This window comes from Zalophus californianus, chromosome 2 (assembly GCF_009762305.2).
Source record: "Zalophus californianus isolate mZalCal1 chromosome 2, mZalCal1.pri.v2, whole genome shotgun sequence".
In the NCBI taxonomy this organism is placed as follows: domain Eukaryota; kingdom Metazoa; phylum Chordata; class Mammalia; order Carnivora; family Otariidae; genus Zalophus; species Zalophus californianus.
The window spans coordinates 948,826-1,015,223 of record NC_045596.1 but is presented as its reverse complement, the minus strand read 5'-3'; the positions used below and the strand labels follow the sequence as shown (position 1 = coordinate 1,015,223).

The 66,398-nt window shown below is 61.3% G+C and overlaps 4 protein-coding genes across 12 annotated transcripts; 2 read left to right on the top strand and 2 right to left on the bottom strand.

The window, feature by feature from the left end:
* Positions 1-32,897: 32,897 nt before the first annotated feature.
* On the bottom strand, positions 32,898-45,792 carry TACC3 (transforming acidic coiled-coil containing protein 3). Of its 3 annotated transcripts, none has more exons than XM_027599659.1 (16): positions 45,654-45,792; positions 42,704-42,866; positions 42,407-42,549; positions 40,121-41,068; positions 39,274-39,349; positions 38,960-39,095; positions 37,172-37,224; positions 36,739-36,842; positions 36,310-36,397; positions 36,073-36,177; positions 35,307-35,383; positions 35,185-35,228; positions 34,531-34,691; positions 33,587-33,693; positions 33,379-33,499; positions 32,898-33,089 (listed from the first exon to the last, which is right to left on the bottom strand). In XM_027599659.1, exons 2-16 carry the CDS (start codon positions 42,863-42,865, stop codon positions 33,024-33,026), a joined length of 2,391 nt encoding a protein of 796 aa, XP_027455460.1. In that variant the 5' UTR covers position 42,866; positions 45,654-45,792; the 3' UTR covers positions 32,898-33,023. The 3 variants fall into 3 exon arrangements, with proteins under 3 accessions (XP_027455460.1, XP_027455461.1, XP_027455462.1); XM_027599660.2 differs by lacking the exon at positions 45,654-45,792 and adding an exon at positions 44,903-45,347; XM_027599661.1 differs by lacking the exon at positions 36,073-36,177.
* TMEM129 (transmembrane protein 129, E3 ubiquitin ligase) lies at positions 45,478-50,763 on the top strand. Of its 5 annotated transcripts, XR_003520922.2 has the most exons (5): positions 45,478-45,822; positions 47,786-48,260; positions 48,943-49,102; positions 49,215-50,030; positions 50,144-50,763. XR_003520922.2 is itself a non-coding variant. In XM_027599686.2 (4 exons), exons 1-4 carry the CDS (start codon positions 45,618-45,620, stop codon positions 49,461-49,463), a joined length of 1,032 nt encoding a protein of 343 aa, XP_027455487.1. In that variant the 5' UTR covers positions 45,478-45,617; the 3' UTR covers positions 49,464-50,763. The 5 variants fall into 5 exon arrangements, 4 of the variants coding, with proteins under 4 accessions (XP_027455487.1, XP_035581900.1, XP_027455486.1 ...); XM_027599686.2 differs by having other exon boundaries at positions 49,000-49,102; positions 49,215-50,763; XM_035726007.1 differs by having other exon boundaries at positions 49,702-50,763.
* Positions 50,764-51,321: 558 nt separating this feature from the next.
* LOC118356712 (alanine and glycine-rich protein-like) lies at positions 51,322-51,705 on the bottom strand. Its single transcript, XM_035726080.1, has one exon. The coding sequence runs from the start codon at positions 51,703-51,705 to the stop codon at positions 51,322-51,324; it is 384 nt and encodes a 127-aa protein (XP_035581973.1).
* On the top strand, positions 51,600-65,213 carry LOC113925132 (stem-loop binding protein). Of its 3 annotated transcripts, none has more exons than XM_035726009.1 (8): positions 51,600-51,762; positions 51,879-51,995; positions 56,054-56,158; positions 58,437-58,496; positions 58,772-58,909; positions 59,555-59,704; positions 60,975-61,056; positions 61,666-61,869. In XM_035726009.1, exons 1-8 carry the CDS (start codon positions 51,704-51,706, stop codon positions 61,711-61,713), a joined length of 759 nt encoding a protein of 252 aa, XP_035581902.1. In that variant the 5' UTR covers positions 51,600-51,703; the 3' UTR covers positions 61,714-61,869. The 3 variants fall into 3 exon arrangements, with proteins under 3 accessions (XP_035581902.1, XP_035581903.1, XP_035581901.1); XM_035726010.1 differs by lacking the exon at positions 61,666-61,869 and adding an exon at positions 61,347-61,633; XM_035726008.1 differs by lacking the exon at positions 61,666-61,869 and adding an exon at positions 64,224-65,213 and having other exon boundaries at positions 51,603-51,762.
* The last annotated feature ends 1,185 nt before the right edge of the window (positions 65,214-66,398 follow it).

The following is a 66,398-nucleotide window of genomic DNA, read 5'->3' as shown; positions in this document are numbered from 1 at the left end:
GACGGAAGGAGGTGTCCTCATGGGGACAACCTGCTGCCCATGGGCACTGAGCCAGCCCTCTCCCTTCCCCGAGTTCTCTCCCAGGTGGGGGCCCTGGCACCCAGGGCTTTGTGCCTCCCAGTCACCCACTGCCCCCTGGGACTACCCTCCCCGGGCTCAGGTTCCCTGGCATCCAGCCTGACATCCTGCCCTCCTGGCCCGAGACAGGGCCGCTGACATGACCTGAGGGGAGGAGGGGCTGTGCTTTGCCACAGAGGGCAGCAAAGCCCAGGGTCCCATCCAGGTGAGGCTAGACACCAATGCGCACTGCGTAGTCCAGCCGCCGCCCCGTGGCTGACTCCGTGGGCAGAGGAGAAATCCAAGGAGGGGGTCAAGTTCTTGGGCCCGGGGCTGCCTCATGGGATGGGCCCCTGCCTTTGGGGCCCACATGGGGCAGGACAGACCTGCCTCCATACCACCTTCATCCCTCCAACGGGGCTGCCGTGAGGGCACTGTGCCCTGTTTGGGGTGCGGGGGACAGGTCCTGGCCGTGCTTGCTGGCATTAAAACCCTGATTGCCTGCATCCGTGCGGAGCCCCTGACGGCCAGGCACGGCACAGACGGGACCCCGCCTCGGTGGGGCTGACGGTGTGGATGGTGAAGAACGCACAGGGGGAGAAGGTAGGTCTGGATGAGAGCGGGTGACAGGGCGGGGGCCACGGGGCAGGCGGGGGCAGGTGGAGAGCAGGGGTGGGCGAGGGGAGGCCGAGGTCAGCAGGCCCGGCTGGGGGGTGGGGGGCGCAGCCTTCAGTTCCTGCGGGCGCTGGGTCGCGCCAAGGGCTCCAGGCAGGAGCGAGACGCGAGCCGATTTCGGTTTAGCTGAGGTGGGGAGGGATGAGAGGGCAGAGGCCATGTGGTCAGTTGGTCAGTCCAGAGGACCCAGGCCCGCCCTGTGCCTGCTCTGGGCCCAGGAAGGCCTGAACAGGGTCCCCCCAGCAGCTGACATTGGAAACCCTGGGGGGCGGGTGGGACAGAGGAGGGGGATCCTGAGCCGGAGGGCTGATGACAGCTCAATCCCGCCCGTCACTGCTCAATGGGCCCTTGTCCCTGGCCATTGAGTGCTGCATTCCCGGCCCCCTGGCGACGGCCTGGCCATGGCCATCTCCGGGGAGGCAGGAATGTGGCGGGCGGGGCTCAGGCTGGGGGTGGGGGCTCCCGTTCTCACGCCCGAGGCCACTCAGGCCGACTCAATTGGAATTTAAATGCCGGCCATTGTTGTCCCCAGAATAGCCAGGAGTCAGCACTGCCCTGGGGGCTGGACCAGGCCTGGACTGGGGCAGCAGCCAATCCAGCAGGCCAGCCCCTTCTCTCCTGGAGCCATTTCCTCCAGCCCCTTCCTCCAGGCAGCCCTCCTGGACCCCTCCATCCCTCTCTACTGGCTGCCCAGCTCTGGTTCTGTCTGTCCTGGAGGGCCATACAGCAGGACCCCCTACAAGGTCCCTGCCAGGGCTGGGACTGCCTGGAATCTACTTTCCTGGGGGACCCTGAGTGTCTCCATGACGGGCTGGGCCAGGCCCCTCTGTGAAGTACCCTTCCTGGATCCCCACTGCAGGGGCATCAGAGGGCAAGGGCCGGACCGCGGGGGGCTCAGGGCCATACCCTTGGGGTTTGGTGTGGTCTCTGCATCCTTGAGTCTGGGGGTGCCGACAGAGGAAGCTGAGGTGGGGGCTTCGCTGACCTCTGTGGGCTCCTTAGGCCTCGGCCGGGGGGAGCGCAGAGCCCTCGGGAAGGCCTGACCTGGGCAGAGGGAATTCCCAGAGCTGGGGGTCTCAGGATCAGGGGACCCTGGAAAGCAGCATGTGGGGGCCCCCAAATCCTGCTTGCCTTTCGAGGAGCTCAGATCCGCCAGGAGGCTGAGTTGACTGGGGGTCCAAGCTGGGAGCCCAGGAAGGTCCACAGTGAGGGTGGGGTCCGGCTTTGCAGGAGCACGGGGGACCACATGGCAGGCTTGCCGCTTCCCATCACCCGGGCTTGGGGTCTCTGATCCTCTCCCCCGCAGAGGGCCCACGGTGCACTGGGGGACAAACCCAACACCAGACCGAGCCCCGCAAGCCTCTGTGGGAGCCCTCGGTGTGAGGCTGCTGATTCTGGGCCTCACTGTCCCGAACCCTCCCCAGGGCAGCTCAAGGCCCCCAGGCTGGGCAGGCATGTCCCCTGGCCCCCGGGCCACCCTCTCTGGCCCTAGGCTGGGTGCCCTCCAGGGGCCAGGACAGCTGATGGGACGGGAGGATGCCAGTCTGCCCCCCCCCCCCAGCCCGGCCCCTTCCCACCACCTCTTCCTCTGGGAGACTTCATTCATTTATTTATTTGCTGAACCTCTGACGTCCCTGAAAGGGGCCTTTGTCCTCACAGACAATCAGTGTGGTACAAATGGAAATGGGGTTGTGTTTGAGGAAAGTCTAGTGTGTGTGTCTGTGGGGGTGGGGGCTGTGGTCCAGGCCGGAGGTGGGGGGGGGCAGCCAGCCGGGGGGAGGGGGACCCTGAGCATTCTCACCCTAGGCCACAAACACCCATGGGCAGGGGACACAGACCCAGCCCCCCAGCCCTAGAAGCCCTATGGGGGAATGAAGAAGAGCAAAGTTCTAGCTCCCGTGGCCAGCAAGATCTCTGACATCATCTTCACAGAGCGGAGTGGGGGGTGGGGAGGGGGGGCACCGAGCAAACGCTGAGGCCACATGACCCTGATGTGCAGGGAACAGTGCCTCGGGCCCAGGGAACAGCCCCGGCAAGACCCCTGAGGCTGGGCCCTGCTGGCAAGTCTGAGGAGTGAGGAGACTGAAGGGGGCAGAGGCCGGAGGCCAGCCAGGGGGTGGCTGTGAAGCCTTACCAAGGGGAGCCCTGGGGGCCTGGCCAAGGCGGGCGGGGGGCGGGGGGACAGGGCCTGAGTAAGGCTTTCCACAGGCTGTGAGGGAGGAGGGTGAGCGCAGGGTCCCAGCGAGAGCGGCAGGAGGTCGGTTCTGGTGGGTCTCGCAGACAGCGGCGTGGATTTGTGGACGGCTCACCGCACGTGGGACACAGATGAGAGCGTGTTTAGAGGGCGAAGGATTCGGGGTTAGGCTGTCTGATCCTTCATGGGGTGAGGTCCCTCGAGGTCAGGACACTACCCCAACCCTGCCCTGTGAGGCTTACCCTCGGGGCCGATACTGGGGGAGGGCCTTGGAGGCCACCACACCGAGCTGGATCACGGATCACGGAGGCGGTCTTTTTCCCCGAGGGCTTCCTGATGGAGGTGTTGGTGGCTGGAGGGAGAAATGGGCAGAGAAGGGCAGCCCGTAGGCTGGGGCAGGCGCACGTTCCCTCCTGGGCACGGCCTGGGCCCTTGGTGAGCCACCCTGACCCAGCACCTGCCGCCTCGTCTTAGGCGCTGCTCCAGCCGGCCCCGGCCTCAGACCACATACAGCCCACTCGTGGGCAGAGGAGACCAAGAGTCGGGAGGCGGGGGCGTCGGCGGCCCGCCCGGCGGAGCGTGAGGGCAGCCGGCGCTGGTCCGGGCTGTCTGTCCAGTGGCCGCTTGTCAATCTTCTCCACTTGTGGTTGACTGTGTTCGTCTGGTTGCGGGTGGCCCCCACGGTGACTGCTGTCTTCGAAGCTGGGGCAGGAAGCCGTGGGGGAGCCCTTCTGCCCGGGGCCCGGCATGCGGCGCACAGGGTCCCTGGGGCCCCGGCTGGACTCCCACCAGGGGAGGGGGCCATCTCACAAAGGGCGCTGACGGCCCCAGGTGCAGACACAGCTCAGGACTCAGACTGGCACCAGCCGGGAGCCTGCAGTTAAGTCCCAAATGTTAGCTCCCTCTGGGGACATCCTCTGAGGCCAAGGTTGACTGACCCAACCAAAGCCCACAGGGGCTGAGCTCTGGGGCTGTGGGTGCCTCACTCGGCCCCTCATCGGCCAGTGTCCCCGGACCTGAGTGCTCAGCAGTCTGTCCTCCTGGGGAGCGTCTGCTGTATGACAAGTTGACACGTGGGGCTGTTAGCCAAGGTGACTGCCAGCCCATCTCAGGCCTCAAGCTGAGAGGTCACGGCGGAAAGTGGGCATCGTCCCTTGGGTGACCTGCATGGGGCCCCAGGGAGCCCCTGGGGTCCTGCCATGAGCCTTCCCCTGCCCAGTCCGCACCGCTCCACCCGACACCACAGGCCACGGCCTCAGGCCACCCTCTGACGGGGCCCAGGACATGCCTTCCTAAAGACAAAGCTGTGTGGTTTTGATGTGCTCAGGCCAGCACCTGGGGACAGAGTCCATGGGGATGGGGTCCTGGGGGATGTCGGAGCTGGACTGTGGGCCACCTTTGGGTCCCACGCCGCCTCTTTTCTGGCCTTTTTCTGGGGCCTGGGTGATGCCAGGGACTGGAAATGACTGACGAAAGCCAATGGGACCCACAGCCCAGACTCAGTGGCCATGGAGGCTGCCCTGAGCCCAAGGGGGCAGGTCTGGGGAGGCCAGCCGAGTCCAGGAGTGGCCTCTGGTCGGTCCAGGGTGGTGTCCAGAAAGCGCCCACTGTGTATGTGGCCCAGCTAGGTGGACAGAAGGGTAGCAGGCGCGTGAATGGCCCAGGTCTTGCAGGCAAATCCCCAAGATGTGGGGATGAAGTGGGAGCAAGGGAGAGGCTCCCCAAGCAGAAGGCCTCACTGGCAGAAAGCCCCCCAGTGAGAGCCCAGCCTGGACCGAGGCTGCAGAAGGAGGGGGTCATCGTCAGCTGTGTGACTCAGAGAAACAGGAGGCGGGGCAGCAAGGAAGGTGCTGATGTTGTCGAGGTCAGCAGCACGGTGGTTGGACCTGGTGGCCAGTGGGAGGGCTGTGGAGGCAGCATGGACGGAAAGCTGTTCTAGAGGACACGTGGAGAGCTTCAGGCTGCCTGGCCCAGGGAGGGCTGTGCCTGGGGGTGGAGAACAGACTGAGCCTCCGGGTGGGCTTTAAGCCTCCAGAAAGATGAGTCCCTCCCATGTCCACCTTGCCCCCTTCCTAGGGCCCAGCACCCCACTGCCCACACTCAGCTATGGGGGATCAGAGCAGATGGGCATTCCTGGCAGGGACGCAGGCTTCTACCCACCATGGAACCCCTGGGAGCCCCCCTCACAAGCAGTGAGGGCTATAGGAGGGGCAGGGTGTGGAGCCAGGGGCTTCCCAGAGCAGACCCAGCCAGGCCGCGGCCCGAGAAATGAGGATGTGTGTGCTCGGTGAAGAAGCACAGCTGGGTGGGCGGCGGGGCGCACGGGACCCTGGAGGCCCCCAGGGGGAGCTACGGGTGGGGAGAGGCCCCGCAAGCAGTGTGTGAGCTGGCCTGTCGTGGTCACGCCCTGGGGACCGTGTGGGCCCAGGGTGCCCGAGGGAGGGTGGTGTGAGAGCAGTAAGCCCACACCGGGGCGCACCGCTGTTCCCGGCCCCCGTCCTGACCCAGATCTCGCTGCCACCTGAGCAGGAAGGGAGCTGGGATGTGAGATTAGGCCTCCCAGAAATCGGGTACTGGGAGACCAAGCAAGGAGGGCCCCCTCCCGTCCTGTTGTACTGTGTCCTGCCCCCTCTCCCCCTGCTCCCGTCTCGTCCTGGAACCCACCTTATCCAGGGCAGATCGATCTGGGAGGGGCTGGGACAAGGGTCCTGCTAATCTCTCATCTCAGGGGAAGGCCTGCCAGGTCTGCAGCGGGTAGGGGTGGGGGGGGTAGGGTTGGATTTCCAGCTGGCTCCGTCCCAGGCGCCGACACCTGCCCTGGGTGCGACGGACTCATTCTGCGGCGGTCACAGATAGCACCTTCGGCGCTCACCGGCTGTGCAGGGGACAGGGGCTGGCTCCAGGCTCCAGCCGCGCAGGGAGGCGGGTAGGAAGGGGCAGGCCCCAAGGGAGGGGTGGGTGGAAGTGAGAAGCCTGCCCCCCCTTCCCATCAGCTTCTCTCAGAGGCTCAAACTGCCCTTGGCTCGTGCGGGGCTGCCACACACCTCCCTGCCCCCAGAGCGCCAAAATCCCGTGCCCCAAGTGGACGGCGGGGCGGGGAGGCTCCTGGGAGGGGCAAGGGGCAAGGATGGAGCAGACTTGGGGGCCTAGGGGGTCCCCTGCCTCCGAGAACACGAACTGCCCCTGCACCCGCCTGGCCTCAAACCCGGGGTCAAATGAAGTAACCAGAGCAGAAAAGGTGGAAGGAGTCCAAGGGTGGCTGGCCCAGCTACAGCGCGGCCGCCGGACTGACACAGGCTTGGCCCCTGCCCACAGCCCAGGCCCAGCCCAGCTCCCCAGTCTGGCTCCCGGGACCCCCCACCTGGCCCTGTGGGCAGTGGGCATGGGCACCCTCCTCCAGCCTCTGTTTCCCACCCTGGGAGATGGCCTGGCCTGTCCCAAGATCCCTTGCCTTCGCTGGATCTCTGGGAACATGTGTCAGAGTGCCCATACCTCTGTAGGACCCAGAGCTGGCTTTGGCCAAACCCTCCGCCGGGCTCCGGCTTTTCCAGTAAACTGGGTCACCGCACAGCCTCCAGATCACTCTGCGCTGTCAGCCTCTTCCCCGGCTGCAACCACAAATATTCACTGAGCCCTGAGCCTGAGGGGGGCCGGGCCTGAGGCCTGTGCTTGTCCCGGGGCCCCATGTCCACACACGTGTGCACAGCGTGTGCATGGAGGGTCAGGCTGATCAGGCCCTGGCCCCCTGGGGGTTCCCCTCAGGGGTCAGGTCAGCGGGGTGGGGAGCCCAACATGCAAGGCTGGCCAGGAAGCCGCGGCCTGAGCTCCCAGCCGAGCCCCCTACACACTGTTGCTCCTCTCTGGACGTCTGCCTGCCAAGGCCCCTGTTCCCCCTTCAAAGTCCAGGGCCTCACATAGTCCGTAACTAGAGTGGGCTGTGGGAGTGGCAGCTGCACCCCAAGGCAGATCCAGAGGCCCCAGTGGACCCTCGAGGCCCTAGCACCGAGAGCCCCCCATCTGGTGGACCGCAGTCCCAGCCCCTCAGGGGGCCTGCACGCCCAGCCCGGCCTCCAAAGAGGGGAAGGTGGTGCAGGATGGGCAGACAGAGTGGGGACCACTCCTGGTAACCCTGACCCCAAACGCCCCAGCCAGCCACCGCTGCCTGCCCCGCCCCGTCCCCCTCTGCCAACTGAGTCCTGTGTGCCCCGCTCAGACTCTAGCTCCCAAGTGATCTGAAGCCCTGGGTTGGGGGAGGTCTGCAAAGCCCAGAGCCCCCCCAGGGACCTCCCAGGGCTGCTCCATTTAGTCTGAGCTGAGCGCCCCAGGTTGGCCTCGGAAGCTTCTGGCAGACGCCCTTGGTCCTGACACCCACCCTCTAGAGCTCCCTAGGGCCTCCCCCCATCAACCCCTCGCTTCGCTCCCCCGGGGCCCTGGGCTCGTGCTCTGAGGGAGAAGGGCTGAGAGGGAGCCCCCTGTGTCTCAAGCCAGCCGCCTGCACACACACCTCCCTGCTGCCTCTGCCCCACCACCCACCCCTGCGGCACCCACCACTCGCCCCCCGGCCCGGGCCCCCGCCTGGCTCCAGCCCGGCGTGCGGGTGTCTGGACTTCTGAGTGTGGGCGGTGGGGGGCTTTGCGCGGACAGAGGGCCTCCCCGCAGTCAGATGTCTCTCCTTCATGGGGGTGTCTCGGAGCTCCACTGGGCAGGCAGACACAGAGAAGGGAAGGCCCTTGGGTCCCCGCTCTGGAACGGTCCCCAGCCCCCCCACCCAAGCCAACTCTCCCCTTCCCCCATGCCGCCGCTCCTGCGCCCCCCTGGCGCGGAGCCCAGCAGCCCATGGAGCTCATTAGTGCGGCGGCAGCCCTGCCGAGCTCGCTTTAATTGGGGCCGGCAGGACGTGAGAACCTGGGGACCCTGTGCCCGGGCCGTGGGGGGAGGGGGCACCTCCCTGAGCCGCCCGCAGCGGGCCCAGATTATCTCGGCTCAGTGGGCCCAGCGAGTGGTAATTAAAGCTGCCCGCCTGGGCTGTGGCGACAGAGGGAGGCTCTGGTGCCCGCCCTGGCTGGACGTGCAGCGTGCGTCCTGCGTCCGGGAGTCCTGGGAGGCCACCTGTGCTCACCCGGCTGGCTTTCCATCCGCACTGCCGCAGCGCCCAGGGCACAGGCCGAGAGCCGGGGCCCACCTCAGCTTCTCCGCCTGAGTGGGGGCACGGGTGTGCGGGCCATTCCAGGACCCTGGGGACCCCGCAGGCCTGCTGCCGCCTCAGGCCCCCCAGGAGCTGCCTACAGCCTTGCCTCGGTGCTGGACACTGGACCCCAACAGAGGGGCAGCCCCCACAGGGCGCCGGGAGGCTTGGGCTGAGCCCACGCGTGTACATGGGTGGTCCCCATGGGCACGTCCACAGGGTCCAGTGGCTGCAGGACCCTCGCGGCCCTTTGTAGCTCCTGACTTCACCTGAGTTCCCAGGCCTTCACCTGGGAGGCCTGCAGCCTGGAGGCCTGGGACAGCGGGGCCAGACTGGCCCAGGGAAGGGTGCAGGTGACAATGTGGGGGCACAGCCTCCCCTTGGCCTGACACCCTTCTTGGGGTTGCTTCCAGAAGAGCAGTTCCAGAAGCTCCAAAGGTCCTCAGGGCAGGGGGGCCTGGTATGGGCTGGCCAAGGGGGTTTGGTGGCCAGGCTGAGTGAGAGGCTGGGGGCCCAACCAGGGCAAACACACAGTGGAGGATGGTGCAGGAGGCCTTGAGGCCTGGCTTCTGGCATCTGCGGCCAGTGGGACGTGGAGGGAATGGGGGTCCTCTGCTGCTGATAGGCCCGTGGTGGGGCCCTCCGCCGGTCACCCCCACGCCAACCCTGTCATTAGTTGATCGGGTTTCCCGATGCAAACCCCAGGCTCCGTGTGGTTTCTCCAGAGTCATAGGATCTGGCCTGGCCGGTCCTTGTCCCGGCCAGGCGGGTGGGGGCCCCTGGGCAGGGGAGGGTTCTGGACCTGCCCCTCTCCTGCCTTTCCAGAGGCAAAGGGGTGAGAGGCAGTCACGACCTCCCAAAGCCAGCAAAGGCAGGACTCCTGGACTCGTGACCCCAGTGGGGCCCAGGACCCAGGGAAGCTCTGTTCTGGGCCCCCGACAGCCAGGGGCTCTCCCCTAAGGCCCAGAGGCCCCATGGTTGTCTGCAGTTGGTCCTGAGCCATCTGGGCCCCGGGGGTGGCGGGAGGGGGGGGGAGGGGGCGTGAGGAGACTCAGGCAGCAGAGCTGTGGGCCCATGGGCAAGGCAGCTTCTTTCTTTTAGGCAGGATCCCACGAGCAGATGGGGCAGCCCTGGGGGCCTTTACAGGCCCTGAGCGTCCCTCCTCCGGGCAGGGGGCAGAGGCAGGTCCCAGGGCCCCCCCCCCTCGAGTGCACTCGCACACACTAGCACCTGCGGTGTCCTACAGACCTGCCCGGCCCCACGCTCCCCCACGACACCCGCCCATGTGGGAACCAGGTCTGTGCAGGAGGGGGCTGTCAATGTTTTACCACCAAACTTGAGAGGCCATCGTGACTCCAGGGTGGTAGCAAGAGAGGGGCCCACAGGCCTCCTGGGTCTGGTTTGGCCACATTTTTTCTCTCAGGAGACAGGCCGGTTCCCTCCTCTGGAGAAGGTATTTACTCTTCCCAGGGTGGGGGCCCTGCTGCGGTGCCTGTGCGTGCATGTGCGAGCATGTGCCTATACACATGTGGGTCCTGGCGGCAGGTGGGTGTGAGCCGGACCCGTCCAGGCCCTGGTCATGCTGGGCAGAGGCCCCAGGGCCAGCGGCAGCCCCGGACAGGCAGGTAGCTGGGTGAGAGTGAGAAGGGGGCCCTGGGGGTCGGGGTTGACCCCGACTGCTGGCTGCTTCCCCACCCGGTCCCTCAGTGTCCCCATTCAGTCCGGGTCAGGTGTCTGGGACAGGGTGTGGCGGGCCGACGGCACTCAGCAACGGTACTGTCCCTGAGCCCGGGTGGGGCCTGGGGCTTCTCCCATCCGTACCTCCTCCCCGGTCCCAGGGCTCAAGGATCATTTTGAGAGAAAAGGGTGAGCCTCTAGCTGAGCGCTGGGGGACGGATCACCCAGGTGATCTTTGAGCCAGGGGTTCCAGGAGAAGAAGAAAGTTTTGGAGACCCAGAGGCCTGGAGTTCAGTTTGGGAAAATCCAGGCAGGCTGCTGGGAGGAAGAGATGCTTGGATCCGTGAGGTTAGAAGCTAGGGCTGGAGGTGGGCGCGGGAACAGCGCTGCGGTCCTTTTAGGGGGCGCTGCGTGGCGCCTGAGGGACCCTGCGCCAAGCCAGCCGAGTCCAGCAGGCAGCACCCCCGCTGCCCACGCGGAGGGCACTTTGGACCAAAAGGGGCTGGGGCTCTCCCCAGGTCACCCCCCTGGAAGCCGTGGGAGAGGCGGGGGGCAAGGGCTTCCCGGCAGCGGGGTCTGCCCCGGCTCTGGGGGCGGGAGGCCCCTCCGCAGGCTGGGCGTCCAGACCCCACGGAACAGAGGCGCCCCCGCCCGCCTCGGTGCCGGCCGCCCCTGGGCTCCACACTGGGCTAAAGCCCTGACCTGAGGCCTGACACCCGGAGGGGGGAATCTGGCCCGCCGCCGGCCAGCCGGGCCCTCCCCTCCCCCTGCCCCCCGCCTGCGGTCCGGCCTGCGCGGGGCGGGGCCGGCGGAAGGGGGCGCCCCGGGCGCCGCTCAAAGGGCCGCTAATGTGCGCTAATCCCGGCCTTTCAGGCGGCCGGCCGGGCTGTTGGCCCAACAACCCGCGTCTGAAAGGGGAGCGCGGGGCGCTGGGGGCCGCTGCCCCCGTCCGCCACGCCCCCGACCCCGGCGGCCCCCGCCCCCGGGACCCCGAGCCCGCAGGACCGGGCGCAGGTGCGCGGGCGTCGGCCGTCCCAGCCGGGGAGACTGAGGCCCGGGGCGGAGTCGCCGGGTGGGGCTGGGGTCCAGCCTCCCCGTTGGGAGTCGGGGGGCCGGCAGGGCAAGGGAGGGCCGGCCCAGTCGCCCCCTCCGGCTGCGCGGCGGTTCCCAGGCCTGGGAGGGGCGCGGGGGGGCCCTCACGTCGCAGACGGGCCGGGCCCCTCCGGAGCGTGACCCCGGCTTTCAGCGCCGCCTCTGGCCCGGCCCCAGCGCCTCGTTAGGGATTTAATTAAGGAGCCGCCGGGGATTTGCATAATCTCCGAGCCGGGCTGGGAAGCCCCGGGACCGGGAGGGCTGGGCGGGGGAGGAGCCGGTTGAGCAACTATTTGGGCTGGGGTCTCCCGGTCCAGGGGACAGAGGGTCCCTGAAGAGGCGAGGGGGCCGGCTGGAGGCAGGAAGGACCCTTTTGTGTCCAAACCGGCGCTGGAATTCCCCATCCGACTCCGAGGGTCCCTCCCCCACCCCAGCTGACTGAGCTGTAGACTCAGCTGGGCCTGGGGCCCTAGGAGCCCGGAGGGGCTCCCCAGGAGGGCCCCCCCCCACCCAGCGGGCACCACCCCCCTCAGGCAAACAGCGAACGCAAACATTCCAGCCGCAGCCCAGCCCCGGGGAGCAACAGGCCCCGCCCCCGCTGTCAGGTTCTCGAGTCTGTCCTCCGTCCCGGATGGCAGCTGGGGTCAGGCCAGAGGGGCTCCCAGCCTGAGCTGAGCGGAGTGATGGCGGGGGCTGCCCGCCCCTCCACCCCCACCCCAGGGTAGCGCACCTCCTCCCTCCACCCCCACCCCAGGGTAGCGCACCTCCTCCGAAGTTAGTCCTGGCCACAAGAGGGCAGGGACCAAGCCCCACACCCGGGCTCTGGAGGTGGTAGCCCCGAGAGTAGAGGTTACAGAGGGGCCTGGGAGGCCTGCTTTTCCTTGGGCCGTTGTCCTCCACGAGGCCGACACTGCAAGGGTGCGTGGGCGGGAGTCTTGCTTCCTCATGTTCTGCCTCTCCTGGCAGTATGTATGGGGAGACTGAGGCATGGTCACAGGCCTTGCCCTTTGTGGCCGGTCAAGGATGGTGCCCCCTGGCATCTCTGACAGAGCAAGGCCATGACAGTGTGGCCTTGGGAAGGTGGCCTGAGCTGAGCCAGGAGGCCCTTTCGGCCAGCGCCACAACACCAGCAGCCCCCCTCCCAGTGCCTGGCCCCCATCTGCCCTGCGGGCATTCCCACAGCCTTCAAAGGGCACTGTGGGGGCCCGAACAGGGCAGGGCCAAGGCAGGGCCTTTCATCTCCTGGGTGGCGGGCTGGGAGCAGGATGATCCCAGGGGGCCCAGGCACCTCCCAGGCACCCTGGCCCATGCCTGGGTCTGCCCGTCGCGGCAAGGAGGAGCCCCAGGGCAGGCTGAGGGGCCAGGAGGCTGAGTCCAAGGGCCTGGGATTTTAGCCCTCCCCCAGGATTGACCCCGACCCCAGTGCCGCCCCGGGGCCTGTGCTGCCCCACCCGTGCCCTCCCTCTTGTATCCAGGTGCCACTCTGCTTCTGCAGTGGCTCTGTGGCTTCTGGGTCAAGGCTCAGGTGCCTGCTCTGCCCGTGAGGCCAGAACCCCTGGTGCCCTGTGCCCTGGCCCTCCGTTTCCTGCCCCCCCCCCGTGGCTCCATCCGCTCTAGCCACTGGGCCCCCAGACAGCCCATACTTCAGGGCCACTCAGGCTTGGCCCCTTCTTGTCCTTCAGGTCTCAACCCAGGAGTTGCCCTCCTCCCGGTGCCCTCCCTGCCTGATGCCTCCAAAATCCCCTCGCTGCCTGGACCCCAGTATTGGGTCTGTTCCAGGCACTGCGATCTGTGTCCAGGCAGGAGGCCAGCCCCACGCCCGGCCAGTCTTGCTCGCAGGGCCTCCCACCCAGGTTGGAGGGCAGATGTGGTTTATTGGTGCCCCAAGGGGTTGGCATCAGTCATTTGTGACCGCCGGGGATCCCTTTCAACAGCTGGGGAGCCTGTGTGTCTGAGTCCACATGGGGAGTTAAGGAGTGTGGGCACCTGGCTGAAGCAGAAGAACACTCCAGCCTGATGGGGACATGGGGGCAGATGGGCTCTGGGCCCAGAGGGGGTCATTACCCTGACCTACAGGCCCCAGCTTCAGCTGAGGCATCTGGAAAGTCCAGAGGGCGCCGTCCAAAGCCAATGGCGCCTGCAACAGAGAAGCCAGATGACCGTCTGCCCCAAGCAAGCTCTTGCTTGCCTGATTTGCTGCCTGAGGTCTTACTACTAGCACCTACCCTGCTGGGGGACTCAGGTGCGGGAGAAACCGCACAGCCCCGTCCTCTGGCAGCCATGCGAGGGGAGGGAGGGTGGGCCTTGGGCTGCAGCCCCCACTGTGGTTCACGGGGCTGGGGTGCTCTGGGGAGGCTCTGGAGGAGGCTGTGGGCGCAGAGGTGGTCAGCAGAGGACCTTGCTCCAGGGGAGCCCCTGCAGGGGCAAGGCTCAGGGGCAGGGCTGGGGGCCACCGGGGGGCTTCCTTTGGGGGTCGATATGTGGCAAGAACCCGCACTCACAGCCCCCAGAATTTCCACCCACTCACCATGCCGGGGTCTGTGGGACACTAGAGCCTACTGCTGGCCATCCGTGGGAGGAATAGAGATAGGCCCCCATTCATTTCCACTTTAATTGTCTAAAAATTATCCTAGGCAACTCTTAAAGACCCTTCCCCCCGCTGCCCTGCCAGCCTCCTGTGACCCTGAGGCTGGGATAACGGGAGTCAGTGGAAGCCTTGGCGGGGCGCTGCTCCTGAGGGCTGGCCTGGGGCTGTGGCCCCACAGCAGAGCGCGCCCTGACCCCACTAGGGGCCAATACAGGGCCTGGGTCTTCATGTCCACTCCTTCTCTGCTCCCAGACTGGCCATTGCGCAGCCAGACACGGAAGGGAAGATGCAGCTCTTGGGGATGGAGGTGGGTCACCCAGGAGCCCCGCTCGGGGGGTGGACACAGGCTGGCTTGGGGGGGTCTGTAGGGGCCCAGGCCAGGTGTGGGGCACCAGGGTGGAGCCACCCAGAGAGACTGCAGCGTGGGTCGGCCAGGCATGGTGGAGGAGCGACCCTGGCCCCCATGGCTGGAGCTGGTCCCTCCTGACGGGGCCTTTTTCTGAGGCCCTGGGATGCGGCTGGAGCCCCCCCTGCCTGCCCAGTGCCCAGCTCTGCTGTTGGCGCCTCCCAGCCGGGCGGCCACAACCCTGATGTTGCTTTAATAAAACAAAGTTTTTCTTTCGTGCGCAGCCTCCAGTGGTGAAAGGGCCGATTTACGGACGCCCGCGCCCCCCCCCCCCGCCCCGCCCGCGCTGCGGTGGCGCTGGCCTCGGCCGGGTAATTTATAGCTTCAACTTAGCACACTCGCGCTGGGCCAGGCCGGCGGCATGACTGGGGCCATTTATCCCAGGCCCCCCTGGCTGGCCGCGAAGGACGGCCTTTCTCCGGCGCTCACAGGCGCCATTCACAGCCCAGCCGCCACGCTCCCGCCCCGGCCACGTTCCTTATTAAGACTTTTGGAAACCCTCTGGCACCCCGTGGGTGAAAACAAGCTGGGCTGTTTGTGCTGCGGCAGCCCGCGGCCACCGCCCCCACCTTGGCCGGCCCGGTCCGCAGGTGAGCAGGCCGGGGCGGCCCCTGCAGGGGCTGTTTCATTTCTTCCTTTCTGTTCCCCTCCTGGGAGCACAGGTTGCTCGGAGGAGACAGGACACAGGCAAGTCACGGTAACACCATCCGATTTGGAGGCTCCCGGGTTAAGGACAGCTTGCCCAAGGCCAGGACATGGCTCCATTCAGGGGACGCTCATTGAGTGGCCTTCCCAGGACCCCCACCCTGAGAAGGAAGGTGCCTGTAAGAGGGCGTGGGGACCTCGAGCCCATCTGAAGCTCAATGTCCCGAGGGCGGGCGCGCTGTGTGGACCCAACTCGGGGGTTCCGGGGGAGGACCGGCACTCTGACCGCTCTGGGGGGGGGGGGCGGGGGGCGGCTGCCGCCACGCGTGGACACACACTGCATGCCTCAGCGTCAGCCCCTGCCACGCACACCCACCCAGCTCTGGACTGGTACACACACAGAGGGAATGCCCATGAACATACGAATGTGTGTCTGCGCTTGGACGCAGCCAGTGGGCATCTTGACCGGATGGCCTGAACCTGACGGGGTCACACTTTGTTCCCGACCCCCATTCACTGCCCAGCTCAAGCACTGGCAGCTCTGTACCTGACCAGCTCTCAGGCCCAGTCCCTGAGTCCTCTCTGAGTCTGTCCACCTTCCAACCACCCTGGCCTCCCCACTGGCTGGCCTCACCCATACTCTGGGCCATGCCGGGTGCCCCTCGCTGGTCTCCCTGCGTCCACCTGGCCCCACAGTGTGTTCGGCGGAGGCTTCCTGGAGAGACATGGGTGGTGGGCTGTGTCAGAACTGAGGTCCAGCAGCAGAGGTGACCCTGCAGAGGGGCCTGGCCTCTGCCCCCCCCACCCCCGGCCGGGAACCCCGTCCTGAGCCCAGCGGGAGAAGCTGGCTCTATGGCAGTAGCTGAAACCATGTCCTTCTCCGTGTGCTGGGGTCTGTGACCTCGGCCCCCTGTCCTCACCCCAGACCGGAGTGTGGCGCTGGTGCAGGATGGAATGCGCGGGCTCAGGCCACGAAGCAGGCCCTCCTCCACAGAGAGCTGGCACCTGTGGGGGGGGGCCCTGTCTGGTGCTCCCAGGGATGCCTCCGCCCCCCGCTGCCCTCAAGAAGAACCCTGGCAGGGCACCTGGGTGGCTCAGTCAGTTAAGCATCTGCCTTCAGCTCAGGTCATGATCCCGGGGTCCTGGGATTGAGCCCCGCATCAGGCTTCCTGCTCGGCGGGAAGCCTGCTTCTCCCTCTGCCACTCCCCCTGCTTGTGTTCCCTCTCTCGCTGTGTCTCTCTCTGTCAAATAAATAAATAGAATCTTTAAAAAAAGAAAAAAGAAAAAAAAGAACAACCCTAGCGTGCCGGGCTCCTGGGGGGCTGCTCACTCCCGGCCCCCACCCTCGGCGGTCTCTGTGGATTGTCCTGTGTGGCTGAAAACTTCCATCTGCGGCTCCACTTCTGCTCTAGGTCCCTGGACACCTGGCCCTCCAGAAAAGTGAGGCTCAGGGCACTCAGGGGCTCGCCAAGGTCACATGGCAAGTCCAAGGCCGCAGCTGATGACAGGCCCAGGCCCAATTCTGCACCTTGAGGCAGGGGTGGGAGATGGTTTGTGGGGGATGGGATGGGCGAGGGATATAGAAGGGCTGGTGGTGACTCTGAGAACCCCAGGGTCTGGGAGCAGGAAGGACTAAAGACGAGGGCAGGGCAGTGGGCAGGGTGCTGAAGGCACCTTCCACTGGAGGCCTGAACGAGGAAGTGAGCAGGTGGCTGTCACCTCCAGCATCTCTGCCACACTCTGCGGCCCACTAGGGGCTCGACACTCCCCCTCTGTGTGAGGAAGAGCTCTGAGAAGGAATTGGGGAGGGGTGGCAGAGCCCCCGCGTTCCCACGCTGCAGGTGACTCCCCCCGGGGTTTCAGCTCCGAGTCCGAGGTCAGGACGCAGGAAGCTTGCAAACGCAGAGGGGAAGGGACGAGGGACCCGTCTGCTACACGGGGCCTCAGCCTCACCCAGTGCCTCTGGAAGGGGCCTGGGGCACAGGTGTCTGGGTGGAGGCGTTGGGGACCCTGGCCCCTGGTCCCTGGCCCTGTGTCTTCGGAGACAAGGTTTTCTGTTCGTTCCCCATCTTAAAGGGTCAGTGATGGGGGCCTGGCTGGGGGTGGGCGGCCCCAGGGCAAGGCCCCGACAGGGTTAAGGAGCCGCCTCCACTCCCGCTGTTATAGTCGGGTCATTAAAACCCCATCTCCTGCCGTTGTCCTGGCCCTCCCGGGGCCTCCCGGGCCTTTGTCTCACTTTCTAAGGCTCTGACAGGATCGGCCGGGTGGGGGCCCAGGAAGAGAAGGGGGCCTGCAGCATACAAAACCCCCGGCCCCCAGCCCTGGCGCCTCCTCTGCCAGGGTGCCAGCCCGGAGCCACTCCCAGGATGCGCTCCTCCGGGGCTGGCACGGGCCAGGCTGGGCAGGCATCCCCCAAGCCCGGCCTGGGATGGATCCGCCCCAGCCGCACCCCACGGCCACCCCTGCACCGTTCCCAGGCCCTGTGGCAAGGAGCCCCCAGCCCTCCTCACATTTGCCCACGCTTGGCTGCAGGTTGCTAGGAGCTGGCTGGGGGGGGGGGGGGCGTGCGGCCTGCGGCTGGGCCGGGTGGAGGATCGGGCAGGCGGGCAAGCGCCCAGCGACAAAGCTCGCCTGTGATTGAGTCATCTGCCCGATGGCACCACGCTGCCCCCCAGCCAACTGAGGGCCACTCCTGCCCACACTTTGTGGCCACTGCAGCCCAGCCAGCCTCCTGTCCTGGGGCCAGGCTCGCGGTCCCCCTCCCCCGCCATGGCCAGGGGTGTCTGCCTCCACTCTCCTTACCCTTCTGTGCAGCCTCTAGTTCTGCCACTGACCTGCAGGTGACCACAGCCAAGGCCCCTTTGCCTCGGTGTACCTATCTGTTCTCCAGGCTGGCTGAGCATCTGAAGGCCCTGGTGCCCACGCTGCTGACCCCACATGCCCCGGGGGCCTGACTCTCTTCCAGCCACCCACCCTGATGTCCCCTGGCTTTTCCTACCCTGACCTCCCATCTGAGCCAGAGGTGCTGCCATGGGGCCCCAGGACATGACCAGAGGGTGGGAAGGTGGGCCGCCTTGCTTAAGGAAAGGAAATAGGGAGGTCCTCATGCCCTAGCCGCCTTTCCTGCTGTCCCCAGTGTCTCCAGGGACCTCTCTCCTCCTTGGGGGCCTCCGGGGTGGGCTGGCTTTTCCCTGTCCCACCTTCATGAGAAATCATGTCAGCCCCCTCACTGACCCCTCACCCAGGGACCTGCTGCTTCACTGGCTCTGGCCCAGTCACAGACAAGTCAGGTGGGGAAGGCCCTGGGGGCAGGGGCAGCTCCAGGACCCCTCAGTCATCTCCCCACTAAAGTGGGTGGAGAAGGCTGGGGCCCCAGGGAGGGGCAACGTGTGTGTGCCAGTGGTGGTGGCCTCCGGGGCCAGGCCTGCCCGGATGGGCGGGGTCACTGCCCAGGCCGAGACAGGCTGCAGATGGGGTTTCAGGATGGGGCGGGGACTTCCTGGGATTTGCTGTTAATCAGGTCCTGGGGCGGGCAAGTTTATCTGTGTCTCAGTCGCACACTAGCTCTGCTGCATGGGCAAGGCATTCTGGCTAGGGTGGGGGCCCCAGGGTCAAGCACAGCTGCGACACCAAGAGCCTTGATGTGGCCTACCCTTCTTTCTCAGGCCCTGCCCTCCCCAGGGGTGAAAAGGCTGGTGTGCTCCATAGCCAGGAGGGTGGTGGTGGTCAGGTGCCTGGGAGCCCCCACCCAGGGTCCCAGGGCCCCCTTCTCCCCAGGGAAAGGCTCTGTGGCCTGGGGAACCTCGTGGGCACAAATGAGATGCCCAGAGAGCATGCGAGTGAGGGAGAGGCCTTCCTGCCCCCTTCCCCATGCTCATGAAGGGGTGGGGTTCAGCTGGACCCCCCGGGATTTGCCAGGACCTCATTTCCTACCCCAGGGCTCATGGCTCACTCTGCTCTCCTGGGGACCTTGGCCAAGTCTCAGTACAGGCAGAGGATGGTGCTTTGGATTCATCCTTGGTTTAAACCCCAATTTTTCCAGCTCCATCTCAGCTGGGCCCAGGACCTGGGGCTACAAGCAGTAACTCTGCCAGGTATCCATCACGCAGCCACCAGGGTGCTCCCATGGTCATGAGAATTTGCAACTCCAGCCCAGGTGCAGCATAGGGAGGACCCGGGTGTCCACCCTCCACCCGACGCAGCTCTGAGTGTGGCTCTCAGAGGCCAGGGCCACTGACCCCCATGGACTGAGAGCCAGTGGGGGCCTGGTCTCTATGTTCTCAGGTGTGAAAGGAGTCAAGACCCTGGGTCAGGTACCATGTCTGCCCAGGGGATGTGGCACTGAGGCAGAGCCCTCCTCACCCACCCTGTTGGCAAGTGAGAGGGTCTCGCTTGACTCCTGAGCCTGAGGGCCACCTCCCACTGCCTGCAGACCCCCGGTTGAGGGGGGCACAGGGCTGGCCCAGGGGATGGCATTTCCTCATCCTCACAGCCTCCCTGAGCTGGTTCCACTGGCCTGGTGCCAGAGCCTGGGAGGACCCAGAGCAGCAGGGACTGATGCCTAAGGGGAGGGAGCTTTCCTGAACCAGCACCGTTGAGGTCCATGTTGGGTGGGCACCTTCAACGAGAATCTCTCCTTCACGGCCAGGCATGAAAAGCAGCTGTGGGGGCTGGGCTCTAGCTCGGGGCCAGAGTCCAGCTGGGCAGCCATGGCCAAGCCAGGTGAGGATGTCAGCCCTGGCCCGCCATCTGCTGGGGCAGGTAGAACAGGATGCCTGCTCAGGCCTGTCCAGCCTGGGCCTTCCCAGAGCCCTAGGGAGCCCTAGGCTGCAGCCCTGGAGGGGTGAGGGGTGGGGGTGTCTGTGCCACCTCTCCCTCACTCCAGCTCCTGACTTTGGTGCAGCCCCTACCCCTCCAGGTGTAGGCAGACCCAGGCGACAGGAGCCCTGGATGCAGAGGCAGACCCTTTCCTCACCCCCAGACCCAGCTGTCCCAAGGCAGCCCTTGGCTTCTTCCTTGGGGTCCCGACTCCTGGTATACAGCAGGCACTTATCAGGTCTGTTGTGGGACTGTCTCTGGTACCGTTTCCCCTCCTGCCTTCGGCCCTCCTCTTGGCGTCCTGCCCCACCTCGCTCAGGACCTGCCACTTGCCCCCTGCCCTGCCAAAAAGCTTCCATACCCCCCACCTCCCGACACACCACCGCCCCTTACCTCAGATTGGGTGCCCACCCCACTCAGCTGACAGTTCCCTTGCTGTCGGCATGGAAGCTCCTGAGAGCACAGCCTTGCGCCTGCAGTGCCAGGGGCCACGTGCCTGGTCAGTCAGTGTTTGTTGGACGCATGGATGGATCAGAGACTGGTCCGGTGGCGGGCGGGAGAGGCAGAGGGATGGAATGGTGCCAGAGAAGTGCACACAGCTGTCTGGTGAGCCCGTAGGGCCGTGGGCAGCATGTGGCCTGCAGGGTGAAGAGATGGGGAAGGCTGGTGGCCATACAGGGCTCTGATACTTGGAAGAGGGGTGGGTGGTGAGGGTGTGGAGGGGATATATGGAGGGTGGAGGGGTGGTGGAGGGGTGAGTATATGGAGGGTGGAGGGGTGGTGGAGGGGTGAGTATATGGAGGGTGGAGGGGTGGTGGAGGGGTGAGTATGTGCAGGGGGAGGGGGTGGTGCAGGGGTGAGTTATATGGAGGGTGGAGGGGTGGTGGAGGGGTGAGTATGTGCAGGGTGGAGGGGAAGAGGTGGTGCAGGGGAGAGTATGAGCAGGGGGAAGGCTGGTGCAGGGGAGAGTATGTGCAGGGTAGAGGGTAGGGGGTGGTGCAGGGGAGTATGTGCAGGGAGAAGGTGGGGGGTGGTGCAGGGGAGAGTATGTGCAGGGTAGGGGGTGGGGGGGTGGTGCAGGAGTGGGTATGTGAGGGGGGAGGGGGTGGTGCAGGGGTGAGTATGTTCAGGGTAGAGGGTGGGGGGTGGTGCAGGAGTGAGTATGTGCGGGGGGAGGAGGGCGTGGTACAGGGGTGAGTATGTGCAGGGTAGGGGGTGGGGGGTGGTGCAGGGGTATGTGCAGGGTAGAGGGTGGGGGGTGGTGCAGGGGTGAGTATATGGAGGGTGGAGGGGTGGTGGAGGGGTGAGTATATGGAGGGTGGAGGGGTGGTGGAGGGGTGAGTATATGGAGGGTGGGTGGGAGGGTGGAGGGGTGGTGGAGGGGTGAGTATGTGCAGGGTGGAGGGTGGGGGGTGGTGCAGGAGTGAGTATGTGCGGGGGGGGAGGGCGTGTGCAGGGGTGAGTATGTGCAGGGTAGGGGGTGGGGGGTGGTGCAGGGGTATGTGCAGGGTAGAGGGTGGGGGGTGGTGCAAGAGTGAGTATGTAAGGGGGGGCAGGGGGGAGTGTGTGCAGGACAGAGAATGGAAATGGAAGTCAGCGTCCGCCAGAATCCTGGGAGTTGGCGCCCCGAGAGTGTGGATTTTGAGCTGCTGGGGGTGGTGACCGTCCCGCGTCGGCGGCCTCGGTCTGCTCCATGCTGGGCGTGGAGCGCGTGCCCTGTGGGGCCGGCTGGTGCCAGGCGGCTCAGGTTGGGAGGTGGCTGCTGACATTAGCGGTGTGGGGGCCCTGGGGAAGCGCCAGGAAGCCAGACTCCCACCAGCATTGGCCAGGGTCCGGGGAGGCAGGCCTATGCCTCCCCCTGCTCGGGGCAGAGCTGAGGGCTGCTCGTGGGTGGGGAGGGGTGAGTCATCAGCTTTGGGAAGCCCGGGTGAAGGATCACCCACACCTGCCTCGGTGGGCCCTTGGAGCACCCTCACTGTTCCCAGCGGAGGTGAGGCCGCAGGATGACATCACGTCTGCCGCGGGTGCCCCGGGGCCTGGCAGTGGGCACAGAAGGTAGGGGTGCTCTGCCCAGCACCGGGCCAGGTCCCCACCTTGACCCTGGCAGCCGCGGTTCCCTCAGGGGCACCCTGGGGTCATCGGGTGGGCAGGGCGCTGGGAAGGACAGGCCGTCCACCACCATCCTTGGACGGCTGCACCAGGTCTTGGCTGCAGCAGCCTGGCCTGCGGCCAAGCCCATCTCTCTGCTCCCTGCCCCCTCCCGGCCCCTGGTGGGGACTTTGGAGGAGTCAGGCCTGCTGGGTCACCCCTGGGGTGCCGGCTGTGACCGACGGTGGGAGGTCACGGTGGAGCCTCCCTGGAGAACAGGGCCAGGAGAGGCAAGGGCCGTCGCTGGGGGTGCCGGGGTCCCATAGGACCCAGCCGGCCCTCCACACCTTCCTGGACACCCTGGGAGGGACCCTCTGCCCCGTGCCCATTTTGTAGGTGGGGCACTGAGGCCAGGAGGCCGTGGGGCTGGGGACAGCCGGCGGCGCTGACTCAGAGCTCCTGATGTGGTGCGCAGGCTTTCCCAGCCCAGGCCAGCATCCGCGAGCCAGCCTGGAGGGTGCGGGCATCCCCACCGTGGACGCTGCAGCTGCCCTCCCCAAACCCTCCTGACCGCCATCACGCCTCCGGGGCCCACCCACCTCCTCCACTGGGGTGGGGGCCTCAGGTCAGCGCAGAGGCAGAAATGGGATCTCGGCCCCCGAGAGGCCCCTTGCTGTCCTGCCCGTCCTCTGATTGCCAGGCAAGGGCCAGGGGCCTGGGCTGTCCTGCCTCCTCAAGCCTGGCCGGGCTGAGGTGAGGGGTGCAGCGGGGCGGCAGAACGGGGTGTGGCGGGGTGCTGGGCAGACCCCGGCTGCCATCTCCACAGGAAGGGCCAGGGGGGCCGCGTGGGAGACCTTACTAGCTGGCGGGCTCCTTAAGCCTCGCTGACCGCCTAGCGACCCCCTCTTCCACCCCCCACCCCGAGCAGGTAGGACCGGGGCCTCCAGCTGGCCCCCAGGTCTCTCGCAGCTGAGAAGGAGGCTGCCCCCCGGGGTCGTCCCTGCCTGGAGGGAGCTGGAGGGGCAGGCCGGAGCTTTGGGTCCCAGGCAGCAGCGGGACACCCTGGGAGCCAGGAGAGAGTTGCATTCGGCCGTCAGCAAGGGCTCGGCTGTCGCTGTGGCGCTGGCCTTCCCCGGGCAGTGCGGTCCAGGCCCTCTGTTGACCGCGTCCCTGACACACTGGTCTGGGGCCGGGGCCTGCCCACCTCAGGGAGCCCCTGCCTGGAAGGGCCCCCGGGCCAGGGTACCGACTCTGTCTCAGGCTGTGCAGCCCAGCAGGCCTGCGCCTCAGTTTCCCCATCTGTAAAATGGAAACCATGAGCCATAAGAGCTACTCCCCTGTGGGCAGTGAGGTGGGCCGTGAGCCCCGAGCCACTGCGGCCACTGTCACCCTGGAGGGGGCCCGGCCCAGCCTCCCTTCTCCCCCACCCCAGGCCGAGCACAGGGCAGTCATCACTGGGGTCCCCATCTGGAAACGATTGTGCTCGTGGCCCTCAAAGATGTAATTAAAATATATTGGGTTTTTATGCTCTCTCCTTGGCTGGGGCAGAATCCAGGCTGGTTATGAAACAGGATCGCGCTGACGCTAGGCACGGGAGCATCTGACCCCGGCCCCGGCGGCCTGTCTTCCTGGCCTCCTCCGTCAAGGCGCCGGCAGGGGGGCCTCTGAGGCCCACGCCCGCTGCCCCTTGTCTCTGTCCTGTTCTGGGGGCGTCTCTGGCCTGCCTGCCCTCCTCTGGAAGGCACTGAGACCCCCCAGCTTTGTCCTGCTCCTCTTGCTGGGGGCCCCTCCCTTCCGTCTCTGGGTTCCTTATCCTGCAAGACTTGCCTCCCCCAGGAAGCCTCCTTAGCTGGCAGCCCCGTTGTGGAGTGGGGCCCCCCTTCCCCACACAGCCCTGCCTGTGAGATTCGAGGGTCCTCCTGGCCCCAAGTGCCCAGGACGGGTTTGGGGCTTGAGGGGGCCTTGGATGGGGGCCGGCCTGGTTGAGGCCAGCCCCTCCCCTAGCCCAGGCACCTCCGCCAAACCGCTGGCTCCAGGAGCTGAGGAGAACCGCCCCCCAAAGCCTCGGGAACTGGCAGCCCCAAGGGCAGGGCACTGGGCGGGCCACCTCTTCCTTCAGAAAGCCCTCAGGCTGCAGCGCCAGGCCACTCATCCCTCCCCACCCCTCCCCCCCCCCGCTCAGGTTGCCCCAGGAGCTGAGGAGAACCGCCCCCCAAAGCCTCGGGAACTGGCAGCCCCAAGGGCAGGGCACTGGGCGGGCCACCTCTTCCTTCAGAAAGCCCTCAGGCTGCAGCGCCAGGCCACTCATCCCTCCCCCCCCCGCCCCCCCCCCCGCTCAGGTTGCCCCAGGGGACCCGAGGTAGCCCCAGGCCCTGTCCCCCTTCTGGCCCCCAGCCCACTGGCTTCCCCCTGGCCTGAGCTGGCACTGGTGGCCAGGGGCAGGGGCGGGGGCCAGCCTGGGAATATGTCGGGAGAGTCCTACTCAGAGCGGCTGCTGTCCGGTCGCTGTGCTGGGCTCCAGCGGTCCAGCCCCTCCGGGACGGGGGGTGGACAGAGAGGGCCCTGAGGAGCCAGGCCTCCCACGGAGCGCTCCCCAGCAGCCTGACCTGGGGGCCTTCAGCGCAGGTCCCGGGCCCCCACCCCGCCTATCCAGCCTCAGAATGGGTGACCATCCCTGGCCTGGCCACGCACCCCTGCTGCCTCCGTCAGGAGGAAGCCCTGGGGGCTGGGGCCGCAGGTTCACGCTGCAGGGAGAGCACCTGGGCAGGGCCGGGACAACCCGCCTCCCGCAGTTTCGGGCTGGGGGCAGCCTGCTCAGCCCTGCTGCGGCCACATCGCCCCACGCCCTGCCTCGGAGAGCCCCAGTCACTCAGGGGATCCCTCCCCCAGGGCCCTGGCGGCGGCTGCCCCTTGGGGCTCCTCCAAGTGTTCCCACTGCCTCCATAGATCTCCCACAGGCCAGCCCCCACAGGTCACTGTCCTGGCCGTCCACCCTCTGAGAACTCCCCCCTCCACTGGGCCCTCCCTGAGGCCCTGCTGCTTCTCTGGAGGTGGGTCCCGAGGCCAGGGCACCAGCCTCCCCTCCCCTCAATCCCCACCCAAGTCCCCACGCTGTGGGACCATCCCCGAGCCTCCGGGCTGCTGGGGGAGCCCAGGGTCTGTGAGCAGAAGCTCTTGGAAGGGCACATTAGGACTCCGGGAGCTTTTCTGGGGAGGGGCTCCTCTGAGAAGCCCCCTAGCCCCCAGCAGGTAAGGCCCTGGCCAGGTTTGCCAAGCGGGGCTCCGTGGCGGAGTGGTCCCAGGTGGAGGGCACCACAGCTGGCGTGACCAGCAGAATGGCATGGCCTCACTGTTTACCGCCCTGGGCCCAGGTCTTAGAATCTGGGGACCCTACTGTGAAGATGGGGTTCAGAGCCCAGCTATGAGAGAGGGGACCGCTAGAGAGAAAAGCCTCCGCCTGGGGCCCCACAGCCTTGTGCCCTGGTCTCTGTCTCCCTCAGCTTCCTCCCTTGCCCGAGCTAAGTCCCTGTCCAGAGTCCTTGGGCTGGTGTCCAGCGAGGCCCAGGGCACCTCCTCCAGGAAGCTGGCCTTGCCCGCCTGTCCCTGGCAGGAGGGAGGGGCACGTCAGGCTGGGCCCGGTGGGGCACCTTGGGCCAGACAAGCCTGGGCTCGGGGTGAGGGCACATTCCTGCTTTCTGAGCATGTGGGGAGGGGGTTCCCAGAAGTGTCAAGAAGGCCTGGCCAGTGGCCCGTGGGAGAGCCCCAGCACTTCCTGCTTGGCAAGAGGAGCCCGGGAGAAACGGGGCAGAGGAAACGTGTCAACAACAACCGTGCTTTGCCCGCTCCCTCCCAGGGATCCCAGCCAGACAAGGCCCAGCCCCGGGCGTCCCGAGCCCCGGGGTCACCGCCTCTTCGGGTGCTCCGGTCCACCGTGCCCGCCAGCCACCCGGCTGTCCTGGGCTCTGTCAGCGCCCCGGCTCTGGGTTGTCGCCATCCCTGTGAGGGCATGGAGGCTCGGGAACCCCTGGGCTTTTCCAGGAAGCCGATGATCAGGGCAGGGCAGGGAGCGGCCGAGATGGCTGTGGGACCTCGGGCAAGTCACGTCGCCTGTGGGGTGGGGTACCGCCCAGCCCGCCCTGCCGAGGGGGGTGCAGTGAGATCATGCTCCTGGCAGGCGAGCCGGCACCTGGCATGTAGGGTGCACTCCCGGAGGGAAGCGGCAACACGGTGGGCACGTCAGGGCGGGCACAGATCCGGCCCGTGCCTGCCTGGCCCAGGTGCCCCTGGGGCTGGGTGAGGCCTCCCCAGGGGGACAGGGCGACCCCCTACCAGCTGAGAGGCTGGGCGGTCAGGCACTGACCAGCATTCCGACACTTCTTGGAGAGGAGCCCTCTGCTGGCCATGCCCACTCTCCATCCAGATCCCAGCTCAGGAGCCCCCTCCTCCAGGAAGCCCCTCAAGGCTGGGCTGGCCCATGGTGCTGTACCCCACGAAGAGGAATGGTGAGCAGCATGGCAGGGTCCCCAGGCCTGGGCCTTGACAGCAGCATGGAGTGACCAGGGCCTGGATGCCAAACCCACTGCCCTGGAGGCAGGCTGCAGGGTCAGCTCCCTTTGCTGTCCTCCACAGTGACAGGAGCCCCAGAACCTGCCCCCCGGCGGTGTGCTGCCACGTCCAGGACTGGATGCCCACGAGCACCCTGGGAAGCCCGGAGGCTCAGGCTACTGGGGTGGGAGGGCCACTCACGGGGGAGCAACCCTGACCTACAGCTTTGAGGGCCCACCTTCCACGGACAAGGCCAGGCGTGGAGGCATGAGCCTCAGAGTGGAGGAGGCACACATGCTGAGCTGGGTGGTGTGTCCTGGTGCAGACAGGCGGGTGGGGGCAGGAAGGCCTGGTGGATCCCGCCCTGGCTCTGCTCTGTGGGTGAGCTGCCCGAGGCCTGGATGCAGGGATACGGGGACACTGGGCTGGCCTGGCCATGTGTTTCTGATTCCTCGAGGCCTCCCTGGCGTGGTGCTTGTGCAAGAGGTGCCCCCCACCTCGGGCTTGCCCAGTGTGGGGGCAGCTCTGGCTGCTTGGCCTGGTGCAGGGTGACACCCACCAGCCCCAGCCCATCTGACGGGGATGGGTCTGGACCCTGGTGGGAGGCCACCTTCCAAGTTCAGAGGAGCCCGAGGGTCCCTGGCCCACAAACTCTATACAGCCCAGAGAGGGTGAGGGCCCTGCCTGGGGTCCCAAGAGCAGGGGACAGAGCCAGGCCAGCCCGATCTTCGGTCTCCCAGGACAGATGCTGCCCCACCCACCTGCCCACTGGTGAGCGGCCGGGCCAGTCGGGGATGGGGGCTGCCTGCACGTTGTGGGAATGTGAGGTCTTGTGAGGTCTTGGCAGGGTATGGGGGCCAGCCCTCCCTGGTGCCCCTCCCATGCTCCCTGCTGCTCTGGGTCCCTGGAGCTTCTGCCTGCCTGGCATGGGAGGGGAGTGAGTCCCCTTGCCTGGGAAGCTCCACGGAAGTGGCCTAGTGCCCATGCTGTGTAGGGGGTGAGGCCGGGGAGGCAGCTGCTCGATCTTACTGGCTGGAGGGGTGCCTGGGGTGCAGACACCCCCGAGGGGCACTTCTGCGCCCTCCCCCACAGCACTGCCACCTCCCGGCACATTCTGTATCTGCTTGCTTATTCCTGCATCTCTGCCCCTCACCCCGCCCTCCACCAGAAGGTGGGCTCCATCAGGGCTGGGACTGGACCCCCAAGGCTGGGAACAGCGCTTGGAACGGCGAAGGCCCTCTGCACATGTTTGATACGTGTGTGGATGATGTGTGTGTGCAGTATCTTAGGGTCTGAGGTCCCACCATCATCTTGGGGCCATTAGGGGTCTGGGCAGGGGGCTACCCACTGGCTGACAGCCCCTGCCTGCGCCCCCCCGCCCCCCGGCACCATCCACTGCCTTCTGGTCAGCCCTGCCGTCAGGACTTGCAGCCACAGGCCCCCGAGAGGGCCAGGCATGGCCTCAGTAGCTGGCTCTGGCCAGGGTGGGAGGGACAGATGGGCTCTGGGCAGACCTGAGGTCGACACCCCAAGCAGGCTGCCCTGCACGCCACAGGGCGGAGACACTGCCTGCCCGTGGGATGCTCGTGGTTCAGCCCCAGGCTGGGTCCTTAGAGGCTCTCCAGGCCCCACCCGCCGAGGGCCCTGCCAGCCTGGCACACCGGGGAAAGACCGCCCTCTGGTGGGACCCCCTGGGCTGGCTGTAACCCAGCGCTCTCCGGCTGTGTGCAGGAACAGCCCTCAACACCATCCCAGAGGCCCCCCGGGACGCTGCCCACACAGCGGGTCCTGCCAGAAGAGCCCCCAAGGTGGGCCCAGTCCCCTCCCACGAGTGGACGGACACAGTGCCTTCGGAGACCCATTGGTAGACAGCAGGCCTAGGCCAGAGTCACACAGGCCGCCCACCCGTCTGCAGCCCAGCTCAGAGCCCCCTCCTCGGGGAAGCTGAGCGTCACAGGGCACCCGGTCTAGAGAAGCATGAGCACCCTGTCTGCCCCATCTCTGCCCCTGCTGAGCGGACACCTGAGTCCCAAGGAACCCAGCCCAGGGTGGGCCCGGGGTGTGTCTGTGGGGTTGGGGGGACAGGCAGCAAGCAGACCCAGAGCGGGACGCAGGCCAGGGCGGTCGGGTCAGAGGTCACCGCCTCCGGGAACCTGGCCCCCAACATGCTGGGCACAGCCCCTCACTCGCTGTGTCTGTCTTCCCACGCACTGTGTGCAGGAGGCATGGTGCCCTCACCTCACGCCCTGTCCTAGAGCAGGGTGCCCGGGGGAGCGCCTAGTGTCCACACGTTCATCCACTCACGTGGTCAGGCTACAGACACCTGTGAACCGTGCAGCCTGGAGCCCAGGGCCGGGCTGGGGGCAGGGGTGTTTCTCTGAGTCCGGCCCGCTCCGAAAGTATTACTGAGGTGGGGGCCATGAGCCCAGCACACCCTGTGTCCTGGGGCCTGGCTGGTGGTGCCAGGGGCCAGGGTGCACCCGCCCCGCGCCCTGGACCACCGCTGGACAGGGACTGGGCCAGGGACGGAAGGGGCTGGGCCCTGCCACAGACCTCTGCTGGCAGCTCCATCTCTGGCTTGCCCAGACCCTCAGCGGATGATGGCTGGCCCCCTGGCTGCTCTGGGCCTGGCATGCCTCACCTAGCACCCCTATAGTGCCTGGGCCTGCCCTCCAGAGTTTGTGGGGGGCCTAGGTTGGTGCATGGGCGTCCACAGGGCAGGGGGTAGGTGCAGGGGGGGAAGACTGGTGCCCCCGATGGCTGGAGGTGGCCCCCTGGTGCCCTAGGGTCGGGGTCCAGGAGACCCAGCGTGGAGGCTGGGCCTGACCACTGGGACGAGGTCGCTGCTCAGCTGGAGGTGGCTCAAGTCAGCCCAATGGCACCCCCTGCAGGCTGCTGGGCCCAATGGCGCCCGACAGCCTTAACAGCCTTGGTCAGCACTTGGCTCCTGGGCTCTGGGGTCCTGGGAAGGGAGGCCTCTAGGAAGCAGGGCCAGGGTGCGTGCGGCTGTTCCCACGCATGTGGCCCCTATAGGCATGCTCTCCACCTCACGGACACACCTCACACCCCAGCAGGGCCCCCAAGGCAGCCTCTGCTGAGCCAGGACCCCCTTCTCTGGCCCCATGCTGCCCACTGGCCCTGGTGGCCACCTGTCTCCAGCCTGCTCCTGTTCCCAAGTGTGTGGTGGCTTGTCGGCCTCCACCCCGCCAGGACCTGCCCAGGGTGCAGGTGACAGGAGCCTGAGGGGCCAGTGAGGGAGTTCAGAGTGCACACCCAGGTCCCATGGGCACGCGCGGCGTAAACACCATCTGGTCTTCCCAGAGGGCACAGTGGCACAGATGGGACCTTCTGGGCACCCGCTTGGCCACGCGGAAATCCTGCCTCCCTTCTGAGGGGCCAAGGAGGGTTTGGGGCTCAGCCTGGGCTGGGGGCAGCTGTGAGGGGATGCAGCACCTGACTTCAGGGGGAGGCCATGGCTGGAGGGAGCTACAGTAAGCTGCAGGCGGGTAAGGAGTCGGGGGCACCGAGGGGGGCCAGTCCCCCTGCACCCCCATCCCGCTCCTCCCCCATGGCGCTGGCAGCCCCTGGCCAGGAACCCCGTCAGCGGGGTGTGGATGGCCATGGCTGCAGGGAGGACAGGTGCGGTGGTGGGCGGGCCCCCGGCTGGGCAGCCCCGGTCACGGTGAGTGTCTCCGTCGCTCGGCCGCCATCACCGAACCCCGCGGACCGGGCCTTCAACGACAGACCGTTGTTTCTCACGGTTCTGGAGGCTGAAGTCTGAGGTCGAGGTGGCGGCCTGCAGACGGCCACCTTCTCGCGGTGTCCTCGCCAGGAGGCCAGCGACCTCTCCCCTCTCCTCTTCTGTGAGGACACAGGTCCCATCTGAGGGCCCCCCAATGCCATCCCGCGGGGGGTTAGGGCTTCCACGGAGGAGTTTGGGGGTTGCAAACAACCTGTAAGAGAGGGTGTGTCTGCAGGCTGGGGGCCTCCGCTCCTGCACTCTAGAAGGCGGGGGCAGCCCCTGGGTGCCCCGTCCACGAGGCCTCTGTGGCCATGGCTGCTGCCCTGCTGACACGACCTCCCCCTGCTCAGCCCCAGGGATGGGAGGCAGCGCCCAGGACAGCCCCTGAGTCCCCATGCCCCCGTCCTGGCCCGAGGCCCCCGGGCGCCGCTGGCGTCCCATGCAGGGCACGCAGGGGCATGGAACTTCAGCCCCACGGCGGCATGCCTGGCTTGGCCGTGTTTCCCCGGGGAAGCCCAGTGCCAGGCCTGCCCGGCCTTGCAGCCCCGAGTTAACTCGGGCTCCAGGATAAACAGCCATTCAGCTGCACAAGGCCCCTTTGTCCTGAAGAGAGGCTCCTGGCCCAGGATGCTGCCCGGCAGCCGTGTCCTCAGCATGGCCAGTTGCCCCCAGTGGCCTTCTCTGGGCAGACTACTGGCCTGGCTCAGAGAGGCCCCCACGGGGATAGGGCCCTGGCGGCCGGCAGGCAGGCCAAGCTGGGTGAGGAGGTTGCCACTGCCGACCCTTCGGGGAGCCCTGACTCTACCAGGATGAGCCGGAGCCCTGCAGCCACACGGCCCCCTGCCCCCTCGGCTGGTTGGGCCTGTGGGTGGGTGAGGCCACGGACGAGCTGCAGCTCTGAGCCCCAGGAGCCGGGGAGCCTGCCGGCTGCCTGTCTGCCCGGCCCTGTCTACTCAGGCCCCGGTCCCCCTGCCATCCCCGTCTACTGCGCCCTGCCCGGCCTCTTCCCCACCAGTGGCTTTCGGCTCTGGAAGCTCCTCTGGGTGGGGGTGAGCTGTGGAGCACCTGCCTGAGAGTGTGGCGGGGGTTCCTGTGCAGGGGAGGGGTGGGGCGGGTAGATGGGGTGCCGGGGAAGGGGTTACTAGGTTTGGAGTAGGGTGGGGAGACTGTATGTCGAGAGCAGGAGCCCGAGGCATTCTGGGGAAGGGGCCAGCACGACAAGCAGGGGCCCAGAGCCCTGCTTCCGAGTGGCAGGACCTGGGGCTGGGTGGGTGTGGGGGGTGCCGCGTTCCTGGCCCGCACCCTCTGCTGGCTGGTGCCGTGGGGCCTGGTGCAGGGACACCCAGGAGGATGCCCTCCGGGGGCAAGTGCCCCTAACCTGCACCTCACGCAGGAGAATGGGGCAGTGGAGGGGGCACGGCCGGCAGCCTGGAGGCATCACAGGCTCTGGGCAGAGGAGGCTGTTGGCTGGTGGGGGCGGTCAGGCCTGCCTGCAGGGGGGCAGCGAGGGGTGGCCTCTGTGTGGGAGGGTCACTTCTGTGTAGGCCTCGTTTCCAGGGGGCCCGGGCAGGGCTAGTGAAGGCCCCCAGACACAGCTGGTTTGGGGGTGTCCGGGAGGCCGCTCGGAGAAGTGGCTTTAGAGCAGAGGCTGACGGCTGGGCGGCGGCGTCCTGGGGGCCTGCCCTGGGGCTTGGGCTCCACCGCTGCGGCTGGGAGCAGGTCCTAGAGCACAGGAAGGCCCTGGCGTTCTAGAGAAGAGGCCCGACAGGAGGTGCCCTAGGAATGGGGGACACCGTGGGACAGGAGACAGGAGGGTCGTGAGGGCAGTGGGGGTTCTGGAGCCTGGGTGGCCCCATGGTTCCTGCTCCCAGCCTGGCCCTTGTCCCAGCACCAGGCACTTTCCTGCCAATGCTGAGAGCAAACATGCCCTCCACCTCCGGGGTCCTGGATGCCCTGTTGGCTGGCCCCACAGTCACCTCCCTCTTTGCCCCCCCCCACGCCCCCCCCCCCCCGTGCCAAGGCCCACAGCCGGCAGCGCCCCCTGATGGTGGCTGGTCAGGCACTGCTGCCCACCCCCAGGTCTGTCCTGGGGAGGCCAGTCGCCAGCTTGAGTCCCAGCTGAGTGTGGTGGCGCTGGGGTGCTCAGAGGCCTCCTAACTGGGCGGGCCTTGGCTTGGGTCTCTGTGCCGGATCCCCTGCTCCCTTTTGCCGGCCGTTCCTCCTTAGCACCCGGACTGGGCTAAGGAGAGGCTGGTGCCCTTTGCCTGCTCCTTGAGGACAGTGAGTTCTGAGCCTGGCAGCACTACCAGCATCGCCTGGGAACAGGTTCCAAGTGTGGGGCCTCAGCCTGCCCAGACCGACCCCGTCAGGCTCTAAGGAAGCCCCATGCCTGCACCTAGGGGTCACACTGTGAGGACACGGCTCCAGGGTACTGGGTCACGTATCAGAGTCCCGGAGACCAGCGTCCAGGGTCCCCTGGTGTCCCTGTGGGCCTCGCTTCTGTCTGGTTCAGAAACCACCTGTCCCAGAGGTTCACCTTTGCCCTGCAAGGGCCCCCTCTTGGCCCCGTCCCTGGTACCATGTGGTCAGCGAGCAGGAGATGGAGTAAGAACTGTGCTTGGGCGCGTCCGAGGGTCCAGGAAGTGTGTACGGCAGGCCCCCGCCCCCCCCCCCCCCCCCGCACGCAGTCCTGATAGCCATCGAGGGGTCGCTGACTCAGACACCCACGTCGAGACCCCTGACTTAGGAGGCGCCGTGCCTTCGTCCCGGGTCAGATGCCCGCTCTGGTCAGGGTGCTCCAGAGAAGCGTCCGGTAGAGGCGTCAAACTCCGCTTCTGGGAGCTCCACCCCGGACTCGGCCCAGGAGGCTGTGGGGTCCAGCTGGGGAGCCCTGCCTCGCAGTGGGTGGCGTGAGGCCCACCCTGTCATCAGGACGGCGCTCAACACGACGGTAGGTGTTCATTCACCATGACCACAAAGCACCTCAGTAACGTGGGGGCCACAGCCCCACCCCGGGACGCAGGCCAACCATCCCCCTGCTGGGGACCACGTGGCCCTACGATGGCAGGGCTGGCGCCCTCCGGGCAAGCTCGAGGTGTGCGGGTCATGGCAGCAGCAGCCGGGTCAGCCTCTGGCCGAAGCCAGAAACCCACACTGTAGTCAAAACCAGGCAACTTCAACACTCGAACCAAAGGGAAACTTTATTTACTCTTTTTAAAGCAGTCTAGTTTAAAAACAAGAGGTCAAGAGAGAGGAGAAAAAACTTTCACAGACACACAGACAGAAAAACAAATGGGGTGAGAGCTTCTGTGTCAGATCTTCTCCATCTTGGAGATGAGGTCATCACAGATTCGGGTGAGTTCCTCGTTTTCCTTAGTCTGAAGGAGAAAAGTCAAACCCCTGTTTGTTTTTCCGAAGATTTTATTCTGAAGTCCTCCCTACATCCCACGTGGGGCTCGAAGTCACAACGCTGAGAGCAGAGTCCCACGCTCTTCTGACTGAGCCGGCCAGGTGCCCCGGATCCTGCAATTCTCAGAAGCGGCAGCCTGGGGGCAGGCCAAGGGCCCTCGTACGAGGTACCGGCTGAGGGCATGTGCTACAGGGCAGGTCCCCGAGCCGGGAGGGCGCCCCCCCCACCGCCAGGCGCCGGGGGTCCTGTGTGCCCACCTTTTGCTCGACTGCCTTCTCCAGCGAGTGGATGCGCATCTGCTCCTTCCTCAGGCTGGCCTGGAAGGCCAAGGCCTCCGCTTGGGCTTTGCTGCGCACCTGGGCGATCTCCTCGCTGGCCCTGGGGACACACGGGGGGGGGCTGAGAGGCCAGGCGCGGGGTATGTCCCGCCCCAGGCTTGCCAGACGTTTCCCCGCCCGCACTCACAGCTGGAGCTTCTCCTCCGCGTGGGCCTTCAGGGCCTGGTACCGCCGGCCTTCCTTCTCTACCCTTGCTATGTAATCTTCCACGCACTTCTTCAGTGACTCTTCATTCTTTAGAGAACGAGCAGACGTGAACCGCTTGCAGCAGGCCACCGTCGGAGCCCCCCAGGCCTGGCTTTTTGGTCAGGTGTGGATGGGTCCACCACCAAGGGTCTCTGGGACGTTAACAAAACAGCAGCTCCGACGAGGAAGGCCACGTGAACACAGCTGGAGGCCTCCCTCCTCCCCCCCCCCCTCCTGCCACATCGGACCCCTGGCCCTCACGGCTGCCACGGCCCCCACGCCTCTGGCGGGCATTGCTGACCGCAGGAGGGCACATCTGGACACGCGGCCGGGGCTGTCTACACCCTTGCAGCCGAGTCTTAGGTCTGGTTTCAGGCCCTGATGAGGCCAATAGCTGAGAGGCAGGGGTGTAGGGAGGGGTGTGGGCAGGGGGAAGGCTGGAGTTGGGAGGGGACCAGCTCCTTTGGGGGACTCCCCTTGCAGAGGGTGAGAGTGTCGGCCGCAGGGGGAGTCCTGCCCGGCTGTGTGCCCAGAATGCACCCATGCAGCGGGGCCACTGAGGTCTGAGTGGCCCAGGCCCTCCTCTAGAAGGCAGCCACTGGAGCTCCTCGGTGCCCGCTGCACACCTAGGCACCCGCTCGGCCTGCCGTGGCTGTCTCCCGTCTGGGCCTCATGGCCGGCCCCCCCTCTGCTCACATCCCCGGACAAACAGTAATGTCCCCCAAGCCTGGGCCCGGCGGCAAGGGGAAGGCGCGGCCAGGTGCCACCTGGGTTATCTTCCTGACCAAGCCAAGGACATGGGGCAGGCTAGCTCCATGGCTGACCACAACCCCCGGGGACCCTCTCTGCGGGAGGACAGGCACGGGCCCGCTCGGCACCACTTACCGTGCGATACCCCTCGATCACCTCCTTCTGTTTCTCAAACCGCTTGAAGAGGTCAGAGAAAGACTTTTCCATGGAGCTCAGGTCTAAAGTCAGTTGGTCTTTTTCCTTCAGAATCTTCTGGATCTCCGCTTTTGCAAGTTCCTTCTGTTTCTGAGCCTCCTCTTGAGAAGAGAAAAAGCACTTGGGATGAGAGGAGCATCTGACATGCCGGCCCCCCAGACAGCACACAGGAGGCAGGAGACGCACAGTGGTAGAGGAGAGGTGGGCAGCCCACCCGTGGTCCCACTAAGGGCCGGGTGACAGGGCCCCCCTCCTACGTGATCTTCCCGAGCAGAGCCTGGGGAGGGCCCCGAGAGCCAGCCCTGGGTGGGGGGACGGGAACCTGCGGGAGCTTGAGGCTTTGCCCAGGGTGAGGACTGGTACTCACTCCGAGCCCTGCCTGACACGTCCAGTGCCCAAAACCTGGAGCCCACACTGGACGCGTGGCCCCTGGGGGTGTGGGGGGCAGACTGTGGGTACAGCGACCATGGCAGGGACCCCACACACGCACCCAGGGTCTGGGCAATTCTGGTGCCACCCGGCCCCCGACTGCCAGACGCCCCATCACCAGCCTCAGCTGCTCCAGCAGAGAGGCCCGTGGCCACCAGCACTCACCCATCGCCTGGTACACGATCCCCTCAAACCCGTCCATTATCTTCCTGTGGGGAGAATGGAGGTGCCCGTGACCACCTGTGGCAAGCGAGCCCAAGTCGCCCAGAGCGTGCCGTGGGCCTTACCCCATTTCCAGGTTCTTGGCGTGCAGCGCCTCACACCTGCTCCTCAGCAACGCGTTCTCCTCGCGTGTGGCCTCCACCTGCACAAACCACAGCACGCGGATGCTGGGTGCCCCTCATGCCCAGGCTCCCTGCGGCGACGTGTCTGAGTCGGGGGAGTGGCCATGAGGAGCCCCGGTCAGGCCGAGGACCTTGTGTCCCCGCTGGGGGCGGTGGTGGGGCCAGCGGGTGCCCAGGGAGAGCACGTGGCTCCCTGGAACATCGTCGGTCAGACGCTATGGGTTCCCATCAGCCCCCACGAGCCACGTCAGTGTGTGGGTGGATGGGGGACACCTCCTGCCGCAGGCACAGCCTGTGGGGGGCGGGGGGGGCCTCACACCGTGAGTTCCTGGGCCGGCTCTGAGCAGGACAGGTGGCCATGGGGCACTAAGACCAGGGAAGGACTTAGCGGCCAGCAGACACAGCCCGGGTCCAGCACGCAGGCTTCCCAAGAGAGGCCGAGCCAAACACTGCCCAGGGGCTGGCTTCCCGCTTTACGACCCCTGGGGGGGCCGGAGCAGTGCCTGTGGAGGATGCCCGAGCCCTTCAGTGTGTAAGCAGCTTCTCGGGAGATGCTGGGTGGAAACACTGAGCTGCGGAACCAGGGAGCAGACATTCATGACTCTCCCTGCAGCCACACCGGGAAAGCCGGTGCTCAGAGCTGTTTAGCCCCTCCGCCCGTGGGCGTTGCCCCGCGCCAGGAACCCAGCCCCCCGTGCCCCGTCCTCACCACCGCGTCCAGGTCCTTCTGACTATACTGCAGCACGTCCACAATGGGCCCCACGGGCAGTGGTGGACCCGCAGGCCCAAAGACACAGGGAAGGGGATCCAGCATCTGTGGGGGGACAGGCCCTCAGAGGCCGGGGGCTCCCAGTGCAGCACAGGGAGCCCCCCGCCACCCTGTGCCAAGGAGCGGCTCTGCACCCCCAGCATACAGTCAGGCCCATTACCGGAGAGGAGCACTTACGGGAGCACCTGGGGCTCCTAGGAAGTCAAGTTCCACTAGCTTCGCCTCGGGCGGGCTTCCTGAGGAAGGCACGGCCACGTCCTGTGCACTGAGACCCCAGAACAGGAGGTAAATGCACCCATTTTCCCCAAAGGCCGAGAACAACCTGTTACAACTGCTCAACTCTACCTCATGGCTCCGTCACATGGCGCAAGCCGCCACCCAGCCATGTGCGCCCACAAGGCCTTCCTTAGGAAGCCAGGCAAAGCCTGGATCTGACCCATAGTCACTCCTCCTGCACCTGAGGGGCTCGAGAGAGCTCCACTGGGGTCTACTTTTCTGAGGCAGAGTCATGAATGTCCCCACTGAGTCTAGAAATCTCTGGTCGATGGCCACCGCCAGCCAGCCCACCCGCCCGCACTAAGCCCCACAGCCAGAGGGGAGGCGTACCTGCTGGTCTCCAGAGCCCCAGGCACTGGTCTCGGAGGGCTGTCCTTCAGGAGCGGGTCAAACTTGAGGTACAAGGACTGTTTCCTCAGGGCCGACTCCTTAAACTGAGGGGTCGATGAGTCAGCGGGTTCACTGTCACCTGAGGGATGATGGCCCCAAAGGCTGGGCCCTGAGGAGACCCCAGCACAGAGCAGCATGCCCTCGAGCTCCCCTCTGCACGGGAGCTTGAGATGGGCACCGTGAGGCCACAGGTGCAGCTCGGGAAGGGGCCCTGGGGAGCCTCAGACGGTCGCCACAGCACGGACACCACTGGTGTGTGAGTAGGACCTTCATGATTTTGGAAGCGGGACAGTGACTCAGGGCTGTTCTAGAAAGAGCCCCCTTTGGAGAAGCGTACTTTGGAACAGACTGCCATGACAGCGCAGGTACTCACCGAGGAACTCCCAAACTGCTCCAGATAATCCACCTCGGCTCCTGTGCCTAGAACTGAGAGGGAGAGCGTCAGTGCAGTGGTCACCCACCCATACGTGGCGGTCACCAACCTACACGCGGTGCACTCGGCTGCTTGGCGCAGTGACTGGCGGCCCCGCCCCAGAGCTGTGACCCGCCCTCTCCCGCCCACCCCACAACGGGGACCACCAATCTGGCCTCACGCTAATGACACCTGGGGCCGGGTCGCCTTGTGGGGCCGTCCTGTGGGCTGTCGGGAGAGAAGCAGCACCTCTCCAGGTGCGGCAACCAAAAGTGTCCCAAGGGACCAAATCTCCCGGGCTAAGAGCTACTGTTTAAAATGACCCTAGACGGTCCTTGAATTCTGGACAATAGAGACTTTCACTTAAAAAACCTAAAAGTGGTTCACATCGTATAGAAAAATTAACTCAAGATAAATAAAAAACCCAAATATAAGAACTACAACTATAACATTTTTAGAAAATGTAATGGCAAATCCTCGTGTTACTGTATTTGCATTTGGCAAAGATTTCTTACACTTCACACCAAAAGCACAAAGAACAAAAGAAAAAATGGTAAATGAGACTTTAGGATTAATATCTGTGCTTCAAGGATGTCACGGGGAGAGAGAAAGCCCACAGACTGGGAGACGTTCGTCACCTATCCGGTAAGAAATCCCTACCTAGGATAGATTGGAAGCCCTTACAACTCGGTAACAAAAAGGCAATTCGGAGTCAAACAGCAGGGCAAAGGACCCATCAGACGTTCCACAGAAGGTGTGAAAGGCACGTGAAAAGGTGCTCATCAGTAGGGAGATGCAGATCAAAAATCCATATGCAGGGGGCAACCCCCCCCCCCCCCGCATGGCCCCAGCCAGAGGCTGGAATCAGAGTCACAGAGGCCCCCAGGGGAGCTGCCGAGGCCGTGGAGAGATCAGGACCTCAAACACTGTTGCCGTGGGATCGTCACGTGGTGCAGCCGCTTCGGAGAGCAAGCTGGTGGCTCCTCAGCGTCACCCAGAGTTACCGTGTGGCCCGGAATTCCCCTTCTAGGTTTATGCCCCAAACCAACGGGACACTCACGTCCACACAGACGCGTGGACATGAATGTTCGCGGCAGTCTTACGAGCAAACAACCCAGACGCCCATCAACTGGTGAATGGAAACGCCAGTCGAGGTCCATCCGCACGGTGGTAGGCTACTCGGCTGGGAAAGGAACGAAGCGGCGGCGTGCGCTACAAGGTGGAGGACCCGTGAAAACCTGACGTTCAGTGAGGGAACCCCCCCGTGTGGCTCCGGGATCTCCCTGGGATCGTCCTGCCACGACCCGACCCTGCCCTCTGTGCCCAGTCTCCTCTCCGCCTCAAGGTGAAGGAAGCCACATCGAGACCCTGTCAAGTTACCTTCTCTCTCAATTGCATCCTAGATTTTCCCGGGAAGCATCTCAGAGTCCGGAGGACCCCCCGTGTTGAAGGTCAGAGCTGTGTGTTCTCTGTCTGGACTCACCCTTCCAACAGGACCTCTCCACCAACCAACAAGGCCCCTGCCGCCTGTGTGTTTGCACAGAACCTTTCCCGAGTCTGATTTCCGGTCCTGGAAATCCCTACACCAGGGGTATGTCCTGAAAGTGTCCAGAGCCCCTGCGTGTGTCGCTTCAAGTCAGGGAAGAGAGCTGCCTATGGGGCAGTCTCCCGAAATCACCACTGAACACGGACACTCACAGAACAGCAACCAGCCGGCGGGGACAGACAAGTGACCCGGGGACAACGTACCCTCAGCTGGGTCTCGGAAGTGCTCCTCATCCAGCTCTGAGGCAGGCTCCGGGCCCCGTGGAGGAGTGGGGGGCACAGGCTCACCGCCCGGGCCGCCCGTGGGGGCGGATACACCTGCACAGTCTGTAGCTCCCTCCTGGAAGAAGGGCGACTCAGTTCGGGCATGTCGTGAGGTCAAAGGTCCCGTGTAGGACCCGTGCCTCGCCCAGTCTCGTCAAGATGGGGTGCCGCGCTGTGTCCCACCCGGTCTCCACTGGCCGCCCTCTGCCCATGTGCACGCAGGACGACAGCATGGGCCGAGCTTGCGTCCATACCTTGCCTGCTGTGCCCGGGGTCCTGGCTGCGGTCTGTGCCACAGGCGTGTCATCCGTGGAGGCTGAAGGCACCTGCCTGAACAGATGGGGTCAGTAGGGCCTGTTCCCCGGCACTGAGCTGCCTCCTGCCCTGTGAACCCTTGCCTCGAAGGTCAGGGGCTACGCTCGAGTCCCCAGCAGAGCCGTCCCCACCCACCTCAACTGCCCAAGGAGCATGAGCTTCCCAGGGACCTTGGCAAGGAGCTCTCAGGCTGTTTCAGCTCAGAGAGCAAACCCCAAGGGTTCACTTGTCCTATTTCTCCAGGAAACGGGCAAGCGTGCTGGAGGGAAGGTCACCGGGGGCCAGGCTGGGCCAGTAGCGGGGAGGTGGCCTCCAGGACCGTCAGGGTGCACTCGTGGCTGAGAGACAGGCTGCACACAGCCCGCGAGAGCTGCCCGTGCGAGTGCTGGGTGGCCGGGCACTGGCTAAACCCTTGGTGGCCATGAAGCCGCCATCCCTAGGGCGCCACGAGAGCCTGGAGCACCACAGTAAGTGCACAGAGCCACTCCACTGGCTTTGCAGCCACGGATGATGTTCAGAGATCTTTCTAAAGCTCCAGGTTTTTTATAGAAAACGCTCTTAGAAAGCATGAGGACAGCCCCCGCCCCCGTGGAGGGGATGAACAGGGCGCCACCGTGTGCTTTCCTCCACCATTTCTCACTGGCCACCTGCAGTGGCTGTGAGCACTCTCCTCAGCCTTGGGATCCAGGACCAGCAGCAGCCCCCCAGCCCCTTCTCTGGCCTGGGGTCCTCCGGCATGCACACTGCTGAGCGACTACCCCGCCACCACCACCACCAAGTACTCACTGGTTCGGAGAGGAGTGCCCTGGGGCCTCAGGGCCAGCAGACAGCTCCTTGGCCACAGGCTCGGCTGGCCTGCTCTGGGGGCATTCTGGGGGCGGGGCCTCTCCTCCATCTTCAAACGGGTTAAGGTTTGGGTCATCCAGCTTATTCCAGTCCAGGTTGTAAGATCCCAGGGGAAGGGGAACGGGCCCCTCGCCTGTCTCCTCGGAGGCCTTTTCCTGCCTCACCTCTGATATCCTAGAGGGAGGTTTAAGGCTGGCTCTCTTTCCCAGTTCCCTTGGTGGGGGCAATGTTTGGCTGGTAGCATTGTCAGAGAAATCAGATTCTAGTTCTATGGGCCCACTGCTCCAAGAGCTGGCCCTCTGGCCATCAGCTTCTTTCTTCTGAGGACTTGGGGACGTGGCCCCTCCAGCCTTCAGAGGGCTGGCCAGGATGGTGTTCCCAGGACCAGAGGGGTCTTCAGGGCCGGCTGGGGCCTCGCCAGACAGGTCTGTGAGGGGCCCTTCTTCACATGCTCCTGTGGGGGGAGTACCAGGGGGCAAAGCAGCTCTGGCCGAGGAAGCAGGGACCTGGTTCGAGCTTTCTCTGGCAGCTCTGGGAGAGTCTTTTGTTCGGTGTTGGGGAGCCACCTGGGAAGGGTCTTCTAAGATTTCCGAGGTGGAGGTAACACTTTTTTCTAAGAAATAAGAATGAACACTTTCCTCCAAGGCTTGCTCAAGGCTCACAGATGTTTGTCCTAGAGAAGCCACTTGGTCTTCAAACGTTTCTGGTATCTGGGGAGAGCTTGAGGGATCCAGGCTGGCCAGGTGAGCTGAGGTGGGCCCACTGGAATACTGCCTATCTTCAGAGGCTGGTCTCACATCTGCAGGAGGGGGGTTGGCATTGGCCACCATTCGTTTCTGGAGAATTCCATTGGTCATTTTGGTGTCAACTTCCTTGGCGAGCTGTTGGCTTTTCAGAAACACACTTAGTTAACACGAAGGAACCTGTTAGCTTTTTAATTAGAATTTAAGCCCCGAGAAGACATTAGCTAAAAACAGAAAAAAAGAATGTTCACTCAACCCTCTTCCTAAGATTAACTTTCACAAGTATATCCTCATAAATCAAAATTGGTAGACCAACTAGATCACGCAGGTTTCCGAGAGAGCAGAAACATGACACACAATCACAGTTAAGGTTTTTTCTGCTTGCCTATTTCCCCCTTTCAGTTGGGGACCACCAGCTACATAATCTGGGGCACAGAAAGATCAAGGTTTTCACTGAAGACAAAGACAAGACTGAGAGATCTTGAGAACACCCAAGGCTGACTTGCAAACAGAAAGGAGACCCCAGTGGGTATGAAAAAAGAAACCCAAAGCATCCTTACTCGGAGACATGCTCAGACATTTCATGAAATTAGAGAAACAAAAACCAGGCCAATGTGTTGGCAAAAGCACAGTAAAGGACTGGGGCATAAAACTTAAACTTATTGGGGGCGCCTGGGTGGCTCAGTCAGTTGGGCATCTGACTCTTGGTTTTGGCTCAGGTCATGATCTCAGGATCGTGAGACGGAGATTCTCTTTCTCCCTATGCCCCTCCCCACTTGTGCTCTCTCTTTATAAACAAGTAAAAAAATCTTGCACGCCCAGGTGGCTCAGTCGTTAAGCGTCTGCCTTCGGCTCAGGTCGTGATCCCAGGGTCCTGGGATCGAGCCCCGCATCGGGCTCCCTGCTCGGTGGGAAGCCTGCTTCTCCCTCTGCCACTCCCTCTGCTTGTGTTCCCTCTCTCGCTGTCTCTCTCTGTCAAACAAATTCTTTAAAAAAAAAAAAAGTAAAGAATTTATTTATTTGACAGAAAAATAAGAATTTATTCATTTGTTTGACAGAAAAGTAAAGAATTTATTTATTTGTTTGACAGAAAAAGACACAGCAAGAGAGGGAACACAAGCAGGGGAAGTGGCAGAGGGAGAAGCAGGCTTCCCGCCGAGCAGGGAGCCCGATGTGGGGCTCGATCCCAGGACCCTGGGATCACGACCTGAGCCGAAGGCAGACGCTTAACGACTGAGCCACCCAGGCGCCCCAACAAGTAAAAAAATCTTAAACAAAAAAACTTATTCTACGCATTTTGTTAATTGCTTTTCTACTAACAAGTGACTTGCAACGCGAGTATGCCGGGCAACACGTCGCATGAGCTCAGAGCAGAAACCGGGAGGAACTCGACCAGATGTGACTAACGACAAGACAGAATTTTTCTGCTGTGTCCGCTGGAGACGTTACAAATTACAGTACATTAAGCAGCATCAACACTTACTTCTCTTTCTGGGTCCGGTTTTGAGGAGAGTTTTCTAACCCAACAGCATCCTCCAGAGTAAAAGGAGCCTCGAGCTTGCTGCTCATGCTAGGACTTAATATCCGGTGCGTCTGTGGGTCCCGCAGAGGAGTCTGAAAAGTCACCTGTTGGGGGAGGAGGAGACCTGTTCAATAATTCAAGTCTTCAACCACTATGGCGGCAGTGCCCTGCCCACTTCCGTAAGTCCCCAGGAAAGAAAGTCCCAGGGTGACCTAGTGGGTGACACACAGTAGATTTACACGGGCAAAGTGTGCTTACTTTCATAGCTTTGAGTACACTCTTGGGTGGCACATTTTCTTTCTGTGACAGACGAAGAACAGATAGTCTTCCGGTAAGTTCCGGTGGTGAAAACAGGAACTCGCAGTTTTCTGCACTTTTGTCACCAGTGACGTTTTCATCACTGTAGATCTGCAGACTCATTCTGGAAAAGCAGGCAGTTTACGTCAGTATGAGGGCTGTGCAGTCTGGATGAAGGGCCAGGACAAGGAGCTAGCCTCACAGGGCCGATGTCCCCTTCCTGCACAGATGGGTCACATCTCAGGCAGCACGTCCTCCACCAGACAGTCCTTGTCCTGTTTTAGGGCAGCTGCCACCTCCCAGGACAAAGAGCCATAAGGGCCCTCAGCCCACAGGACAAGGGAGAAGAATCAGGTCCTCAAAACAATTTGAACTTGGGGCGCCTGGGTGGCTCAGCTGGTTAAGCGTCTGCTGTCGGCTCAGGTCATGGTCTCAGGGTCCTGGGATCAAGCCCCGCATCGGGCTCCCTGCTCGGCGGGAAGCCTGCTTCTCCCTCTCCCACTCCCCTGCTTGTATTCCTGCTCTGTCTCTCTCTGTCAAATGAATAAATAAAATCTTAAAAAAAAAAAAATTGAACTTAGTGGGTAAAGGTCAGGAGACAGGGGTGCTGGCCTGTCAGAAAGCCTGGGTCTCCCCTCAGGCCTCCGCTGAAGGTGCTGAGGCCACAGCACAGAGGGAGCAGGTTGCCAAGTTGGCCGAGAGCAAGAAAGCAGAAGGGTGCTGGGGCTTGCCCTTCTGTCACAGGCTGGGAGAGGAGCACGCTGGGGCATCGTGAGGGCCGAGGCCCAGGGGGAGAGCGGGACAAGGCAGTAAGCAGCAGATCCAGAATTACTCGGTGAGGAGTTGAAAAGCTTCTACACTGAGATTTGGAGTCTAGAAATATATACCAGCGACCTCCACTGAGACCCACAAGGTTCTAGAACAGTCCCCACCCCCCTTCCCAAGGTCCTCAAGATGGTCACCAGCATGAGGTTCCCAACCCAGGAGTCGCCGGAGGGCCTGTCCATGGGAACATCACAGGTATTTGCTGGTGGTGGGGGTGCTGGAAGTTGCAGCTTGAAGAGCAAGGCCGGGGTGGTGGGGGCAGAAGGAGCAAGGGTGCCCTGGAAAGAGGCGAGTCAGGATAACAAGACGCCCTGGAAGGTATGGGGGTGGGGCCATACGTGCGGGGGGGCCAGGGAAGGGCAGGAGGGAAGTGGGGGTCAAAGACTCCCGCAGCCAGCCAGGGGTGGAGAGAGCAGCCCTGGCTTGGCCAGCGGGCCCACAAGGCATCTGGAAGGCGGGGAGAAACAAAAGGGCGACCTTCAGATTTTTGGCGTGAACACTGGGAAGGGGAAGGAGAGCTGGATGGCTGTGGGACGCACGAGGGAGGGGACCTAGACACCGTTCCGCAGTCCCTCTCCTGAGGAAGGTGGGAGAACAGCCGTGGCAAGTCCGTCAGGTCCGGCTTCCACGGACAATGGGGAGGAGGCTCCCGGGCAGAGGCTGCAAGGCCAGACAGCCCGGTGAGCGAAGGTCCAGGTCCGCGCGGGGAACAGGGCGGAGCTGCGCCGAGCAGCTGGGGGGAATCAGCAGGACCGGCGCAGCTGGAGTCAGCGACGGCTCGCAGGTGGGGCGCGGAGAAAGCAGCACCGAGCTGCCCCGGGGAGGGAGGCGCGGCGCCGCGGGGCCGGGAAGGGCTGGGGATCGCGCCTACGGGGAGCGGGCGGCGAGCCGATGGCGCAGAGGGTGCGAGGTGTCCCCTGCAAGGCGCGGATGCAGGTGGTGGTTGAGGCTGGACGAGGTCACGCGGTGACGGCGAGGGAGGCCAACGGACCGGGCCGCGAGGGACCCTGACACACCGACCTCCCGGGGACCGACAAAGGAGCCCCCGCAGGCGTCTCCGCCCACGGGCTGCGGCCGGAAACCAGGCACACGGGCTGCCGGTGGCCCCGGCAGGAAGGTGCCCCTGGTAGGGCGGCAGCAAGAGCCGGCAGGGTGGGCCCAAGAGAGCAGGGGGGCTGTGCGGACGGCGCACCCCGGAGCCGCGGGAGGAGCCGCAGAGGGAGGAGGGCGGGCGCCGCCCAGCTGCGGCGGGGGTCGGGGGCCGGGGCGCGGAGCCCGAGGCAGGAGGTGGGGATGGATGCCCGAGCCCGGGACCTCGCCGCCGCCGCCGCCTACCTGCCGGCGGCCACACGAAGCCGAGGGAGCGGGAGGCGCCGAGTCCGGGAGACCGTCCGCCCGCCGCCGATTCAAATACCGACGGTTGGAGCGCGCGGCCAATCAGCGCGCGGCCGGGGGCGGGACGCACAGGGCGCCGCGGCCACGCCTCCAGGGCGCCGGCGGCTCCGCTTCCGGGGAGGGGGCACGCTGGGCGCGGCGGGCGCCGGAAGCCATCGGAATCCCCGCTCGCCGAGCCTGCGGAGGGGCGGGGCCGCTGGCGGGCGGCGGCTGCGGGGGGCAGGGGCGGGGTCTGCCGCGGACGCGACTGGGCTGCGTGGGAAGGCCAGGGCCTGAGAACCGTCGGCTCGGGCCTGCTTCCCCAGTTGTAAAATGGGACCAGCTGCAGCCGCCCCCAGGGCGGACCGTGGGATGGAGCCCGACCCTCGCGGGGACTGGCGAGGTCTCAGCACGGCTGGCTGGGTACGGGGCGCGGCAACTCCGTTTCCCAGGGTGCCCCGCGTCGATGTGACGTCTCCCAGCGCGCCCCACGCCGGCCTGCGGACGGGACGCCATCTCCCAGAATGCCCCGCGGGCGGGGACACCCTCTCCCAGAGCGCCCCGCGCCGGCTGGCGCCCACCTGCCACCGCCCACCGGCTCGGAATTCTCGGGTCTGTTTCCCGTCGGGGGCTGCGGGCCTCTCTCCGACGGCTTCCTGGCGGCCGCGGCGGCGCGATGGACAGCCCGGAGGTCACCTTCACGCTGGCCTACCTGGTGTTCGCCGTGTGCTTCGTGTTCACGCCCACCGAGTTCCACTCGGCCGGGCTCACCGTGCAGAACCTGCTGTCGGGCTGGCTGGGCAGCGAGGACGCCGCCTTCGTGCCCTACCACCTGCGCCGCACGTCCGCCACGCTGCTGTGCCACTCGCTGCTGCCGCTCGGTGAGCAGGCCGGACCCTCCCCCGGAGGGTCCTCGGGGCGCGGCGGCACCGGCCTGTGTCCCCCTTGGTGGGCGTTAAGTGGCCCCTCGGGCTCGCGGCCGAGTTCCGGGACCCCGGAAGTGAAGAGTCGGGGGAGGGCGCGCGGACCCCCGGTCGTTCCGAGGAGAGACGCTGACCCCGAGAGCGCGGCTTTCGACTAACAGCCCGTGCGCTCTGAGACGGGCCTCTCGCGTCCGCGGCGGAGAGGAGGGTGCTGGCGGCAGGTGGCTGCTTGCAGGTGGCAGAAATGAAGGCTTAGAATATTGGGGGGCGGGCAAAGGTGATGATGCTTCTCCTAGCTGTGGCAGGTCATTTTGTGGGGGCAGTTCGCAGGAGAGCGACATGAGTTAACTGATTCTAACGAAGGTGGAGGGACCTGGGAGAGCAGGTGGCCTTGTCCCAGGCTTTGGAAGGTGGGTGTTAGAAAGGCGGAGATGGGTAACCCCATGGGGGTGTCACAGGTGCAGAGGCTGGGGGGGCGTGTTTGTGTGTGTGGCGGGGGCAAAATGCTCACACGTGGCCCAGGGGTTGGTCTGGGCGGAGACCAGGTGCTCTCTGGCCTCTTGAGAGGCTGGTTGGACAGGGGACTGGCTGGAAAGAGGGAGGGAGGGAGGGAGGGTGTGTGTGTTCGTGTTCGTGTTCGTGTGTGTGTGTGTGTGTGTGTGTGTGTTCGTTCTCTGGAGGATACAGAACAGAAGCAGGTTTAGAAGGGCGGGCGGCTGCTGGGCCCCGGTGGCTGGCTCAGTGGACTCAGGAGTTTCCACCTGTCAGCAGGGCACAGCAGCCTTGGGCCAGGTGTGGAGAGCCTCCTGGAGGGGGCTGGGCTGAGGCCAGGTCTGTGCAGGAGGGCTGCCTCCCCATGCCAAGAAGGACACGGCCTTCTTGGTGGCAGTCTGGTGGTATCCTTGGTCAAGTGGTTTCTGCCTGTTGTTGGGGTAACTATGTGGCTTTCTCAGCTTGAGGCCCCAGCACCCCGGTAAGGCAGGGTTACCAATTAGCTGATTTCTCAGATGAGGAAAGTGCGGCTTGGAACTTGGGCTCTTGAGACGGTCGTGGGTTGGGTTTCTGCCCTGGGAACTAAGGGTCCCCACAGTTTTCTGGAGTCCTTTTAGCCACATCCTTTCTATAAGCCCATGAGTGGCTGGGCCATCACCGTGCTACACATGGACGGAGAAACCAGAACGTAGGGAGCTCAGTGACTCATGCAGGTGGAGGAGCCTGGCCTTGTGGCCAGCCCCAGGGTCTTTCTCTTCCTTTTCAACCTGTTTTGAAAAGCTTTGAAACTCTTGTATGCATATTATTTACTGCTGCACGATAAATTATCTTAAATGTGGTAGCCTGATCAACAGTAAATGTTTACTATTACTTTGCAGCCTTAAACGTGTTCACGCAGGTATCCATTATCTATCTACGTCAGTCGTTCGGATATGCACATTGGCCCTGATTTAGCCAGCGGGGGCCCTGGAGCTATGGTGTTCCCCATTGTTCTCTGCTAGTGTTTGGCACACAGATCTGAGCTCTGGGATGGGTCACACTCTGATTTTCCTCCTCAGAGGGGCTGGGGTTGAGAGGCCAAGATCCCGCCCCTGGGAGGGCCAGTGTGTAGCTCTGCTTTGGGTGACACCAGATCCTTGTTTTTGTTTTTGCGGGGTTTTTTTTTTTGGGTTTTCCTATTTCCGTAATCATGTATTACTCATGTAAAACTGAAGTAGTAAATTAAAAACGTCTTTCCCGTATTTATTGTATTACTGTTCTGGGCAAGGGTTGAGCTGGGTCATCGTGGAGGCAGGTAAAGCGCACCTGCCGTGGGGTACCATTGCCTGGCCCTGAGAGCTGACCGGGGTGGCCCTTGGTGGGCACTATGGGGAGAGAACAATGACCTGGCAGTCTTGATTTCTGCTGAGGCCCTCCCCATCCTTTGTAGGCTACTACGTGGGCATGTGCTTTGCAGCTTCAGAAAAGCAGCTCTACTCCCTCAGCCAGGCCCCGGAGGCCTGGCGGCTCTTCCTCTTGCTGGCAGTGACTCTGCCCACCATCGCCAGCACGCTGATCTACTACTGGTCCTGTGATCAGTGGGCCCGCCACCCGCTGGCCCGCACCCTGGCCCTCTACGCCCTCCCTCAGTCAGGCTGGCGGGCTGTGGCCTCCTCAGTCAACACTGAGTTCCGGCGGATCGATAAGTTTGCCACGGGGGCACCAGGGGCTCGTGTGATCGTGACGGACACGTGGGTGATGAAGGTGACCACGTACCGTGTGCACGCGGCTCGGCAGCAGGACGTGCACCTGACCGTGACAGGGTCACGGCAGCATGCGCTCTCGGCGGACTCCAGCCTGCCTGTGCAGCTCCTCACCATCCACGTGGCCAGTGCCAGCCCTGGGGTGCGGGCCTTCGACATCCGGTAGGTACGCTTGTGGCCAGGGTCACAGTGAGGCTGGGGCGCGCCGGAGGCAGCCAGCAGTCAGGTTCTAGTCTTGGGCTCTCTGGGAGGCGGTGATGCGTGGAGCACGTTCTTCTAGCCACCCTTCCAGCGGAACCCTCCCTCAAGGCCCCTTGTTCCCTCACACCCCCATAGGTACTCTCTGCCTTTGCTTTCTCTGTGTTCTCCTCTGAGCTGCCTTTTGCAGCTCTTTTCGGGGGACCGTGTTAGGGATGCTTGGGGGGTGGTACAGGACCGAGGCTTGGTGGCTGTCTTGGCTCTGGGGCCCAAGCCGAGGTCTTCCTGTCCCATTCAGGCTTCGGCCAGTCCATTGTTCCTCTTCTGTGATCCCCTTTGTGCCTGAATCTGGTGAAAGCCAGGCGTTCTGTCTCAGCTGCAATCTCCCCACTCTCTTTGCCCCTCCCTGCATCCCTTGAGGGGAGGTGGTCGGTGCTCTCCTTCTGTGGGCTCTGGCCTCAGGGCTGTCTTTGCAGGCTGGTCTTTATCAGGCGACTGGGCTGTGCCTGGGCTCCCATATTCTGTGTGGTTGTGGGTGCCCTGTCACCCTAGAGGCACCTCGGCATCCCCACCAGGAATGATGGCCTTGCCCTGTAGAGGGGCCTTGGTTTAGTGGCCCCAGCCCAGCAGCCCCCACCTTGTGCAGGCTGAACTCCACGGAGTATGGTGAGTTGTGTGAGAAACTCCGCGCACCCATCCGCAGTGCGGCCAACGTGGTCATCCATCAGAGCCTGGGCGACCTGTTCCTGGAGACGTTTGCTTCCCTGGTGGAGGTCAACCCAACCTACTCGGTCCCTAGCAGCCAGGTGAGGGCTGGGTGGGGGCAGGTGGGTTCCCACAGGCCAGGCCCCCTGGGTGGGTGGGGGGGCACAGGGCCGTCGGGCCAGGCTCCCTGTGACCCTCTACGCCCGCCCACAGGAGCTGGAGGCATGCATTGGTTGCATGCAGACACGTGCCAGTGTGAAGCTGGTGAAGACCTGCCAAGAGGCAGCTGAGGGCGAGTGCCAGCAGTGCTACTGTCGCCCCATGTGGTGTCTCACCTGCATGGGCAAGTGGTTCGCCAGCCGCCAGGACCCACAGCGCCCTGACACCTGGCTCGCCAGCCGCGTGCCCTGCCCCACCTGCCGTGCACGCTTCTGCATCCTGGATGTGTGTGCCGTGCGCTGAGCCTGCTGGCTGGAGCAAGGGAGTGGCCTTGGGGGTCCCAGCGAGCCCTGCTAAGGGACCCCACAATCACCATGAGGAGCAGCCAGGGCTCCAGGCCCTCGTTTGTGTTGTCAGCCAGGGGTTCTTTCCCCAGCATGATGAAGGACGAGGGTTTTTGTTTAAAAAGGAAGTTTTCTTTAGCAGTGTCACTGTGTTGGGACTTCAGTGCCTCCGCTTCCTTTGCTTCTTGTTTCTCCAGGTGGGGGTAGCTGCTGGACTTGGAACACAGTATGGTGTGGGGCCCATTTCCAGAGCATTGTGAGGCTACCTGAGCTGTCTTCTGGAGACCAGGGATCTGCCCCCATGGCCCTACCCTGAACCACTTGCCTTAATTTTATGTAACACACCTGCCTTTCAGTTACACGCCAGACCCAGGTTCATCCAAACTGGTTGCAGTCTGTCCTCCAGGCTCCTGTCTCCAAGCTGGCTGCTGGCTCTGTGCTATTGTGTCCCCTTTGCATCCTACCAGGCAGCTCTGAGGGTCTGGGGGAGAGTCTGGCGGTGCAGAGACTGGGGTGCCATTCCAGGGTGAGAGCACTGCCTGGGGCTTCCTGGGTGGGGTGGCCCCTACCTGCTATCTGGCCCCGGGAGATCCTGGACTTCCTGTTAGGGGCTGGCTTCTCTCAACTCCTCTTCTTTAGCTGCATGCTTCTGGGGGTTGCCTGTCTCCTGGAGGGCATGCACCTCCGTGCCTACTGCTGCTCGGTGAGTCCAGAGAAAGGCCAAGCCTGACTCCCCGCCGGAGGGGATACTGCGCAGAAGACACGGCGACAGACTGCATGCAGACAAACTTGGGGCACAGCACAGGGCTGGCCACGGCGCTCTAGGGTCCACCTGCATCAGAAAGTGATGTGCGTCTTCCCAGTTCCCGGTGGCACATCGAGGAGGGCGTAGCAGCCAGGCCATCGGGCCCAGCTCTGGCCCATGTGGTTGCTGGAGGGGGCCCTCGTACTTGTAGCTCTAGGCCCCCCTAACCTGGCTGTGTGAAGCAAGGGTGAGGGACCCAGCCGGCGTGACTTGCCGGAGGCCACCCTGAAGCCCAGGGATTTGGGAGCCGAGGCGGCTCAGTTTCGTGGGCCGCCAGGGTACCCGCAATGCAGGCCGTCGGAGGGGACGGCAAGCACAGCCTCCGCCCAGGGTTTCAGGTGCTGCCGAGGGACCGAGTTGGGTTATTTTTACTACAAAAGAAAGTTACTTAGTTTTATAAAGACAAGTTTATTGTATCTGAGCGATACGGTATTTAATAAAAGTCTGAAGTACATACTGGCATGTTTTGTTTTCCCTGGTACTCGAACTGGCAACGGGGAGAAGCCGACTGGGAAGCAACAGCACTGCGCCCGTTCTGTCTACACCGAGGAGGGGGGCGGGCGCCGAGGGAGCCGTCGCCGCGCGCCCGAGGTCTCACCAAGCCCGTTCCCGGGGCTCCAGCTGGGGCCTGGGGTTCTGGGGAGGGGGCGGCGGGCCGGAGGGGCGCGGAGGGCCCGCGGAGGGCGGGCAGGGGTCAGCCGCCGGAGGCGGCGGAGGTGAGCCCTGCGCGGCGGGGAGAACCCACCGGGCTCGGCTGGCGGCGGAGACTGAGGCCCGGCCCGCCGCACGCCGGCCGCCTCCCCTTCCGGGTTCCAGTTTCCCGCCTGCGCAGAGGCCGCCCCCGCGGGGTCGACCAATCAGAGACCGTCTCGCCGGCCGACCAACCAGAGGCGCGTCCTCTCCCGGGCCTTGGCCCCTCCGAGCGCCTGCGTCGCGCGCGCGTCCGAATCTCCCGCCAAAGCCCCCCCCCCCCCCCGCCCGCCGAGCCGCGGCAGCGCCGGCCGTCCCCATGCTAGGAGCGGGGGGCAGCCTTTCCTCGGGCCTCTCGTCCTTCGGCCACACGGCGCCCCTCCGCCGCCGCCCAGAAGGCAGTGCCGGGGCTGCGGCCTCGCGTCCCCCCGCCCAGGCCCGGGCCGCCTGCGAAGCGCGCGCTGCCGCCTGGGCCCCCCCCCCCGCCGGCGTGGGCCGGATGGTCTCGCCCGCTGCGGCGCGCGCGGGAGCTCGGGGGGCGGGGCCGGACGCGCATAAAGGCGGTTGGGGGCGGGGCGCGCGCGCAGAGCCTGTCAGCGCCGGCGCGGGAGAGGACGCCGCTGCCGCCGCCGCCGCCGGTCCCGGACCCCCGCCCGAGGACCCCCCCGCCCGCCGCCGCCGCCGCCGCCGCCGCCGCGCTCGCCATGGCCTCCCGGCCGCGAAGCCCCTCTGGCTACGGGAGCCGCCGCGACGGCGACGCCAGGTGAGGCGGGCCGCGCGCCCCGGGACGTTCCGGGCGGGCCGGGGCGGGGGTCCGCGGGCGGGCGCCCCGGGGGCCGCGCGGCTCTCCTCACCGCTGACGCCGCCTGTCGTCGGCAGCCCGCCGCCCCCGACGAGATGGAGCCTCGGACGGAAGCGCAGAGCCGACGGGAGGCGCAGGAAGCCCGAGGACGCCGAGGGCCCCGCGAAGCCGGCGGGCGACGGCCGACCCGACAGGTGGGCCCGGGGCGCGGCGCGGCCTGCGGGGGCGCCGCGGGCTTGGGGCCCCACGTTCAGCTGGTTATGATGGCGCCCGGGGGGGGTCTGTATTCCGCTGGTTGGGGCGCCCGGGGGGGTCTGTATTCCGCTGGTTGGGGCGCCCGGGGGGGGTGTCTGTATTCCGCTGGTTGGGGCGCCCGGGGGGAGGTCTGTATTCCGCTGGTTGGGGCGCCGGGGGGGGTCTGTATTCCGCTGGTTGGGGCGCCCGGGGGGAGGTCTGTATTCCGCTGGTTGGGGCGCCCGGGGGGAGGTCTGTATTCCGCTGGTTGGGGCGCCCGGGGGGGTCTGTATTCCGCTGGTTGGGGCGCCCGGGGGGGGGTCTGTATTCCGCTGGTTGGGGCGCCCGGGGGGGGGGGTTCTGTATTCCGCTGGTTGGGGCGCCCGGGGGAGGTCTGTATTTCGCTGGTTGGGGCGCCCGGGGGTCCCCGCCTGGCTGGTTGAGGAAGGGCGCTGTGGGTTGTCCCGGAGCTGGCTGAGGCGCCCGGGGGTCCCCTGCCCGACCAGTTAAGGAGCCTGGGCGCCCTGCCTGACTGGTTAAGGTGCCTCGGGGCTGCCTACCTGCTGGTTAAGGCACCGCGGGGTTACCACCCGAGCTGTTGGGTCTGCTGGGGGGGCCTTCGTTCGGGTTGGTTAAGGTGCTTCGGCGGTCTCTACCCGACAGGTTAAGGCGCCCGGGGGTCCCCACTTGGCTGGTAAAGGTGCCAGGGAGGGGTCCCCCGCCCGTCTGTTAAGGCACCCCGGGGTTACCACGCAGCTGGTTGAGGCACCTTGGCAGCCCTACGTGACTAGTTAAGGTGCCTCTGGGTGCCCGCCCTCCTGTTTATGGTGCCTGTAGGTTGCCCCCTGACCGCTTGTGGTGTCTGCTCCGCATCAGTTGATTGATTAAGGGGGTGCTGTCTCACGACACTTGGTTAGTCGTGGCGCCTGCAGGTCCCCGCGTCTGACTCGTTAAGGCACTTGCGCCTCAAACGCTTGACTAGTTAACGGTGCTCGTATCTTTGAGCGCTTGACTCTTAAGGCAGCAGCGTGTCCCAGCGTGACTAAGGTAGCTGAAGGTCCCGCGAGCGCCTCTGGTGACAGGTGTCCGGCCTCAGTCTCTGTGAGTGAGTCTCACTGTGTTTCAGGGACGGTGTGGGAGGCTACCATGAACTTTTTCGGAGGTTTCAGCGCAGCTAGTTAGGTTGTGCCTCAGAGGAATCCGTTTAGAGAAGTGTCCTACCACAGTCAGAGAAGGTCTCGAGGCCAGAATGCAAATCAGGGTTTAGGTTCGATTCCTCTTTTCATCGTGGTTCTCTGGGTACTGGGAGAGGAGCCTTTCCTGTGGTATTGACGCCAGCGGCGTCTAGGTGGGTCGTGTGCTCCTGTGCCCTGACGGGGTGCGCCGCTAGTCAGGGTATTTCAGAGGGACAAGGAGAGGCTGAAGAAAACCAGGGGACAGTGGTGAAGGCCAGTGTGTCCTTCAGAGGCCACAGTCAGGGAAGACCTCTGTCAGCGACCTTTGTGCGGACAGTGGGTGACTGGGATGTGGTCGCTCTAACGGTCTACGTGCCCTCAGCTGGGGGTGTGCGTGGCCCGTCTGAAGCCTGACAGCGGAGGGCAAGGGGCGGCGTTCAGGTGGAAGGGGAGGTGGGGAGGAATGTGTGGTGCACGTTAGACTTTTTAAGGCAGTTCCTGTACTTGGCGGGTTGAGGGGGATTCAGAGAGGAGTCTGGGATGACTCAAGTATTTCACTCTGAACACCTTTGTTCCTCGGGGAACCATTTGCTGAGATGGAGAGGGTGGGGGTAGAGCAGACCCGGCATGGGGAAGGAGGCAGTACTTGATGAGACCTGAGTGTGGGTGCGGAGACTGCCCACATTCTGCATGATGTGGTCTCTCTGCATATAGTTTTAAAGACCTGGGGCTAGAAGAGATACTTGGGAAGAGACGCTGAGTGTGGGAGAGCGCCTGGACAGTGCTTGAGCTGGATGTGAAGAGAAGTGATGAAACACCACGGAGATCGAGATCTGAGTGCCCCGGTGGTCTCCTGTTTAGCTGAGGAGAAAATGTTAAATCCTTATATTGCCTTAAAAGTCCTTTGTATCCCCACGGGTACCCCTCTAGCTCAGTAGTTAGCCACTTGGGCCTCCTTACTCATCTAACATGGCAGAAAGCCCTTGGCTCCTGCTCTTGGCTCTGTGATTGCTGCCTGTCTCCCCAGTCTGCTGTGGTGATGCGTGGGGGGTGCGTATAGGTGCCTGCAGTAGAGCCAGGTGCATTTCCATCACGGGATGTGGGAGGTGGTTCCCGTGCAGGCAGTTAGCTCATTGTACAAAGTGGGCTTTGTTTTCCATTCGAGCACTTTCCCTAAATGTACTCTTGTTCTGAGATAGGATAGGTTGGTGAATACAACTTGCTTAATCTAAAAAGTTGGCTTTAGTTGTACGAAAGGTATTTTCTATTATTCTACCAAAACATGTGATGTAGTGGAAGGTCGTTTGTAAGCTCCTTTTAAGAGTTCAGCAGTCTCATGGCCCAGACCTTAGCCTTTTGGTCCACGAGTGAGGACATGGAGGTCCAGCTCTGGATAACCTTCCGTTTGGTTCCTCTCTGTATCTGGGATACAGTTACTGAGTCATATTAACTTTTGGTTCATTAAGTTGACTTCAGACCCTGCCAATTGTTTTTAGATTCTGGAACTTTAGTTTTAGAAATCTAATTTTAGTTTTTCTGGGTGAGGTAGCTATAAGAGAAGAAATGGTAATTGCATGCCGCGATCATTTGTTATTGCAGTTGCATTTTCAGAGCGTGCCATGTGGTTTGCAGCTAGGGTGCATCCGGTCACCTAGAGTGGCAACTGAAGTTGTGTCTAGCTTTGATGCATCAGCGGTGACCAGTAGAAAATTGAGGAGGAAAAATGAAAGTGTCCATTTATATCTAATCTACAAATAATAGGTACCAACAATTCTGACTGCGAGAATTCTTGGTATTAAGCTTTTTTCAAATTGCCTGCTCTTTTTTTTTTTTAAGATTTTATTTATTTGAGGGCGCCTGGGTGGCTCCGTTGGTTAAGCGACTGCCTTCGGCTCAGGTCATGATCCTGGAGTCCCGGGATCGAGTCCCGCATCGGGCTCCCTGCTCGGCGGGGCGTCTGCTTCTCCCTCTGACCCTATCTCCTCTGATGTGCTCTCTCTCTCTCATTCTCTCTCTCTCAAATAAATAAATAAAATCTTTTAAAAAAAAAAAGATTTTATTTATTTGAGAGAGAGAGCGAGAACATGAGCAGAGGGGAGAGGCAGAGGGAGAAGCAAGCTCCCCGAGGAGCAAGGAGCCCGATGTAGGACTTGATCCCAGGACCCTGGGATCATGACCTGAGCCAAAGGCAGATGCTTCACCAACTGAGCCACCCAGGTGTCCCTTGACGAAAGGTCTCCTTGATCTCTGGATTGAACTGAGCTCCTAGTTTATGCTTAGCCCAACTCTAAGGGGTGCTGTTACCAGTACACTGAGTCCTAATGTAGCAGGGACTCCCACGTATATTCCTATCTTCCTATTTTAATTAGGTGATATATTCTGAATAGTTAATTAGGTGCATTTAAAAGTGAACAGTAGGCACCATTTATTAAGTACCTTTTATGTGCTGGTCACTTTGCTTAGTATGAAGTGCTATTTAATTCTTTTTTAAAATACTGAAAAATAGTCTCTCATTTTGTAAATAAAAGACCAAGTTGTATTAGGCACCATTGTTTGTGCTGAAAATGGCTTGTTGACTTGGCCTTCCCCCCAGTGGACTGTTCTCATGATTCAGCCAACACTGGCACATGGTGGGTGCTTACAAGCTCAACAGATGAAGCCCAGAGAGGCTTGAAGTGAATTGCCCAAACTCAGTGAGCTAGTAAGCGATGGAGCGTAGACTGTCTTGGAGCCCATTCCCTTGGCACTCTACAAGCAACATCTGAGCATAGCCTGGTGTGCTGCTTGGAAGGACACTGAACGTAGGTGCCGTGGTTCAAATGCACATTTTTGTTGTATTGCAGTTTTACCACTCCTGAAGGCCCGAAGCCCCATTCTAGATGTTCAGACTGGGCAAGTGCAGTTGAAGAGGATGAAATGAGGACCAGAGTTAACAAAGAAATTGCAAGGTATACAACCCAGACCGTTGTGAAGCGTTATCCTTGGTGTTTCTTATCATATGTTAGCTTTGAGGTATGTGTTAGAAGGATGACTCTTCAGAGTCTGGTCCCCATCCCAGCAGCATTAGCAGGGTCTGAGCACTTGTTAGAAATGCCCATTCTCAGGCCCCACCCCAGGCCTCCTGAATGGGAAACTCAGGGTGGGGTCCAGCCATGTCTTAAAGAAGCCAGCCATATGAGCCTGCTCACTGAAGGTTCAGGACTACTGTCTTAGTGGCCATCCATCCACCATGGCAGTAGGTGGGAAGATGGTACTACCATGATGTGCTCTAACCTACCACATTGGGTTCTGCCACCCCAGCAAACTGTGTGGCTCTCTCTTTAGATAGGGAGCGCACTCTTGTCTGACACCTGGTTCAGGTAACAGCTCGGGAGTGGGAGAGCACAGGGAGGGGTCCCCAACGTGGGGCCTGTTAACCCCTTGCAGCTGTACCCAAAATTGTTGTGTATATCCAAGTTCTCCCAAACTCTAAGCCACTGCCTCGACTCATTACGGTTCAGATGATGCATCCTTAAGCACTGCTTCTTTCTCTTGATTACATTCTCTCTGGTATTTTTGGGTTTTTCCTTCCCTTTGAAATATTCCATCCAACCCAGCTGATTGAGCTTTGAGTTAAAATGCCGTGGCTCATAATCAGTTGGAGTATGTTGAACTGAGTCCATTGGTTCTTAATTCTTAGGAGAAAATGTGTCCTCTCAGCAGGGAAGCAGGGCCAGATTGCCTGTTTCACCTCTGCAGTGGTTGATGGTATTTATAGCTGCCTCCTTAGGAAAGGCACAGGCCCACGTGGGGGTTAGTTAGGACCACTCAAAGGACTGCTTTAATTTCTTTGAGGCATCAAAATGTGTGTGGGTGGGCCGTGTGCCTGGTTAGAAAAGTGAACTGGAAGTTCACAGACGTGGGCTCCTCCAGTGTTTTGAATTCGTTGTTTTATTCATATAGATGTCAGTTTTCCCAACTGTAGAGCTAGGATGTTTGATTTGGTCTGTGTAGTTTCTGTGTTCTGCTCCCAAGGCTTATAACAGCTCTTCTCACATACTTATGTGTCCTGACCCTTGCCAGGGACTATCTGCAGATCTTATGCCATGTATGGAGACCCCTCTCTATCTTGATCCTCCTTTGATGGACCCCGCTTTATTCCTCCGTTGTCTCACAGGCCTGTCTCCGAAAAGTGTTCTTTGCAAAACAGGCCTGCTCTATTTTGGGCCGTTCTGCCGATCACACCCTTCCTGATGGAAAGCTTCTGCTTTAGTAAGACCCAGGTGGTTTGACCTGCTGCTGATGGTAGTCTGCCTTTGTACCAGAATTTAGTTCACACGACTTCAAGGAGGATAATACACACTACACAACAGCTGTCTGAAAATTGGAAAATGGGTTTTAGTCATACTAGAAGCCAGTCTTTTTCAACTGGAGTCCCTGAGAGAATGAAGCCCTACAGAAAGGGATATTGAGGGCCTGCTTTCTCAGTTCGCACAGGCTGGTATAGAATCGGTGCTTTTCTAGATACACAGGAAACAAACTCATTTGTTATTTCCTGGTGTCCAAACTCCTCGGTGCCTCAGCAGACTTGGGGCCTGGCACTTTTGGAAGGAGACATGGTAATATACTACATGTTTTAGACACATGAACTTCTAGCTTGAGATGGTTCATGGTTTCAGTGTTAGATCGAGCTACACTCCTTTGGCTGACGTACCTTGGCAAAGCGGGTTTTGGTAGTTGCTGTGATAGAAATCAATGAGGAACAAGACTGGGGGGTGGTGGTCAGTCTCTTTCCAAGATTGGAGAAAGCGAGCACAACCCAGTAGGCACACGTGTAAGTAATTGTGGTATTAGAAATAAAAACTGTTTATCTCAACTTCACATTTTTTTTTTTTCTTCCCCGAAAGTGGATCTCACTACTTAACCTGAAGCTGTTAGGGGCTTTTTGTTTGGCTTAGAGAATCTCCATTACATATGGTGGTACCCAGGGTCATTGATGTGGCTGTTTGCTCACAGGGCCTGGCTGCTCTAAGCACTTTGTACGAGCTTGGCCTATAACACCTCCTTATGAGAGAAGGTGACCGAGGGAGATTGAAAATAAACAGAACCACTGTGCTGTTACCCTGATTCACTCACCAGACCACACTGCTCAGGGAGAAGGCCTGACCTCTGGGGGCTGTCTTAAAAGCATTGTGTTCAGTTAATTCGTATACCTTTCTAAAACAGCAATGTTTATTTTGCTCTCAGATATAGAAGAAAACTCCTCATAAATGACTTTGGGAGAGAGAGAAAATCCTCATCAGGAAGGTAAGTGACACGTAAATGTTTCTTCTCTAATTTGATAGGCCTGTCACCTGCTAGTGGGAAGAATTGTGCATGGGATGCTGGTTTCTCGGCTGCTTGTGCTGCTTAGTCCTTTCCTCCCTTTTATGTACTACATTCCCGTGGAGACAGTTCTGGACTGTTCTGGGATTAACATGGTTTGGAATCCAGAGGACAGATGTTCTTTCATCATTGTGTTTCACCATTTTCTTACGTAGTGGTCTTAACCTTAAGGCACATTCTGTCCATCTCATCTTCAGTTCTGACTCCAAGGAGGCGGGGTCCACGGTGCCAGCTGACTTAGAGACAGATGAGAGCGTCCTGATGAGAAGGCAGAAGCAGATCAACTACGGGAAGAACACCATCGCCTACGACCGCTATATTAAAGAAGTGCCTAGGTAGTCTTCTCACTGGCGCGTCCTCAGGGAGCTGTGGGGCACTGCAGTCTAGCTTGTAGTCTGCTTTCATGGTGCATCTGACTCTCGGCCTACTTCACGCTCTCTGAGGACCATTGAACCATTTTGAGGCACTTATGTGAATGACGAGGATGGGTGACTGAAAACCCAGGGACACGACCATAGGAAACTTAACATGTTAGAGTCCAGGGTGTTAGTTAACACTTCAGGTCCCAGGGCTCTTGCGGTCCCAGAAATATAAAGCTATTAACGTGCGTGATGGGGGAAGAGTAAAGTTCAGGTGACAGGTTGTAAAGATGGTTTTGGAGAAAAACATGAACCTTGCCCCCTCTTGTCCCAGCAGCATGCTCTTCCTAGCCTGCTCCTCACAGGGTTGCACAGAAAGCTTAGAGAGGGCACGCATTTCTCGGTAGGACTGGGGTTCAGATGTGCGTTTCTGGAGCAAGATAGTAAAGGGGTAGTAGTTAAAGGGGTAGTGGTTTTTCATATATTACTTTTGCTCATTTTGTAGAGTCTCAGTTGACCTATGATTTTTTTGATAACTCTAATCTCAGAGTTTGGTTAATCTTCAAGCTGATGTATAGATGCGGATGGTATGTACTAGGACAACCTCCCTCTTTCCTGTAGACACCTTCGACAACCCGGCATCCATCCCAAGACTCCCAACAAATTCAAGAAGTATAGTCGACGATCGTGGGACCAGCAGATCAAGCTCTGGAAGGTGGCTCTGCATTTTTGGGATCCTCCAGCTGAAGAAGGATGTGATTTGCAAGAAATGTATGTCTTCATTGCATTCTTGTCCTGTTTCTGCAATTTGTGCAGTGACTGAAATCACTTGATCACTTATGTGCAGGTTATCATGGTATTAAGTCCCCCTGGAAGTTCTGAGAGAGTGGAGTAGCCTGCAGCCACGGCTTCATGTCCGTTTTCCCTTTGCACAAGTGCATAAAGTCGGACAGGTGGACTCTGGGAGGCTGGTGGAGGGAGGAATCTGCTTCCTGAATTTAATTCACTTTGTAGCTAGAGAAAATGGAGCTCAGTAAATCTAGTAATATGCGGGCTATTGTTTATTCTTAAATTTTAAAATAAACATTCTGAAAGGTATTTGAGTAACATGTTGGACTATGAAAATGCCTGTCTTCCTTTTATCTTTTCCCTGTTTTTTAATTTTTTTTTTTTAAGATTTGAGAGGGGGGAGAGAGAGAGCATGCGCAGGGAGGAGGGGCAGAGGGAGAAACAGATTCCCTGCTGAGCATCAGGACCTGAGCCGAAGGCAGTCCCTCCATGGACTGAGCCACCCAAGCACCCCTCCCTGTTGGTTTTTAAACTCAAGCCTAGTTGGAAAGGCCTCAGGCCTGAATTTTTGCCCTAGGGTTAGGACGCCCGTTGAACAGGGAGGTGGAAAGGACTGTCTTGCACTCACCCCCTCTTTGGGCACCTCTTCTCAGCTCCTTCTTGACCTGGGTCTCTGCCTTCCTCAGACACAGATTATTCATTCAGCAAATACTTGAGTTTCTGCTTTGTGCTGGGGAAATTTATTAGAAACTGTCACGTTTGAAATGATTTTTAACATGGCTTTATAGATTTGGCCTCACAGATGTCATAATGTCATACTGATTTTTTTTCCCACTGTGACACTATTGTCCCTTCTTTAGGAGTAGAAAATTGGAAAATTAGTGATTGCAGTGTTCATCAGCCCCCCTAACTGGGCCTATATTGAAGCTTCTACTTAGAAGGGTGCTTGTGGGTGTGTAAACAGTCGCACCACCGTTGAGAATGGGCAGGTGGTGGTGTGCTCTGAGCTACGTGGATGTTTCTCCTTGCCATCACTGTGGCTAGTTACCTGTGTGGGGCGGGGAGCTGGGCGGGGGGGGCGGGGCTTCACTGGAAACTGTCCCGAATGCTTCAGGAGCAGGGGAGACACTTGTCAGTCAGTGTCTGCTGCATGGGGCAGCGTGCTACAGCGTGCTCATATTTAGTGAACAGGCTCGGAGCACCTCCCTGCTTTAAGTGGTGGCTGATGCACACGTTTGCTTTCACCTGGCAGACATCCTGTGGACCTCGGGGAGATGGAGACTGAGTCTGCAGAAAGCAGCTCCGAGTCCCAGACAAGCTCTCAGGATAACTTCGTAAGTGCCTTTTCTTGGTTCCGTCTCACCATGGGTGTCGGGTTAGTTGCTGACGGCGTCTGCCCCTTGATGAGCTGACACTGAAGCCAAAGTTTGGTTTTGGTGCTTATGAAGAAGGGGTTCCTTTATACCTTCTCTGATGTCATTGGAATGTTGACTTGATGGTGTTCCTAGGGAGTGGCCTTAATTGAGGTTTTTGGTTCAATCCACCTAGTAGGTTCTACCATTTTCATTTTAAAAGCGAAAGATCTTAGGAAAAAAAAGTGAAATCATTTTTCCTCTGATTCCAGTGTCTGTGTAGGCCTCGTCCCTCGTGTTAATTTTATGCTGTATACAGTTTTCGGGGGTGATTTGCTAGTACAAGATCATTTGCTAATTACTACTGTATAAAGGTATGCTTTGGGCCTAAGGGTTTCCCCCACATTTGCCGATTTTTAAAAATTACATGGTTTTTGAGGGAAAAAAAACTAAAGATTAAAAACAAGATATAAAATTAGCTCATCTAATCCTGTAGTTGTTGGTTGGGTGCACGTTCCTTCAGACTTCTCTGCATGTGTACAAGCAAATATACATGAGCAGTTTATAATAAAAGCCCTTTATTACTTTTAGAAAGGAGACCACCTTGATATTTGTGTATGGAAATACTTAACATATTAAATGAAAAAAAAAACAGATTGAAACTGGAAAAAAGCAAATGTTCGTTGTGAAGTACTTATGTTTTATATGGGATCATCCTGTACTGTGTTTGGACAGTTGAGAAGCCAATAAAATAAAGGTGCCTAGTTGCCTTTTTTTTTCTCTCTCTCTCTCTTTTTTTTTTTGCCTTCCATCCATGCCCCCCACCGTGGCAAGCCTGGCATGTGTCCTTCTAGTCTTGTGGCCCATCTGCGTCCCTCACACTCTTTGTGACCGACACATGTGACTGCGAGGTTAGGAGTAATACAAATGTCTAGCAGTAGAGGAATTGCAAAGTTATGTCACAAGGAATAGAGCTATTATAGGTTGTTTTTGAAGACTGATGACTTGGGAAAGTTGTAGAGATAAATAAAAGGATATTTAATGATGGAATGATCCCAGTTTTGTGGCTGTTGATGTGTATGTAGGACTAAAAGGAACCCATGAACAGCTCAACTGGTGGCATCCGTAGTTCGGATCAAAAGTAACCCTGGTCCCAGCTCAAGAAACAGATTCTGAACATACCACCTGCAGAATCAGAAGTTAGAGGGAGATGCTCAGCCCCAGGGGGCAAGGGGAGGGGAGCCAGACCATGAAGATTAGAGGCAGGGGTCCTGGGGGGAGTGCTGGGGGGTCCAAGAAGAGGTGGTTCAGAGATGGCTGGATGTGCTGAAGGGAAGAGAAGCCCGGGCCTAAGCACTTTATTTAATACTACAAACACCCAGGTAACTGTGTCCCTCAACCACCACACTAGATGCTGCACACGACCATTATGTCATTGTACTCCAGAAATGTCATCCTGACAGAATAACGCTCCTGGCTAATCAGCTGTCCATGTTCAGGCCTCCTGGCTGCCCTAAGAATGTTCTTTTTACAAGTCTTTTTTTCTTTTTTGATCCACCGTTTAATCAAGGATTACTTGTCTAAATTGCCATTTCTTACATTTTCTTTTTTTTTTTTCTTAAAGATTTTATTTATTTGAGAGAGAATGAGAGAGCACGAGAGGGAAGAGGGTCAGAGGGAGAAGCAGACTCCCTGATGAGCAGGGAGCCCGATGCGGGACTCGATCCCGGGACTCCAGGATCATGACCTGAGCCGAAGGCAGTGGCTTAACCAACTGAGCCACCCAGGCGCCCCATTTCTTACGTTTTCTTAAAATAGTCTTCTTGTTTTTTTCCTCCTACGACCGGTGACTTTTTGGGAAGACTTCAGGCTAGTTTTTGTAATGCAGAGTTCCTCATTTGGGAGTTCTCCTACTGTTTCTTTAAGAACTAGATTCAGATTGAACAGGCAAGAATGTGACCATGGTGGGGGGTGTATGTCCCTTTGTCCCATTATTGGGGATGTTACATTTATAATATGATTCAAGTGGTATCAACCAGATTTCTTCATTATAAAAGTAACTTTTTTTCTTAAAGATTTTATTTATTTACTTGAGAGAGAGCACAAGCGGGGGGAGTTGAGTTACAGAGGGAGGGGGAGAAGCAGGCTTCCTGCTGAGCAAGGAGCCCGATGTGGGACCTGATCCCAGGACTCTGGGATCATGACCTGAGCCGAAGGCAGACGCTTAATTGACTGAGCCACCCAGGCGCCCCTAAAAATAACTTGTTTAACGTTCATTTAAAACTTTGGTTTTAGTTGGTATAAACATTGAGCTTCACACTGGGTTTAAACGCCCTAAATCATAAACTTTTAACATTTGATTGTGTGACCTTGTAATTAAGTTTTTTTAATGAAAAAGCAAAACCTGTTTAGTAAGGCAATTCAGAAATACACTAAATTAAACACTGGTATCTCCTGCCCTGAGAGCCACTATTTAGTTTTGTCCAGTCTTTCAGTTGTTTTGTGCTTATAGATGTACATGGGTGTACACATCTGAGCTTTTTGTTCTGTATACCACATACGAGTCCTTTGGTAGCGTAGTTACTGGGAATTATAAGTGAGTGCATAGACCTTGACATACGCTCTGTCGCTTGATGCCCAAAAGTTGTGCAGTGCAGGATGGGCTCAGGAGGGGGCTGTCCTCTGCCTCAGTGCTAGAGAAGCTAAGCTAGATCCTCCTTGGCTGGTGAGCACGTGCTCAGTAGGTTTGGTGGGATTCTGCTTCACAAGTCACGGGGAGCGGGTGGTGGTGCATCCAGTTCATGATGCAGCCCCCGTAGGGTCAAAGGGCTGGGGCTCAGATGCCATAAAGGGTCTGTTAGTTTCTAATGGATTGGTTGGTGGGTAGGGATTTGACATACCCACGTAGAGGAAAGATTGATGCTATCCGTGAATTTTAATTAGGTAATGGTTTTGAATTCTCTCAGGAGCATTCTGGCACACATAGACCTTTGCTGGTAATGCTCCATCTTAGTCCTGTGGTGCTGTGGGCAAAGGAGGCGGTGGTCGCCCCCTGGTAGGGGTGTGGTGCGCAGCCTTGTGCTTCGTGTCACCAGCAGCAAGTCCCCTGTGTCTTGGGAGCTAGCCCTGACTGTGCTCCTGTCTTCTAGGACGTGTACTCTGGCACACCCACTAAAGTCAGGCACGTGGACTGCCGAGTGGAGGACGAGTTTGATTTGGAAGCTTGTTTAACTGAGCCCTTGAAAGATTTCTCAGCCATGAGCTAACTGATGCCACCTGGAGGCCACTGGGAGCGAGAGTTGCCTCCACCTGGCAGGTTGGGGGCCGGCCGAGCATGTGTCCTGTGTTGGTAACCGGATGGTTTCTGTTCCTAGTTCATTATCGCGTTATCTCATGGTGAATTGATATTCTTGCCTTATTATCTTAAGAAACGTTAATTTTATGTATAGTGAATGTATTTTGCATGTTTTAAATTGTATATGGAACTAAATCCAAGGAAAATTGAACTTGACACAGTCTTGAAAACTTAATTGCTTAATCTCTACCATCTTCCAAGTTAACTTGACAAGCATATTTTAACTGGTTTTCCACCAGTATGTTAGACGTTAAGTTGTTACTTGTCAGATGGCTGGTTTGGGGTTAGTCGCACATTCATGGGGCCAGTCACGCATCAGCTTTCTTTACTGGTATCTGAGTATTCTCATAATTGGATAACTTTAGTATCTTTACGGGAACTTAATTTTGGGCCTTTTTGTCAGTACGTCAAGGTGTGTTTTTTTCCCTCCTACAGAGAGAGCACTGAATAGTCGAAGGTAGTAAATTGAGCTGTTAAGGGATTTTATGTAAGTTATACAGTCTTAATTTGGTACTTGTAAATAGCGCTAGGTAGGCCTTCTACCTGTAATACTCCAAGAGTTAAGGCAGCAGAGGGGTTTAGAAAGAACATTTTTTACAGTCATTTAATTTACCATGTAAAGTTGCTGTAAATGATAACGTGTACAGATTTTCTGTTCAAATATTCAATTGTAAACTTCTTGTTAAGATTGTTATGTTTCTATTGCTTTTGTATGGAATGATATTACAAAAATAAAAAGAACCTTCTTACCTGATTTATTACGTTGCCAAATAGGCTACCTGCTGAGATAATTCCTGCGTTTGAAGGACCTAAGTATCTGTCCTTACCGAGTGGCACTGGGAGGACAGCACACGGTGGTGAAGGAAGCATGGCCCTGGCTCATTGAGCTCTGCCCAGTGAGGAGGACCTTATTTCATAGGTTTGGAGCTCTGATGGAGGATCTTGGTTGGGCCAGAGTCACATCCGGATGTCCTGTGACTGCAGAGCCTGGCCACATTTGGCGTGTGCCCGGCAGACTTAACGGGGTTTGATGCTCATTCAGCAGCTGGGGAGAGTGGCAGGGCCTTTCCGTGTTTCCTGAGACAGACCAGGGCTGTGCAGTCTGCCTTGGAGCAGAGTGAGCATCGGACCTGGGTTTCGAGGGGCAGCCCTGACCACCTTGTGTCTTCTGTAGTTATGCACTTGACCCCTGGAAACTTGGCCTACAGACATGGCCACTAGGCCACGGCCACGTGCCCTAAGAATGGTCCCTCAGACATGATGCTGACGTTATCTCAAGCAAAGGATGGGTTTTGTCAGCTTTGTTCAAGGTCTTTCAAAAGGAGCCCTTCCTGGGGCGCCTGGGTGGCTCAGTCGTTAAGCGTCTGCCTTCGGCTCAGGTCATGGTCCCAGGGTCCTGGGATCGAGCCCCGCATCGGGCTCCCTGCTCCGCGGGAGGCCTGCTTCTCCCTCTCCCCTCCCCCTGCTAGTGTTCCTGCTCTTGCTGTCTCTCTCTGTCAAATAAATAAAAATCCTAAAAAAACAAAAGGGGGGGGCCTTCCTTGTTCACTTTGTTGAGCCCATACTGTGTCAGGCACAGTTCTATTGGTATTGGAGACCTGCAGGAGACAGGGTGCTCCAAAATCTGCACTCACACTCTCCTGGGGAAAGAAGACTGTAAGTACAGTGTCAGCTTAAGGGGTAAGAGCAGAGATGGGCAGGGGGCTTGGGGAGGACTGGGAGGTGGGAAGTTGTCATTTTTTTTATAGGCTGGTTGAGAGATGCCTGATGAGGTGGCATTTGGACAGACATGGTCTCCGGGAGGACCATCTGCCTCAGAAGCCAGCAAGTGCAAAGGCCCTGGGGTAGGAGTTTGGTGTATAGACTGCTAGCAACATCCTCACGTGGGCAAGACTTTGTAGCTGGGCAGGAGCTTGAGGAGTAAAGTGCGGGTGGGTCCCTCGGGGGCTTTGAGGAGACCGGGGGAGGG

Coding starts and splice junctions, on each gene's coding strand:
- TMEM129 (XM_027599685.2), top strand. CDS start 45,618: ATGGACAGCCCGGAGGTCACCTTCACGCTGGCCTACCTGGTGTTCGCC. Junction 45,823..47,785: donor CCACTCGCTGCTGCCGCTCG/GTGAGCAGGCCG, acceptor CATCCTTTGTAG/GCTACTACGTGGGCATGTGC. Junction 49,103..49,214: donor ACTCGGTCCCTAGCAGCCAG/GTGAGGGCTGGG, acceptor GCCCGCCCACAG/GAGCTGGAGGCATGCATTGG.
- LOC113925132 (XM_035726008.1), top strand. CDS start 51,704: ATGGCCTCCCGGCCGCGAAGCCCCTCTGGCTACGGGAGCCGCCGCGAC. Junction 51,996..56,053: donor GGCGACGGCCGACCCGACAG/GTGGGCCCGGGG, acceptor GTTGTATTGCAG/TTTTACCACTCCTGAAGGCC. Junction 61,057..64,223: donor CAAGCTCTCAGGATAACTTC/GTAAGTGCCTTT, acceptor CCTGTCTTCTAG/GACGTGTACTCTGGCACACC.
- TACC3 (XM_027599659.1), bottom strand. CDS start 42,865: ATGAGTCTGCAGATCTACAGTGATGAAAACGTCACTGGTGACAAAAGT. Junction 39,350..40,120: donor GGGCACTCCTCTCCGAACCA/GTGAGTACTTGG, acceptor CCATCTGTTCAG/GCAGGTGCCTTCAGCCTCCA. Junction 36,398..36,738: donor GGGGCTCTGGAGACCAGCAG/GTACGCCTCCCC, acceptor CTGGGGTCTCAG/TGCACAGGACGTGGCCGTGC.
- LOC118356712 (XM_035726080.1), bottom strand. CDS start 51,705: ATGGCGAGCGCGGCGGCGGCGGCGGCGGCGGCGGCGGGCGGGGGGGTC.